Source organism: Biomphalaria glabrata, chromosome 8 (genome assembly GCF_947242115.1).
Source record: "Biomphalaria glabrata chromosome 8, xgBioGlab47.1, whole genome shotgun sequence".
Taxonomy (NCBI): domain Eukaryota; kingdom Metazoa; phylum Mollusca; class Gastropoda; family Planorbidae; genus Biomphalaria; species Biomphalaria glabrata.
This window is the reverse complement of record NC_074718.1, coordinates 1,915,628-1,987,716: the sequence shown is the minus strand read 5'-3', so window position 1 is coordinate 1,987,716 and position 72,089 is coordinate 1,915,628. Positions and strand designations below refer to the sequence as shown.

The window sequence follows — 72,089 nt, the reverse complement described above, 5'->3', positions numbered from 1 at the left end:
TAGGATCAGGCATGCTAGACCTACAGATAATTAGTAATTGTAGCGCTTTGCCTAATGAGGAATATTAAACTCATGGCGACATGTGTTGTTTGATCTATGTTGTTAAATTCTCACTTACAACAGTTCAATGTAAGAAATAAAATACTACAAGAAGCCATAGAGTAGTTTTACTGACTGAACAACTTCATACTGAACTTTTAGCCCCGGCCTCTAGTCTGTAGGTTATAAAATAGATGAAATCACCGGTCAATTCTTGTTCAGAAAAGCTTGAATTGAGGGGAACTCTAGAAGACTTGGATATTGAATGATTTCTCTGTTGTTCTGGAGTTGATGCAGTCTTTATCTTGTGCTAATGTTCAAAGGTTGTGATGCAGTCTTCATCTTGTGCTGATGTTCAAAGGTTGTGATGCAATCTTCATCTTGTGCTGATGTTCAAAGGTTGTGATGCAGTCTTCATCTTGTGCTGATGTTCAAAGGTTGTGATGCAGTCTTCATCTTGTGCTGATGTTCAAAGGTTGTGATGCAGTCTTCATCTTGTGCTGATGTTCAAAGGTTGTGATGCAGTCTTCATCTTGTGCTAATGTTCAAATGTTGTGATGCAGTCTTCATCTTGTGCTAATGTTCAAAGGTTGTGATGCAGTCTTCATCTTGTGCTAATGTTCAAATGTTGTGATGCAGTCTTCATCTTGTGCTAATGTTCAAAGGTTGTGATGCAGTCTTCATCTTGTACTAATGTTCAAAGGTTGTTAGGCAAACTCTTCTACTGCGTTAAGTGGCATCTGGTAGCGTAGATCTACAAGGTTACGTTTCGTTTCGTACTGTACTTCTATTTGGAGTGTAAGCAGAAGAGATGAACACCTTTGTGTCGTGGGGGAAGTTGGGGGAAAGGCTTCAAGGAATGTTGAACATTGAAGTCATCTTAAGACTTTTCTGGACTGGGCTGGAAGCTGAACTGATTCTATTATGGTCAGAAATGTGATAGTGTGTGTGTGTGTGTGTGTTGTAAGTAGGTCAACTAAGTAAAAAAATATACGGGGAACATTTAAACGTAACAACATCAATGGCTCTCGTGTTATAGGACTAATAGCGACATTAGCAAAAAAAAAAAAAAAAAGGTTTTGGGTTGAGTGGAGAGAGACACGAACAAGAAACTTATTTGTGTGTGTGTTAGTTAATTTGACACACACACAGGACACATAATGTTGGGTGCTTGTCTTGACACTGTTCCACTGAGGTAGTTCCTTGGCCACTTGTTTGTAGTTTGGTATCCATGTTTCGGATTTGAAGATTATAATATCCCGCAGGACGGACGGGCGGGGGGCTCGAGTCCGCGATCATCGAGACGGCAGTCCAGAGCGCATACCACACGACCAGGCAATCAACGTGATGAAAGATTTTGTTGTATCATCTATATCACATCTGTGTGTTGGTCTTTGGAGCTCACAGTCACAGCAGCTTTGTTCTACTTTTAAAACGTCTTTGTCTTACTGGGCAGTAAGAAACGTATAGGATTTAAAGTTGTAGCTTCACCCGCTCAGTCACGTGACTTCAAATAGACGGCGTCCAAGTGGAATGTGACACTGGTGACCTCCCCTCCACGTCTGCTGCTTGTTGCGTAATGAATGGGGGGAAAAAAACTACACACGGCCCACTGAACAAGTCGCCAGAGCCTTGGCACACACACACACACACACCAGCAGACTTGAGCAGTGCATTCACAGACAGCACTGACCTAGACATCCATTCAAGAAACCTGTCTGCACATTTCAAACCCAACATTCAAGATAAACGCATCCCACGTGACAGTTTGATGAGTCTGTAGCAGAGAGAGAGAGAGAGAGCACTCGTTTTTTATTTGGACACAACGTGACACATTCAAAGTTGATATTCTAATCTTTTCTTTTTCTTCCTTATAAAACATCATGTGCAGGGCCGGTCCTACAGATCCCGGGGCCTATTCTGGGTTGTGATAAGGATAATAAGTGAAAATTAAGATTTTGTATAAAAGAATAAATTCGTCTTTGCATTTTATTCATACTCTACTAAGTACAAAATCACTCTCAGATTAGCTTTACGAGCCATCTACAGTAGATAGTAGTTTTTTTTTCAACAAAAAGCTGATAAACATTCAGATCTGCCTTTTTAGATTTACTAAAATACTAAATTTAGAGGTCGAAATAGATCTAGATCAAATTTTGTATGCCAGTGGCTATTAATGTAAATTAAGAACTTTAACTTCTTGATTTGGTTAAATTTCACCTTATTATTACATTTTTATGAAATGAAAGCTGACAAAGTAGTTTTTTTTTTTTTTGTTTTTTTTTTTGGTAATTGCTAGTAGGATTGGCGTTTTCCAAATTGAATCACAATCAAAAATGAAAATTTTGTCTGTTTTTTTTTTAAAGTTTTCAGATTTTAATAATTTCATGAGATTTTCATAACTTTTTCGTATATTTTACAATTTCAGTGAATTCCAGAAACCCTTTAATAATAATTTAAGCTGGTTTATTTTAATAATTTACACCTAGAATTAGCGCGGGGCCTATGAAAGTGCGGGGGCGCACTGCGGCCGCATAGGTTGCAGTGGCCTAAGACCGGCCCTGATCATGTGCTAGTTTTTTGCATTATGGGTGATTTCAACCTACCTGATATAAATTGGAAAACACTAACCATAGATAAACACCAAAACCTTAAGGACATAAATGAGCTTTTCATAGAAACTTTACACAACCTAAGTTTAGATCAAATTATTAAAAAAAAACAACTAGATAAAAAAAAAATGGACCTCATTCGCCAATCGTAAACAAACAACATTTAGTCACGTGATCTTATTGATAAAACAACGGGGGAAAAAAACTGTCACGTGACAACCATCATGAATTAAACATGAGATCGTAAATTATATGGAAGAGAAAGAGCACCACGTGGCTAAATGTTGTTTGTTTACGATTGGTGAATGAGGTCCATTTTTGATGTTTTGATTTACAGAAAAAGAATATAGATATAGTTTTCAATAATAACTTAGTACTTGATGTTTTTCTGACGTAATTTTTTCTGTGCATCCAAAAAAAACGGACACCGGGTTTCTATGTGACGTCACACAGACCTACTCTTCTAATCAATTGACTTACTGACTAACGGAAAACCATACAGTAAAGTTGACAATCTCGTCAAAGAAATAGATCTAGGTCTATGCAGTTAGGTCTAGACCTTGTTCAAAAAAATGACAAACCACGTGATTAAAGTAGATTGACTAACCGTGGCGGTGTGTATTTGTCTCGCCTGACCACTCTATAAACACAAAAAAAGCTCTATCGCTTGGTTGACTTGTCATGACCCGATGACCGACTACACTTAGCCTTGGCTAGCCTTGCACTGACCAGTTTGTTAGAATCAGCCAGACACACGATCTAGTTACTTTTTTTTGGATAGGGAGGGGGGTGTAGATGAAAATGTGTTTTTTTTTTCTTCTCCAGTTTGTTATCCTAATGAGAGAAATATAACTGTATGACTGTAACCTAGCTATGGCCTGGGCCTAGGCCGTCACTAAGCCTAACCGCCACACGGGAAGAATGAAGCGATACCATTGGTTAGATCTAGATTCGCTCTCAGTATTGCAGAAGGAAGTGGATACCTCAAAGAAGCCTTTCTTTTTTTTTTTAAGATGTCAAGAATGGACCTCATTCACCTATCGTAAACAAACATTTAGTCACGTGATCTTATTGATAAAAACAATGGGGAAAAAAACTGTCACGTGACAACCATCATGAATTAAACATGAGATCGTAAATTATATAGAAGAGAAAGAGCACCACGTGGCTAAATGTTGTTTGTTTACGATTGGTGAATGAGGTCCATTGACTAATGTATTAAATATAAATGTATTAAATATAAATGTTTCTAAGCATTTCAATAATGCTTACTATTACAACTTTTAACCCAGAATTTAAATATGTCAATAACTCCCTCCCTCTCTGAATGGTCTGGAACTTGTAGCTTAGCGTTTGACTATTATTTGACTATTAATGCAAGACGTCGGCCCTAGATAATGCTCAGACATTCATCTCGTGAGATGGTCCCTAGTTGCCTCGCGACTGAAGGAGGCCATACTATTAGTGTAAGATAATTGTTCGGAAATCGCGTCTCAAAATTGAATGGTCGAAATTTAAGATAGGACAGCTAGTGATACTTTGACTTTTCTAGTCCAGAAAGGTTGCGCTGGTCGCTGGTTATCCTGGTATACTGAATGGATTATTTGGTGAACTTGTTAATGTTTGAAACCTTATTTAAAGCTTAGGCTGTAACCACGGAATGTTTGGTTTCTCATGATACAGCCTATGTGAGGTCTTTCATGATACAGTCTATGTTAGGTTTCTCATGATATAGCCTATGTTAGGTTTCTTATTATATAGCCTATGTTAGGTTTCTCATGATATAGCCTATGTTAGGTTTCTTATGATACAACCTATGTTAGGTCTCTTATGATACAACCTATGTTAGGTTTCTTATGATACAACCTATGTTAGGTTTCTTATGATACAACATATGTTAGGTTTTTTATGATACAACCTATGTTAGGTTTCTTATGATACAACCTATATTAGGTTTCTTATGTTAGGTTTTTTATGATACAACCTATGTTAGGTTTCTTATGATACAACCTATGTTAGGTCTCTTATGATACAACCTATGTTAGGTTTCTTATGATACAACCTATGTTAGGTCTCTTTTGATACAACCTATGTTAGGTTTCTTATGATACAACCTATGTTAGGTTTCTTATGATACAACCTATGTTAGGTCTCATTATTCCGTCTGTTAGTTATCATATGATATAGTCTCGCTTTCAGTATTGCTGAGGGAAGTGACGTCTCTCGTGATACAGCCTCTGTTACGCCTCTCTTTAAATTACACTAGTCGACCGGCGGCGTAGCGTACGCCGCTATTTTGCAGGGCCGGTCTTAGGCCACTGCAACCTATGCGACCGAAGGATCCGCACTTTCATGGGACCCGCGCTAATTCAAGGGGTATACATTATTAAATTATACCATTTTATAACTTAAAACAGATTTCACGCGCCCTCCTTTCTATTTACCAGGAGCTCCTGGAAATCTTCCGAAATTGCAAAATAGACGAGAAAGTCCGTAAAATATACGGAAATATGTAGACGACAAAATTGTCATTTTGGGGTGTCATTCAATATGGAGAACGACAATCCTACTCGCGATGAAATAGCGCTAAACAAAAACATTTGGTCAAAGTATTCATAGCACAGATTTGTTGTTGTTGTTGGTCTAGATCTATGGTCAAAGTATTCATAGCACAGATTTGTTGTTGTTGTTGGTCTAGATCTATGGTCAAAGTATTCATAGCACAGATTTGTTGTTGTTGTTGGTCTAGATCTATGGTCAAAGTATTCATAGCACAGATTTGTTGTTGTTGTTGGTCTAGATCTATGGTCAAAGTATTCATAGCACAGATTTGTTGTTGTTGTTGGTCTAGATCTATGGTCAAAGTATTCATAGCACAGATTTGTTGTTGTTGTTGGTCTAGATCTATTCCACGACTGAATCAAACTAATTGATACAATTACGCTTTGTATAACTTTTTTTTTTTTTATTATTATTTTTTAAAAATGTTTTTCTTATTTTTAATCTGTGAGGCCTCAAAAACATCTAATTTTAAAAACAGTTTTTCTTTTGTTTTTTTTGTTGTTGTTGTTTTTTTTTTTTTTTTTTTTTACATATAGGCCTAATCTCTTCAGGTAAAGAATGTGCACTAAGACTTTGGCTAATAGTTTGGTTGTTCAGTGTTACGTTTTTGTACAAACATCCTTGCCGCAAGGCGCCTAGCGTTTTCCTGCCTTTTCAGCTTCAGCAATGTATCCCCCTGGCACCTATTACTTTGTATTTCCTCCAAGTATGAAGAGCTCTGGTCGAATACTACTTTGTATTTCCTCCTAGTTTGAAGAGCTCTGGTCGAATGTGTATTTCCTCCAAGTATGAAGAGCTCTGGTCGAATACTACTTTGTATTTCCTCCTAGTTTGAAGAGCTCTGGTCGAATGTGTATTTCCTCCTAGTTTGAAGAGTTCTGGTCGAATACTACTTTGTATTTCCTCCTAGTTTGAAGAGCTCTGGTCGAATACTATTTTGTATTTCCTCCTAGTTTGAAGAGCTCTGGTCGAATACTACTTTGTATTTCCTCCTAGTTTGAAGAGCTCTGGTCGAATGTGTATTTCCTCCTAGTTTGAAGAGCTCTGGTCGAATACTACTTTGTATTTCCTCCTAGTTTGAAGAGCTCTGGTCGAATGTGTATTTCCTCCTAGTTTGAAGAGCTCTGGTCGAATACTATTTTGTATTTCCTCCTAGTTTGAAGAGCTCTGGTTGAATGTGTATTTCCTCCTAGTTTGAAGAGCTCTGGTCGAATACTATTTTGTATTTCCTCCTAGTTTGAAGAGCTCTGGTTGAATGTGTATTTCCTCCTAGTTTGAAGAGCTCTGGTTGAATACTATTTTGTATTTCCTCCTAGTTTGAATTTCCTCCTAGTTTGAAGAGCTCTGGTCGAATGTGTATTTCCTCCTAGTTTGAAGAGCTCTGGTCGAATACTACTTTTTATTTCCTCCTAGTTTGAAGAGCTCTGGTCGAATACTACTTTTTATTTCCTCCTAGTATGAAGAGCTCTGGTCGAATTAAGTTCAATTAAAAGGGTGTGTGACGCTGGCCAAGCGTTGTCCTCCATTCTGAACTGCAGAAATACATTCTCCTGACATGTCCAGCTTACTTTCTATGGTAGCATATAACACATATAAAAGAACTAGTATTTCCTCCAAGTATGAAGAGCTCTGGTCGAATACTACTTTGTATTTCCTCCTAGTTTGAAGAGCTCTGGTCGAATGTGTATTTCCTCCTAGTTTGAAGAGTTCTGGTCGAATACTACTTTGTATTTCCTCCTAGTTTGAAGAGCTCTGGTCGAATACTATTTTGTATTTCCTCCTAGTTTGAAGAGCTCTGGTCGAATACTACTTTGTATTTCCTCCTAGTTTGAAGAGCTCTGGTCGAATGTGTATTTCCTCCTAGTTTGAAGAGCTCTGGTCGAATACTACTTTGTATTTCCTCCTAGTTTGAAGAGCTCTGGTCGAATGTGTATTTCCTCCTAGTTTGAAGAGCTCTGGTCGAATACTATTTTGTATTTCCTCCTAGTTTGAAGAGCTCTGGTTGAATGTGTATTTCCTCCTAGTTTGAAGAGCTCTGGTCGAATACTATTTTGTATTTCCTCCTAGTTTGAAGAGCTCTGGTTGAATGTGTATTTCCTCCTAGTTTGAAGAGCTCTGGTTGAATGTGTATTTCCTCCTAGTTTGAAGAGCTCTGGTCGAATACTATTTTGTATTTCCTCCTAGTTTGAATTTCCTCCTAGTTTGAAGAGCTCTGGTCGAATGTGTATTTCCTCCTAGTTTGAAGAGCTCTGGTCGAATACTACTTTTTATTTCCTCCTAGTTTGAAGAGCTCTGGTCGAATACTACTTTTTATTTCCTCCTAGTATGAAGAGCTCTGGTCGAATTAAGTTCAATTAAAAGGGTGTGTGACGCTGGCCAAGCGTTGTCCTCCATTCTGAACTGCAGAAATACATTCTCCTGACATGTCCAGCTTACTTTCTATGGTAGCATATAACACATATAAAAGAACTAGTATTGGTCAATGGTATTAATTATGTAAGGGACATTCCAGGTTTATATAGCGTCATAAGATCTTCGTAGTAAATATGACGTTTCATTGCGAACTGTGTGCCCAAATCGGCCTTGGCATTACTTACTATTGGTCTACATATTGTTGCGATTCTCTCTCCTAATCGGGTCTTCTGTAAACACTGCTAAACACAACACAACACATCAACAACTTGACAACAAGGCTCCAAATAATCTGGTACTTTAATAATGGTCAATTAAAACAGCCAATATGACACAATTGGCAACACAATCAACTACTACTACCGTAAACTGATCTCTACTGTCTCTATTTCTTCCTGGACTCGTACATAACACTTGAGGACTCAACCAGGACCGACTTCATGGCTGACTAACAGTCCCGGTCTCAACGCTCTCCGGTCTTGAACTGCCCTTTCTTACACACTGTGTCTCTGGTCCACGCCGGCTTATGATCAGATGACCATAACACGGGCCCTATTCACGTGCAAAGTTCATGCCAGTTAACCCTTTCGCGCCGCCAATAGGGTCATAACAATATGTTAGTTGTCCATTCGTCCGTGTCGTCATAATACGTATGTAAAGTTTGATGCATCATCGCCACCTGAACTCAAGCATGTGTTAGTTGGCGTATTATATTTCTACATAAAGATAGACTTTAGGGCTATAGGAAATCTCAAAAAACAAAATCTACAGTACAATCACAATCTTAATAAGTCCGAATAAAAAGAAAACTTGATGAGATGATTTGAACTTAGAATGAAATGACTAAAAGAGTGTCAGGTGTTACATTTTGCTTGTTGACAAAACGATGTCTGAAATGTTTAGAGTCTTTCTTGGACTCTGTCTCTGTGCTACACACTGTTTTTGTTCTATTTATGCTCTTAGCGATTAGCAAACTCCGGCCCCCGGAAAGGTTTAATTCGACCCGCCACATGTTTTGAAATAATATTTTTAAAAAATTATTTACAATGTAACAATTCAATTTTTGGAAAATTAGTATCTTGAAGTTATATTCAAGAACTACTGGCGAAAAAATCTGTTAATGTTACATCGAAATTGGTATAATTTATTAAAGGCATCATCAATGACTTTTACTTTTGATGCATTTGTAGAAATGTGAAAGTAGCCTCCATCAGGAGGAAGCGAGAGATGGAGTGAAGAAATAAGGAATAAGGAAGAAATAAGGACAATATCTGGAGTTGTTCAGAGTTTTAATCAAAACTGTAGAGATAGCTTGAGGCTAAGTTGAAAGGAGATTTAAGACTTCAGTTCTATTGAAAACCCGAAGCTGCACCAGATTACGAACTATTATCAAAACACTTTTAGCATCATACATCGTTAGATTTAGTTCAATAGGAATATTTTCAATTCGAATACAAATTTTTTTTTATTTTTTTTTAAATAAAATAATTCTGGCCCGCCGTTTACTCCCCCTCATTTTTTTGCCCTCATTTTTGGCCCTCTTCTTAATTAAAATGTTTGCCCTTGCTCTAACTGCAGTTTTGTCTCCCCCTCCCACCCCTTTTTCTACCGATCTTGCTAGTAGTAGGTGAGTGGAAGGCTTGCACTTTGACCTCCTCTCTCCAATGACCCCTGCTGGTAGTTTCCGCACCTTGACATACCTGCCAGGTGAGTCAGGCCGAGTCTCCAGGTTGGCGTAACTCCGTGTGACGTGTGCAGGCTGCGCTAGTAACTAGACTAGTTACTACACCGCCAAGCTCAGTGCTGCACAGGTGGTAGGGGGGGGGTGAAGAGGGAGAAGTGGGAGGTTCTTTCACTACAAGACCTCCATCAGTTGGCAGGCTGACACCGAGATGTATGTCTGGTCTAGGGGAACAACTAGCGCTGCTTTGAGATGCAAGTGTTTACTGATAGATCATCTCTGAATAGTTGTAATAATCCCCCCCCCCCCCAAAAAAAAAAAAAACACAAAGAAATGCAAAGAAAACATTGGTTTAGATTTCATTATCTGGACTGAAACTCACTTTGTCCATTCTACACACTAAAAAGTATTTACATTCCTGTGTGTTCTTTTCTTTTGAAAAAAAATTAAATAGGGAAAAAAATTAACTTGAAATCTTGGACTAAACAGTTCACACAGTGAAACACAGTCCACACAGTGAAACAAGTAAACAGTCCACACAGTGAAACAAGTCCACACAGTGAAACAAGTAAACAGTCCACACAGTGAAACAAGTAAACAGTCCACACAGTGAAATAGTAAACAGTCCACACAGTGAAACAAGTAAACAGTCCACACAGTGAAACAAGTCCACACAGTGAAACAAGTAAACAGTCCACACAGTGAAATAGTAAACAGTCCACACAGTGAAACAAGTCCACACAGTGAAACAAGTAAACAGTCCACACAGTGAAACAAGTAAACAGTCCACACAGTGAAATAGTAAACAGTCCACACAGTGAAACAAGTAAATAGTCCACACAGTGAAATAGTAAACAGTCCACACAGTGAAATAGTAAACAGTCCACACAGTGAAATAGTAAACAGTCCACACAGTGAAATAGTAAACAGTCCACACAGTGAAACAAGTAAACAGTCCACACAGTGAAACAAGTAAACAGTCCACACAGTGAAACAAGTAAACAGTCCACACAGTGAAATAGTAAACAGTCTACACAGTGAAATAGTAAACAGTCCACACAGTGAAACAAGTCCACACAGTGAAATAAGTAAACAGTCCACACAGTGAAACAAGTAAACAGTCCACACAGTGAAACAGTAAACAGTCCACACAGTGAAACAGTAAACAGTCCACACAGTGAAATAAGTAAACAGTCTACACAGTGAAACAAGTAAACAGTCCACACAGTGAAACAAGTAAACAGTCTACACAGTGAAACAAGTAAACAGTCCACACAGTGAAACAAGTCCACACAGTGAAATAAGTAAACAGTCCACACAGTGAAACAAGTAAACAGTCCACACAGTGAAATAAGTAAACAGTCCACACAGTGAAACAAGTAAACAGTCCACACAGTGAAACAGTAAACAGTCCACACAGTGAAACAGTAAACAGTCCACACCACAAACCTACAACTTGACAAAAATACCTAGCAGTAATACAGGGACCAAGTGAAAAAGATGGCACATCACAGTTAAAAATCCATACTCACCCCCCCCCCCCTAGCTAACTAGTCATGCCTATGCCCCCTTAACCCAGATGTCAAGCTGTCACATGATGATCCAAAGCCTAATTTCTGACCTTATCAAATTTAATTCTCAATTTTCTCATTAAAAAATACTGTATTCTAGTGACATCAGTAAGTTGTGCTACTTGCTATCTAGTCAATGTTTCTTGTCAATCTTTCTAGTTCCAATGTACTCACTACCTACTGTTATGGAGAGTTGTTGATCTCAAATCTTTCTAGTTCCAATGTACTCACTACCTACTGTTATGGAGAGGTGTTGATCTCAAATCTTTCTAGTTCCAATGTACTCACTACCTACTGTTATGGAGAGTTGTTGATCTCAAATCTTTCTAGTTCCAATGTACTCACTACCTACTGTTATGGAGAGGTGTTGATCTCAAATCTTTCTAGTTCCAATGTACTCACTACCTACTGTTATGGAGAGGTGTTGATCTCAAATCTTTCTAGTTCCAATGTACTCACTACCTACTGTTATGGAGAGTTGTTGATCTCAAATCTTTCTAGTTCCAATGTACTCACTACCTACTGTTATGGAGAGTTGTTGATCTCAAATCTTTCTAGTTCCAATGTACTTACTACCTACTGTTATGGAGAGGTGTTGATCTCAAATCTTTCTAGTTCCAATGTACTCACTACCTACTGTTATGGAGAGGTGTTGATCTCAAATCTTTCTAGTTCCAATGTACTCACTACCTACTGTTATGGAGAGTTGTTGATCTCAAATCTTTCTAGTTCCAATGTACTCACTACCTACTGTTATGGAGAGGTGTTGATCTCAAATCTTTCTAGTTCCAATGTACTCTCACTACCTACTGTTATGGAGAGGTGTTGATCTCAAATCTTTCTAGTTCCAATGTACTCTCTACCTACTGTTATGGAGAGTTGTTGATCTCAAATCTTTCTAGTTCCAATGTACTCACTACCTACTGTTATGGAGAGTTGTTGATCTCAAATCTTTCTAGTTCCAATGTACTTACTACCTACTGTTATGGAGAGGTGTTGATCTCAAATCTTTCTAGTTCAAATGTACTCTCTACCTACTGTTATGGAGAGTTGTTGATCTCAAATCTTTCTAGTTCCAATGTACTCACTACATAATGTTATGGAGAGGTGTTGATCTCAAATCTTTATTAGATCCATGTATTATTTAGTGCTGCCATGTTGGATCTTTTAAAAAGTTTATTCACATTGCGAAACAATTTGAGATCATTTTGGTAGCGGGTCAAATAGACAATCAGTTGAAAACTTCTGAGGATAAAAAGTAAAGTTCCCTTTCAGACCCTGTAGTCTATAGGGCAGATGATGTAAAGGTCACCTGTTTCTGTGACCTATGGTTCAAGAGGGTGTCATGTGGCCTGCACAACAACCAACTGCCTTTACTTTTCCCCAACTAATGTCAGGTACCCATTAGAGCTGGGTGGACTCTCCTGAAGATCCCGAAATTAAAAATCCCTGTCTTTGCCAGGATTCAAACCCCGGCCCCTGGTTTGGAAGCCAAGCGCTTTACTGCTCAGCCATCCCGCCTCTTGATGACAAAGTTAGTAGTATTTTCTCTGTTCAATGTAGCTTTAGCTCTACAGCATCTCTTGTGACAGTTGATGGTTTGCATGTTTTAATATTCTCTTCCCCCAATGCACATTCATGTAAAGAGAAACAAAGCAAAATCAACCCAAAAAATAGGTTTCTGGAGAAACTAACAAGTAAACTTGAGACCAAATTCTTACTGGTGTATTCCTAAACTGAAAGTCAGTGTGAATGTGTGGTGCTCTAGTTTCATGATAGTCCTGGATTCCTTCCCTAAATGACCCACTTCACCATCGGCATACATGAGTTCAATTAGAAGTTTCTCACCTAAAACAAAAAAAAAAAAATTGAACAAACACACCACACAATGGATTATGCTAATGAAACATGACATGAGCAGTCAGAGTCTTGTTCCAAATTCTTGCCTCCTCTCCCAGCAAGAGCCACTGAAGGACACAGAGAACTGCAAGAGGAAATGGGCCAGTTTTTATGTTTAGATAAATATTGTTTTCTTCTTGACTTTTTAAGTATTTGCCCCCCCCCCACACACACACACACACACATCCCTTTTATCTAATGTTTTGGATTGTGACTTTGTAAAATCACAGATTTCTTACAGACACACGAGAGTTGTTTCCCATCTATTGGTCTAATTTCTGCATGTAGTGATTCTTGATAGGTCAGGGCTTTAAACCTTTTAATCTCTACACCAGCAGTCTTTACCTACTCCACACACACATCAAGCTAAGTACATGAACCACACATTAAAAAACACAAGAGCTAACATCTACACACAAATATTTTAGTTATTGAAGTTACATCCAGGAACACATTTTCTCTTTCTTTAGATATTTTTTCTATGTTCTTTTTCAATTATCTTTTTTTTCTGAATGAAACGTTAATTAAATGCATTTATAAATTAATAGTTAATTTTTTTAGCAGTTAGCTTTTCCAAATTAATATTTCTATGATAAGGGAAATCATATTATAGCATTTATCTTTTTTTTTTTTTTTTTAAATCATGTCTGAATGAAAGATTAATTAATAGAAATGCATTTATGATTAAATACTTAATTTCTGTACCATTTGCCTTTTCCAAATCAATATTTCTATGATCATAGTAAAATGTTTATGGAAATATTTGTGGTTGTCTTGTTTTAGTAAATGACGAATGTCTTTACAAAACTAAAACAGTTTTTTGTTTGTTTGATTTGTGTATGTGTATCAGGTAATAGTATTAGCTGAACTTGTCAGACTCAGATAATTGCTTGACTTGTTTGAATGTCTGACATCAGTTATTCATCTGTTTGTAAATGTGACTTCAATACATTGACCCTCCATGGTTGAAAGGATTCTCCTTTCCTTATGTCTCAGTTTAATGACTTATCCTGTTTAGTTAGAGAGTATTTAACTTCAATGTTGTAAAGATGTTTGTTTTGAGATTATCATTATTTTCATCATTGTTGGTTTGTTTATCATTAGGCATTGGCAAGACTGAAGGAAGAAATGCTGAAAAGAGCCAGTGGGTCATCCCCTGATGTCTCCACTTTATCTTTGGCCCAGGAGATGCTGGACATGGCTTCCCAGACTGACCTGAGAGGAGAAGTTAGTACCACTTTTAAAAAATTTTTTATTTACGAGGGCATTGTTTTTATGAGGAACAACTTTCTTGATTCATTTTCGTGTTTTCTCGTATCCAGTTTGGTTTGAATCAGAACAAACTTTTGGCAGAGAAGACAAGAATGAGGCTGCAGTACGATGAAGCACATAAGACTTTGGCAGATCTGAAGTTACGCTTGGCCAACATTGAGGACAAAATGTTACCTGGCCAGCCAGAATCTGACAGAGACAGGTAGAAAGATAATCTTGTTTTAGTCCTGTTAATTGGATAATTAGTAGAAAGATATCTTGTAGGTCACATAGTACACATTGCTTGAGTTCCCCCAGCCCTCACTTTTATAGTGCATTCACTTTTCTTTAAGATGTTCTTGTCTATTAGTTTGAACTCAGGTAACTAAGCTACTCAAAGGTTAAAAAGAAAATATTTTGGCCAGTTTGGACATTCAATTTTAAAATAATTTTTCATGAATATAATTTTTTTTTAATTATTTTTTTTTTAAGACTTCTCCTACTTCAAGAAAAAGAGCAGCTTTTGAGAGAGCTTCGCAGCATTGACCCGAAAGGCCGTAGCGAGGATGACATGGCTTCAATCCGTCAGCGCATCACTAAACTTGAGTATGACCTGAGACATGCCCAGGTTATTTCTAACAAACAAATTCAGCAGAGGTCAGTTTTTTGTTTTTGTTAGAGATCTTAGATCAATTTTAGGAGTTAAAAAAAGAGATATAGTGCTATACGAAACAATATTGAAAGACAAAGGCATTGCCCTCGACACTATAATCAGACTGGTGGCTACATTTTTATATGCTTGCGATGCTGACTGCAGAGCTAGAGAGGAGGATCGTAGCAATGGAATTGAGATTCTGCAGGAAGATCCTAGGTATCACATACAAAGACCACATCGCAAATGACCTTCCTTCAGGGAACAGTACCAGGAAAAAGAAGAAAATGCAGACAAAGTAATGGGAAGACAAAGGCCTGCCATTGAAGGAGATTCTGTCCTAGGCAAAAGACAGAAGAAAGGAGAAGGACAGTCAACTGATCTTGTGTGGTGCCCAACAGACTAACATACATACACACATTCATCCGTGACAGGATAGATGAAGGTGGATAGTGCTACTTAAAACTTTTGAATTAATATTTCCAACAGCAGCTTGTGGTAATAATTTCTCTTATGTTTCTACTAAAGTCTCAAAATGTTTTCAAATATTTTTTTTTGTTACAGAATAAGTCTTCATGATGAGAAAGCTTCCATTATGCATCAGATAGAAGAAACAGCCAAACTGACCTCTTACCTGGAGTCACAGCTTAGGAGGTAGTTCTAGTGTTAGCCTTAACTCGAGTGTTAGTCTTAGTTCTTTTCGTAGTCTTAGTTCCATTCTTAGCCTTAGCTCCTGCCTTAGATTTAGTTCATGTCTCAGAATTAGTTCTTGTCTTAGCATTAGTTTTCTTCTTAGTTCTTGTTTTAGTCTTAGTTCTTCTTAGTGTTAATTTTAATCTTAGTGTAACTCAACACCATAGCATGTAACAGATTACTGTCAATAAAAAAAAATGTTTGCACATTGGTATCAACTAAATTTGTCTTCATCATTTTGTCTGTTCTCCAGTCTGTCCCTCAGCACGCTGTCTGTGTCATCTGGCTCAAGCCTTGGCTCTTTGGGCTCACTCTCTGCTGGCAGTAGGGGCTCGCTCAACTCCCTGTCTACCATGGACATTTACAGTGCTGCTCAGAAGTGTGGGTCAGCAGGAGAGGTCAACTTGCAGGAGCTCCATCAGAGGGTGGAGAAATTGTTGCAAGGCAAGTCATCTGCCAAATCTAATAAACTGCTTCTGAACCATCCTTTACTCGTTTTAAACTTCCTAGGTTTTTACAGAGAGAAGTGACAGCAATACTATCTTTAAGCTGCATGTGGTTAAGAAAGTCTAAATGAACTACATGTCTTAATGATATTGTTTGGTCTTGGGTTAGGAACTCATCAATTATCTGGTCATCATTCTCTCTTTTAATACAGCTGCATTGATAAGACACAAAATCCTCTATTTTAGTCTTATACAATGAATTACAACGGCTTTGTATGCATGAGATGCAAAAACATATGCAGGTCGCAACTGGGTTTGCATAGTCACTTATCCTTAATTTTTAAAATCAAAGACATTGTCATTATTATTTTTATTATTATTATTATTATAATTCCTATTATTATTATTATTATACAATGAATTAATGATTCTGTAAAAGAATTAACTCAACCAATAGACCAATATCTGACACCTTTGTTCTTCAATACCATATGTGTATGTGCAAGATTGTTTCAAACAGACCCAGGCAAAACAGAAATCAAATCATGTCATCTGACAGGTCCTTGTCTGGCCAGAAAAGCAAAAAAGAAAGTTATTCAAGTGTTCTATAATGTTATTCTGGGGGATATAGCAGGTTCTTAACAATATATAATAAAGTAAGTAAAGTTTCCCTTTCAGACCATGTGATCTATAAGGCAGACAATGTTAAGGTCATGTTTCTTTGCCCAATGGTTAAAGAGCAGGCTGTCATGTGGCCAGCACAACAACCACCTTTACTTTCCCCCACTAAAGTCAGTTACCCATTAGAGTTGGGTGGACTCAGGGGAGCCCTAGAAATCCCAAAGCTCAAAATCCCAGTCTTCACCAAGATTTGAACCCAGGACCCCAGGTTTGGAAGCCAAGCACTTAACCCCTGAGCCACCACGCCTAAAAACAATATTTATATGTATATATACCTCATTCAAGTCTTTGTCATGTCTTCTCTTCCCTCAAATCTACAGGTCACAGCATGTCTCCAATACAAGAAGCCCATGCCCTTCTCCCCCATGATGATGTGACGGAAGCAGCTACCTCCAGCTACATGCAGTCTGTGTTGATGGGCAGCCAAGAAAGAGTTGATGCTGCTGGCTCTGCCCCCAAGCAGAGTTCACTTCTGTCTTTAGCGTCGTCTGCCTCCCAGGTCTCTCCCGTGTATGGCTTTGGGCCACCCCCCTCCTACGAGCAGCACATGAATGCCTTAGAGCAGCGTCACGTCCCCCAGTCAGCGCTGAATCCATTAGCTCAGCAGCTAGGTAGTGGTATAAACATTAGTAACGGCACATCGTCTGTTCAAGACAATGTCCAGTGGCTAGTGAATGGCAACATCTCCATGAGCTCAGAACAATCAAAATTGACTGACCTTTCTCCGCTGACCAGCAATGTAAGTAGTGTTATTGATTATTTACTTCAAAGTCATACATTTTATCATCTAAAATGGCTGCTAAGTCATAGAAGAAATACATTTTATCATCTAAAATGGCTGCTAAGTCGTAGAAGAAATACATTTTATCATCTAAAATGGCTGCTAAGTCGTAGAAGTCATACATTTTATCATCTAAAATGGCTGCTAAGTCATAGAAGTCATACATTTTATCATCTAAAATGGCTGCTAAGTCGTAGAAGAAATACATTTTATCATCTAAAATGGCTGCTAAGTCATAGAAGTCATACATTTTATCATCTAAAATGGCTGCTAAGTCATAGAAGAAATACATTTTATCATCTAAAATGGCTGCTAAGTCATAGAAGTCATACATTTTATCATCTAAAATGGCTGCTAAGTCATAGAAGAAATACATTTTATCATCTAAAATGGCTGCTAAGTCATAGAAGAAATACATTTTATCATCTAAAATGGCTGCTAAGTCATAGAAGAAATACATTTTATCATCTAAAATGGCTGCTAAGTCATAGAAGTCATACATTTTATCATCTAAAATGGCTGCTAAGTCATAGAAGAAATACATTTTATCATCTAAAATGGCTGCTAAGTCATAGAAGTCATACATTTTATCATCTAAAATGGCTGCTAAGTCATAGAAGAAATACATTTTATCATCTAAAATGGCTGCTAAGTCATAGAAGAAATACATTTTATCATCTAAAATGGCTGCTAAGTCGTAGAAGAAATACATTTTATCATCTAAAATGGCTGCTAAGTCGTAGAAGTCATACATTTTATCATCTAAAATGGCTGCTAAGTCGTAGAAGAAATACATTTTATCATCTAAAATGGCTGCTAAGTCGTAGAAGTCATACATTTTATCATCTAAAATGGCTGCTAAGTCGTAGAAGTCATACATTTTATCATCTAAAATGGCTGCTTAGTCGTGTGTTATTTGCTCTGGACTGTTTTCTCTAGTCCACGGTTTGAACCCTTGCCCACCGCCACCCACCTTCCTGTTTGAAGCTAGGGCTAGGATGCAATTATATTCAAATCTGAAGGAACATCTGGAAACATGTTAAATCTCTCTATTGAAACTAATATTTCTTTGTGTTTGCTTGTGTTGCAGAGCAATGAACTGTACAGCCAAATGAACAGCGTCCCCAGTCAGTCTCGTGCAACTCCCAATGTAGAGTCTGTGGCAGGTAACCCACCACTTAGTCCTATAAGTGAGAGCAGCTCTGGCGTGGGACATAATCTGTCTGGCGGCAACACAAGAAGTGTTAGTGCCGCTGTCAGTGATGAATCGGTGGCTGGAGATAGTGGAGTCTTTGAGGCTTCTGTCAAGAGGTAGATCTAAAGTTGAATCTTTTGTTGTAGTGGGACAGCCTACTTTTTGTTTGTGTCTCTCTATGACAAGTCTACATTTTGTGAATCTGTGGCTCTATGTTAAGTCTTCATAGTGTGAATCTGTGGCTATAAGTCAAGTCTACTATGTGTGAATCTGTGGCTCTATGTCAAGTCTACTATGTGTGAATCTGTGGCTCTATGTTAAGTCTACATTGTGTGAATCTGTGGCTCTATGTTAAGTCTACATTGTTGGAATCTGTGGCTCTGTCAAGTCTACTATGTGTGAATCTGTAACTCTATGTCAAGTCTACATTGTGTGAATCTGTGGCTCTATGTTAAGTCTACATTGTTGGAATCTGTGGCTCTAAGTCAAGTCTACATTTTGTGAATCTGTGGCTCTAAGTCAAGTCTACATTTTGTGAATCTGTGGCTCTATGTTAAGTCTACATTGTGTGAATCTGTGGCTCTGTCAAGTCTACATTTTGTGAATCTGTGGCTCTATATTAAGTCTACATTTTGTGAATCTGTGGCTCTATATTAAGTCTACATTTTGTGAATCTGTGGCTCTAAGTCAAGTCTACATTTTGTGAATCTGTGGCTCTATGTTAAGTCTACATTGTGTGAATCTGTGGCTCAATCACTCTACTTGTATGTCTTTTTATTCTTCTTGCACTGTTTGCTCTGTTTGGTAAGTCTGCTTTGCTGTAACTTGAAACACCCTGCATTGTGTTTCTCTAGTACATTGTAGGATTCTATCACTTTTACAGAACTGGTTCTATTGATCAAGTCTTAGAGAGTCACATGGAAAGTGCACAGATTCAGATCAAACTCAAGTAAGTCTCTTGTATTCTTTCACTTGTCAAGCTTTGGTTAGATTCTGTAACTGATGACATATTCTTTATACAGTGTGATAAGATATAGTGACATACAATAGGATAAGATAAAGTGACATAAATAGGATAAGATATAGTGACATACAATAAGATAAGATATAGTATAGTGGCATACAATAGGATAAGATATAGTATAGTGGCATACAATAAGATATAGTGACACAGAGAGAAGTGCACAGTTCTTTCAAATGTTGAACTTTAAAAACTCTCATTAAAATACTTAAGACACACACAAAGCCATTTGGCAATGTTGAAACCATGTTGATGATCACATCAAATAAACTAAGAGTCGCATGAACTAGCCTTGAATAAATCAATTAAAATTTGTCAAGTTATATTACTTGTAAAACTGTGAACTTTAGACCATGAAACCAATTTTTAAACCAGATTTAATAATACTATTACGCTTGTGTTGTGCCTTGTAGTACTAGACTTAAATACTTAAGCTTGTGTTGTGCCTTGAAGTACCAGACTTAATGTACAAAGCTCAACTCTTGAACATTTTCTCCTCAGATATGAAGGTGTGGATGGTCAGTTAATAGTTGGTATAGAACAAGCTAGAAATTTAGCAGTCTTGCCTTTTCCTAAAGACAGTTGTGTGTAAGTATAGTCTTGATCAGCTATCTCAACTCAGCTTAATGTCTGCTTGATTTTTAAAACCCCCACTTCTGTGTTTTTCTTTTTGTTTCCCAGATGTATCAAAGCTGCCTTGTTACCAAGTCAGAATGTTTTCCTCAAAACAAAACCATTGTGTGATGTCAAGTCTCCCAAGTTCTCTGAAGTGTTTCGAGTCAGTATCCCAGAACACAGTCTGTATTCTAAGACTCTTCAAGTCCATGTCTGGAGCATAGGTCAAGAGAAGAAAGAGGAATGTTTGGTAAGCACTAGACTCTTTGACTTCTTTGTACTAGACAGCTGTTTGCATTGTGACTTCCTAGGTCAATTCTGCTCAGATAGTTAGGTCATAGAGAAAAGGTTTCCCAGTCCAGAAAGCTGTAGTGAGTACCATGACATTAATTAAAGAAGGAACTAAAAACAATCGGCCAATATGCTGGATGCATTCAAACCTGACACATAGAAACTTGTATGGTAGCTATTTCACTTCTGCTGCAGAATTTTATGTGCAAACATAATAACAGTGAAATATGAAACTGTATCAGTGCCATAACTGACTCGGGAATGTTACAAAGATCAAGACGTCCGTGTCAATGAAGTTCAATGAGTGTTGTGTCTGTTCTCTTTTGTGGCTGCTTGGCTGCCGAAAGCTCAAGTGTGAATCCCGAATGGAGCTGATTTATGATTGGTGAGAACTAAAGGTAGCACGAAAACTCCCAAATACCTCCTCAAAAAAAAATTGGACCATAATGCACTGAGTATGTTTATACCATGAAAGTTGCACTAAACAAAAGTAATGTTTTTTTTTATGATTTAATTGAAAAAAGTTTCCTCTTTTATTTGTATCACATTGAAAGTCAAATTTTCATTTGTTCAACAGGTCTTAAGTCAAAAGCTGACTGTATCATGAGTTAACAGCTGATTTACCATGCCTTTATATCCTAGGCTGCAAACAATGCACTTTGATATTAGTTGATAGTTGCATTTTTTAGATCAGAAGTTCTTAGATAAAACATTGCTAAATTCTATTCCTAATCTTTGTCTAGGGCTGTGCTCAAGTAAGTCTGGCAGACTTTGATCCCAAGTCTGTCTCTCTTCGCTGGTACAATGTGCTTAGCTTCCGTTTCATGCAGTCTGACCAGAAAGGTCAGGGGTCATTGCAGTCACAGACATCAGTGAGCAACGTGACGGAAGATACCAAGAAATCAAAGGAGGTAGGTTCTTCATGTAACATCAGCTGGTCGCCTAACCAAATGAAAGGTAGCTTAGATTAATTGAAATACTTGTTTCTAATACAAAGATATAACCATGATCTATTGAAAGTTACAAAAAAAAAATGTTCTATGTCATGGTATCTGTTAAAGGAGTTGAGTATGGTGTAGCTGAATAATATTATTTGCAATGTCTTAGTTTATCCACAGTATATAATGCTTGAAAACATTTTTTTTAATGATAGAAACCTGGCCAAGACAGAGTTGATCAATTATTAGAGGCATCATCAGCAAGACTGAGGCAAGTCCTGTCAGTCAGTGATGACCAGTCATCTGGCACAGACTCTGTATCAGGGAGGAGGTAAGCTCAGTCACAGCCGAATAAACAGCTAGATCTGGTTCTAAGTGTGTTTGTGTAGAGAGTTAAATCTGGTTCTTAGTGTTTGTGTAGAGAGTTAGATCTGGTTCTTAGTGTTTGTGTGGAGAGCAATGTCTCACAGAAATGTTGCTTACTTGCAGAGACTCCAGCAAGTCAACAACTCAGCCTGCGGTGTGTGGCAAGGAAGAGAGTAGTGACGAGTCAACCATTATATCGTCCCAGACTTCCACTCTGACCAGAAACCAAGGTAAGCAGAACTTCCCAGTACCTGATTTGACCACCTCTGTTATCCTGTCATTATTGTCACTTTTTTTTTTTTAAACATCACTCAGAGAAGGTAAGAGGAATCTAGTAAATTGCTTTCTTCTCTTTCTGTAAAATTGAAATTTTATTTTGTGACTTATAGACATATGTGACTGGCTAATGAGGTAGAAAGCAGTATGAGGGTAGACATATTTAAAATCATAGAGATGTCTGACTTATTGTAGACAAATGTGGACAATAATGATGTGTGTCATATTTGATTGCAGGTCCTGAGGACATGAAAAATCACAGGTTCGATAGTCCTCACATGTACGATGGACTCGAGGATGAGGAAGAGGATGAAGAAGAGGATGATGAAGAGATTGACGATAAGGTCAGCCTGGACTGATAACTTTTTTTTTGTTGAATCTTTTCTTCCTGTTAAATTCTTTCTTTTTAATTGGTTTACCAAGAGTTTCTCTTTTGGTATTTATTCATGTGATTACCTTCTTTTATCTTATTTAGACATTTTCTCCAAGGTTCAGCATTTATTTTTAGGTCATTTTGTTGTTTCAGTTTATGGCTATGTTTTATGACGGGTTCTAGAGCAAGAATAAGTTTTATAATTGGTGTTTTAGAGCAAGAATAAGTTTTATGATTGGTTCTAGAGCAAGAAAAAGTTTTATAATTGGTCTTCTAGAGCAAGAAGACTGTACTAGATTTACAGACATATCTAGTGCATACAGAACAGAAACACTTTTTCTAATTTGTAAATTTTGAGTCTTTGATATATCAATGACCTTCAATATGGAAGTGTGTGGTTCTTCTTAACTGAGTGTTTTGCTAGACAGTGAGACTTGGTCCAGACTGCAAGAATGTTGTATTAGTTAAAACTGTTCAGTTGGACAAACTCAGCTAATGCTTATATTTTGTACAAAGCTTCTATCAACTCACTCTGTCAGTACACATTATTTCTTCACATCCATTCTTGGATCAAGTTAAAACTTTAAAAAAAAAAATCATTTATTATACCTAACAAAACATGAATCAATAAAAAATTTAACCTATTAGTCAATTAATTATTGGTAATTAATTATTTTGTCTGGTATTGAATAAGGGAAATACCTCTACATTTTTTAAAGATATAGTTGTAAGTGCAGAGCTATTTCCTCTTAGATTAGCTTTTTTTTTTTTTAACTAAAAAAAGGATTTTAAAAATTGTTTGCTTGTTTTGTTATTTGGACTTCAGAACATAAAGATAATAAAAACCTGGCCAGTTTTTGGTTTCAAGCTATTGCCATATAAGTGGATACCATTACTGTGTCCTTTAGGTTGAATGGTCTTCTAGTTCTTTGTTAAATAATTGCTACCTCCTCATAGTTGGTATTGTTATTGTACTGCATGGCAAAAAAACTTGATTCTGTTCTCCCCTTGCAGGATGAAGATTACGCTGAGATGATTCAGAAAGTCCTCACTGAGCTGGCTGACTCTGTGGACAACTTTGAGGATGAGGAGCTGACCGAGGAAGGTCTGCTCAATTCTAAGTGCGATAAAGAAACCAACACGGAGCTAGGAGACTACAGGCTGCGGGAGCACAAGCACAGAGGCACACACCATCACCATCATTACCAGCACAGACAGGCCAACACCTTACGAAGCAGTACCATCAGGCGTTCGCAAACATTTTCCCCGGCTTGTCGGCAACCACCTCCTGGCTATGTTTGTAAGGTAAGAAGGTAGCCTATAATGTAGACGAGGATCAGTTCATATATATGGGCAAGGATTAGCATAAAATTCTATTATGTACAACTAAATCTCTTTTTCTCTTGTCTCTAGTTGAATCGGAGTGACAGTGACAGTTCCATGCCACTCTACAAAAGAATGCCATTTCAGAGGAACTCTGTCAGCAGACGCAGTCTGAGATGGAAGAGGGTTAGTCTACATTTGAATATTTTCAGACTAAACTTAGTCTTTGCAATTAAATCTTTTAGTCTTTACAAGTTAATGTTACAAAGTTCAGCTTTGAATTACAAAAATAAAATGTTTGTATGACCATTGTTTTCTGAAAGTCCTTTGTCTGACTATTTACAGGTCTGGTGTTCATTTTAGAAATGGTTAATAATATTAGAATTTGTGAATATTATTCTGAGTAGATTTATCTTATCTTATCTTATATAATACAGACGTTACTTCAAAAAAGAAGATGATTACGTCCTACGCATCATGCATTTAGTCATGCATATTAACCAATGACTTAAATTCTGCCAAGTCACTGGTTTTCCTGGCTAGCTCAGGCAACCCATTCCATGCTCTAATAGCACTAGGGAAGAAGGAGTATTTTTACACATTTGTCCTAGCATATGGGATGAGGAATGTGCCTTTATCTTTTTGTCTTTCAGAGTATTTAATTTGAATCAAGTATGTGGTCATATAGTCATTTTTGTTGTTGTTTCTAATCCTAAGGCTGATGGTTCAATAGCTATGATGCCACTCTCAAGTCAGCTACCATTCCGAACATCCCTTGACCTTGAACTTGATCTTCAAGCCTTCCATACAAAGTTGTCTCATTTGAATGATGAGATCACAAGGTTGAAAGAACTGAAACGAACCTTGGAGGAAACCAAAAGTAAAGGTAGACCACCATCATTTCTGCTTGTCATCTCTTTGCTCGTAGAACTTCTTTAAAAAAAATTATTGTATCTATAACATTTTTGAAAACATTAGCAATGATCTAAAATTGTGCCAGGTAATAAGAATAGTTATCACCTCAGTAACATTGTAATCAAACTCAATTTGTTTCCATAGGTGAAGGAGACTTGCCAGATTGGCTGTCAGAAAATGAAAAATTTCATCGGCTCCTGGCGATGGCAGAAAAAATGGTAAAATATAATGTCATAACAATGTGTTAGACGTCCAGAAGTTTTGGAAAGTTGAATCAAAAATGTTGTTTTGCAAGAGTCTATTAGCTTGAATCTTATTTCAGGTGTTTCCTGAGGGTGCTAAAAAGGAATACATCTCAAGGCAAGACAAGAGAGCTGAACAGCTCATCAGGAAAGTGACAAAAGATGTTCAGCGTATGAGGCAGGGCACTCAACAGTCTAGGACATTTAACTTTAGGTAACACCTCATTCAAGAGCAGGGCGTTTAAAAAAACATCAACCAGTGCTTAGGACATTTTAAAAAAAACATCAATCAGTGTTTAGGACATTTAAAAAAAAAAACGTCAATCAATGCTTAGGACATTTAAATAGAAGATGAGAAAAATAATTGTTACTCAAAAATTTAAATGCACACTTAATACTTGCTGATGTAGGAGGATAGGCCACAAAATGACAGATGTGAGTCTTCTTTCATACCTAGGGCAACTCTTATTTTTATTTTGTCTTCTCTTCTTTGAGGCTTGATGGCTCTTCATTATTGCTCTGCTTAAAGAGAATTTGTTAAAACATTGCCTCTACTGTTGAATTTGACAAAAGAGAACACTGGCAAATAAAATGTCTAGTGGTCTGCAGTTGACAGTCCTGTCTTACCTTATCTTATATAATACAGACGTTACTTCAAAAAAGATGATGATTACGTCCTACGCGTCATGCATTTAGTCATGCATATTAATCAATGACTTAAATTCTGCTAAGTCACTGGTTTTCCTGGCTAGCTCAGGCAACCCATTCCATGCTCTAATAGCACTAGGGAAGAAGGAGCATTTGTACAAATTTGTCCTAGCATATGGGATGAGGAACATGCCTTTATCTTAGTGTTAGGAGGAAGTTGTTTGGTTTTTTGATCAGGAAATAATTCTTAAGCAGCCTCTTATCTTCTTATCAATTCCTTCAGAAGAAAAAAAATAACTACGTCCTGTGCAGTTCATGTGTCAATCTAGTCATGCATGTAAATCAAGACTTCAACTCTGCAACTTCATGGGTTTTCCAGGCTAATTCAGGCAACCCATTCCATCCTCTACTTGAGTGAATCCTAGACTTTTTCCTTAATGGAACACTTTGCACATTCTGAGTATTTAGTGGAACAATTTAATTCGTTTTTTTAGAGAGATGAATTCCCGTGGTGGCCTACTAGTTAATGATCCACCTATTCAGGCCTCATGGAACACACAGAACACAGTTTGGGAACCCCTGCTCTAATGGCACTAGCCATTTTATCTCCCTTGGCCTTGGAATTGTTTCATAAAAACTTAAATCATCCCAGTTTTTTGTTTTGTTTTACAGTATTCACAAGCTTCTAACATTTACTGCTAACTTTTCAACTAGAATAATATTCCTATCCCATCATACCAGAAATACTAATAACAAAACAGATTTGGTCTACAAAGAATTGTTTTAAAAAATCTTTAAAAGCACTGAATTACTTTTGTCCTTTTTTTTTTTTTTTATATGGTTCAATTTGATAAACACAATTAGACTTTGCCTAAAGAATAGGAATATGCTATTGAACATTGCCTAAAGAATAGGAACATGCTATTGAACATTTGATCACTGTATTTCTAAGATAGAATTTATTGCGCTGTAATTAATTTAGTTTTTCTACATTTCAGAGAGAAGATGGCTTTCTTTACTAGCTCCAGCATGGATGTACCAGTCATACCATCTGAAGCTATAAAATCATCTTCCAGACACTTGACAGCATCACAACCCAGTGGAGTTTATCCAGCTCAGAGCAAACATCTTCACAACTACTTGGCCTCTGAAGCCTTGCCCTCTTACCCTGGCACTGCTTCTGCTCCAGTCTTAGGGCAGAATGTCACAGAGAATGTGGAGAGCCTCTCCAATGATATGGTCAGAAGATCACAAATCAATGGTGACCAACTGTCACCCTTACTTTCATATTCAGCATACGCAAATGGGGCCTCAAATGCAGCCTCTCAAAAGAGTCAGCTGTCTGTAGAGATGCTGACCAACAGCACTGCAAGATCACAATCTCCGTCGGTGAACAAATCTAAAAGTATCAATCAAACAATGGGAGCGTTTTTCCTGGATACACGCCTTGGAGAGGAAGTATGACACGCCAGAAAGTCTCTGGATCGTTTGTTTGACCTCGGCACATCTTGTTTAGGTGGGTCTACAGCCGCTGCTGCTTTGTTGTGCTGGTGCCGTCCAGCCAAGAGGGCACTTATGTCTCCTGCATCATTTATAGTCAGTATGATCGGGAATCGTGAACCCAATCTGTGGACAATGTGATGACTTTGTTTATCCAGTCGTTGGACTGCGTGATGTTTGTTTAACCCCAGTCAACAGAATACCGAGAGCAGTGAGAAGTTAGCTCAGAGCTTAACAGACAAGTCGGAGGAAGAGTTGCTTAGAAAAGGGGGGAGTGGACTTTACCTTATATCCCCCTCCCTTTGCCTCTAATATTGATGTGTTGTTGTTTTTTTTTGTTGGCATGTGATCTGAAATATCAGTCAATCATAGCAGTCTGCGTTGGTCACTCTTAGTGGTGTGCTGGTCACTCATAGTGTGTTGGTCACTCATTGCTGTGCTGGTCACTCATTGTGTTGGTCAATTCTAGTGTGCAGTACTGTGCAGTCATCACCAGTGTGAACACTCTAGTTTTTCTGTGTTTGAGAAAATGTGCATATAGGCCAGTGTTGTCCTGATCTAAACCTTCCAGTTGCCATAATAAAAGCAATAGTTAGTTATTGTAACACGTTGTTTGATTTAGTCAAAGTTCTAAATGTATGAGACCTTATCATTAATTGTCATAATTTTGATAATAATTAAAGTTGAATGTTAAGGCTTATAAACCAAATATGGGGCAAATTCACTTGTAAAAATTAATGACTTTTAATTAATTATATTTAATTAATGATGTATAATGTGGTTTTGATGGTGGGGTTGGGAAATCAGTTGAACCAATGCACAATATTATCTTAATGTGTTGAACTTGATAACAGCTCTGGAACAGTGTCTAAGTAATTGGTGAATATTTGATTATTTCTCTCATAATTTGAAAAAAAAAAGTTGTTTTAACATGATTAATTTAGGTGAAAGAGTGCACTATGTCTGCGTGAATGAATGCACTATGTTTGAGTGAATGAATGCACTATGTTTGAGTGAATGAATGCACTATGTTTGAGTGAATGAATGCACTATATTTGAGTGAATCAAAGCCTATTAAACATTCAGTGATTATTGTGAAGTTACTACCAAGTCTTGTGTGTATTTAGATTAGTAGTGACTGATTGTATGGTGTTGAAAAACAGATGACTGATTGTATGGTGTTGATAAACATGTTAAATGTTTGAAAAGTTACTTCAGATATTTGTTTTTAGATTTCATCACTTGATACAAATATGGTCTATCTCTTTACAAACCTCCGCTGAGTGACAAACAACAAAAGCTATCGATGAATTGTGCCTTTTTTTTATTGGATAGACTCACAGACATCTTTTTTATTTTCTGGTAATGTTTTATGCAGTGACTAAGTCTTTTCATCCTACAGTGTTGTGATCACATCATTCATAGTATTATAACCAGCCCAAGATATGGTCAGTATGTCCTGGTGTGTACTTTTTTTTTTCACCCCTTATTCTATGGTCAGTATCTTCATATCTGTATTGTTATAAAAGGGAATAAATCTAGCAAGCTTCTGCACGAGTCACATTTATATATATATATATATATATATATATAATGCTTGTCGTAGAACTGGACATTCTTTTATTGTTCATCTTGATTTGTTTCCATTATGTTGACAGTAAAAGTTTTGCTGGTCAAAATATTTACAAGGAACTTCATTCTGTCTATTGGTTATGTTGTTACTAAAAAAAAAACACATTGTATTCAAATACCTCCTCACCCCTATTTTTTTTAGGATTTGCGTTTCCTGTTAGTTACTTATCATTTTTTATCTTGTTTTATATTGGTATATTTTTGACCTAGTTGGCTGCAGTATATATCAACCTAGATTAAGTTGACTGCAGTGTATATCAACCTAGATTTAAGTTGACTGCGGTATATATCAACCTAGATTTAAGTTGACTGCGTCAGACCATTTTGTATTTTCATTCAAGTTGACTGCATAAGATGTTAAATGACTGCAGCTTGCATTCTATCTTTTGTATATTGGTGGGGTGGTTGTGTCACTTGCCTGTCTGTTGAAGTTCTTAACATCCAACACAATGTAATGTGTCATATCTGTGTATGAGTCTCTAGCTAGCCAACACATCCTAATGTGTCGTGTCTGTGTGTGAGTCTCTAGCTAGCCAACACATCCTAATGTGTCGTGTCTGTGTGTGAGTCTCTAGCTAGCCAACACAACCTAATGTGCCGTGTCTGTGTGTGAGTCTCTAGCTAGCCAACACATCCTAATGTGTCGTGTCTGTGTGTGAGTCTCTAGCTAGCCAACACATCCTAATGTGTCGTGTCTGTGTGTGAGTCTCTAGCTAGCCAACACATCCTAATGTGTCGTGTCTGTGTGTGAGTCTCTAGCTAGCCAACACAACCTAATGTGTCGTGTCTGTGTGTGAGTCTCTAGCTAGCCAACACAACCTAATGTGTCGTGTCTGTGTGTGAGTCTCTAGCTAGCCAACACAACCTAATGTGTCGTGTCTGTGTGTGTCTCTCTAGCTAGCCAACACATCCTAATGTGTCGTGTCTGTGTGTGAGTCTCTAGCTAGCCAACACATCCTAATGTGTCGTGTCTGTGTGTGTCTCTCTAGCTAGCCAACACATCCTAATGTGTCATGTCTGTGTGTGAGTCTCTAGCTAGCCAACACATCCTAATGTGTCATGTCTGTGTGTGAGTCTCTAGCTAGCCAACACAACCTAATGTGTCGTGTCTGTGTGTGAGTCTCTAGCTAACCAACACATCTATGATTATTCTTAATACTCAGTCAAAACACTAGACATATGTTTAAGTATAAATAATGTATTCATATTATTGTTTGGAAGATGACATTCTTGTATCTTATCATTTAGAAGCTGACATTATTGCATCGGTCATATTTATTTATTTGTGTAGCCTGCCTGTACTCTTATTCCCATTTTTAGAAACATATTTTGTACTCCCCCCCCCCCCCCCCCCCCCACTTTTTCCAACCGTTGTGTACATATCTGTAGAAATGATTGCTAGGTTGTGCCCAGCTGTTCCTGTAGAATACACTGCTGTCTAGCACTGTTACACTCATGTCTAGAGAGTAGCTACACGGGATGGGTTTCACTATAAGTTGGTTTGTTTATATTTATATATGTACAGAACTATTTATGCAACTAACTGCTGTTAAAAGCTAGGATAGTGAAGTGATCAAATAGTGTTGAGTGACCTTTTGGTTTTTCATGGGGATTGAATACACTGCATGCACAGAACAGCTCAAGTTTTGAAATACATAGTTCAGTGCCTTCACACCAAACCAGTGATAGTGTTTAGAATGTATTGTTTTAACATCTAAATTGTAAATTGTAGTTGTTGAACTTTGGTCTCCCACACAATAAATTGATGGGATCCACTGAAGTCATTTGTATATTGATCAAGGCAAGTATCCACTAGAGTATGTACATAGTTCAGTGACAATATCCACTAGAGTATGTTGTTTCTGATGTTACTTCCTTTCTATCCCATAATTCTCTTGGTGAACACATAATGTAGTGATGCTATATATTGTACAAACTATTAAACTATCTCCATACAATCATCAGGCTTTTGTTCACTGTGTATATGTTACAGACTGGATTCAATTACAAATGGCTTTTTTTTTTTTCAATAAGTCATTTATTAAAAGGCTTGACTAAACAAAGTCTGTCAAATTTGATTCAATGTGTGGTCAAAGTTTTATTACAATTAAGTTACTGAAATATTTTGATTAAGTCTGATAGTATTAAAATAAACAATGCTAAAAGTTAAAAAAAAAAACAATCATTTTCAAATAGTTTATTGCATAGCATTAGCAAATAAGATTTGCATTTATATTGAAGTCTAGACCAAAAATCTACAATTTTGTGATTTGTTTCAGCATGATAGAAGCCAACAACAAAAAAAAAGGATTTGTAAAAGCAAACACCATTGGTTCCTACAAATGTTTCTTTAGGATTTATAAAAGCAAACACCATTGATTCCTACAAATGTTTCTTTAGGATTTGTAAAAGCAAACACCATTGGTTCCTACAAATGTTTCTTTAGGATTTGTAAAAGCAAACACCCTTGGTTCCTACAAATGTTTCTTGAGTCTCAACACAATACCTACAACTGATTTACACTACAGTACTCATGAGTCTTATTAGTCAACTCCTGACTTTGTCTTCTCCCAATCATGGAGTTTAAAAAAATTGACATGCTCTACATTCAAAACCAAATTGTTTACATTCATATAAATTAAAAAACAAACAATCATGAAATTAACAAATTATTGCAGAAAATAGCTCAATATCTAATAGCAGTCCAAAGTATCAGTTGCAGCAGTCAGTACCAATATCTATCAATAAACCTTATTAGATACTTTTTTAAACTCAGTTTTCAGTTCTCTGGAGGTTGACTTATTCAGGTCATGGACAATATATTAGAGAGTCAAGTTTCAGAAATAAAAAAAAAATAGGAATACAAGATCAAATCCAGGGAAAACATTTAGTCAAAAGAATAAAAATGTGTTCATATTTGGATGTTTCAATATTTGCTAGAATCTAAATCTTCTAGCTGCTAACACAATTTCAGAAGTAAACATTTTGTTTGTTTGTTCATTTTAGTTGCTGACACAAAGTAATGAATAAAAGTAATAACCTTTATCCTTGGGTGCAAATGTTAAAGAAGGCATGCCTCTGAAGACACACTAATGACCTAATTACTTTTTAGCATCAGTATTTTGCTAAATTTATCTTCGGAGATTAATGAATGCATTTCTCTTTAAGCAAAGTTAAATATATGGTATCAAAATAAGATGACAATACAGTGTAAATGTTCGGCATAGACTAGGAAAAGCTCATACATGTAATATAGAAATTTTGTTGGATAATTAGCAGTTAATGTTAATGAAAGGTTTCAAATGATGGATAAATAGAACCAGCAGTAACCCTATTTACACAATAAATTGTAATGTACGGTACTAAGTATAAATATATATATAGAGAGAGAGAGTCCAATATAATATGAAAACATGTGATCTAGTTAGAATAGGAAGCACTTGGAATCAACAAGTCAAGAACATGGGATGTCTGCCTGGTCGTGCGGTTTGCGTGCTGGACTGTCGTTCTGATTTATCGACGGTCAAGGGTTCAAACCCTGCCCACTCCCATCCCCCGTCGTCCTGCGGGAGGTTTGGACTAGGAAGTAAACTATCTTCAACTCTGAAGTAACATCCGAAACATGTAAAACATTTTAGCATCAAATGTTTATGCAGCGTTCTGTACATTGTGGACCCTGGGTTATCTTCCCCCTTATCTGCTAGTTCATTAAAAAAGCAAGCAAGTTTGAATAGGATGTCCAAGACAGACAATTATCAATGTCAAGGCTGAAACCTCTGCTCAAGAAATCATAACTCTCCTTTCTAAGAGTCTCAAATGTTTTCAATAACAAAAATGGCAAACAAAACATGAATCAGTAACATTCTTGACCTTTTAAATTCAACTTTAGTTATTTCCAATTAAAAAAAAAAAAAAAAAGTTTCTAAACGATATGTTAACAAACAAAACAGCTCAGTAACACAACATAAATAATAAAATGATGCCTAGAGGCTGATAAATAGTCTGCTTGCAATTATTCTTTCTTTTAAATTGTTAGTTTGAAGATGTCATTGACCTATTTAAGCATCTAACATCTGAGATTAATACTTGTTCTATTGCATCCAATGCTAAAGGTAAGTGCAAAAAGGTCAGATTGTTCTGGGTCATGTGATAATAGCAAAAAGATAGTCCACAAAATTTGAACTTTTCTACTCTATTCTGACTGGCCTCCACCATTTATAGAACGAATAGGGCTCATCTCATAGAGCAAATGTAAGGAGATTAGCAATGGCCCAAACAATGTCACCTACAACACTTTAATATTTTTGGCTATTGTATTCTTCTCTAGTACAAACTATCTCAACTAGTGAGGTTACTATTGGCATCACATCACTGACCATCATAATAACAAAGATTTTTCCAGACCATATTCTTGTTGGGCCACAGAGCATCCTGGATCACTATCTGGTTGGGCCACATGTTCACGGGCCATATCCTCAGTGGCCCCAAAAATGTCTAAACTATCTTATGGGTGAGCAGCTCAGGGTCATAGACTATATCATGGTGTCTAAGACAAGGATGTCAAACAATATTCATGAATGCATGCACAAGAAATGTTTTTCTTTACATCACTAAAAAGTGCTGTAGTTGGCACACTATTTTTTTAGCGATGGACTGTGATCATATTTAGATCTACATGGTCTCAACAACTTGAGAATCGTTGATAGCTGACTAATCTAATGAGTAGACCAGCAGGAAGCTGGATGGTCTCAACAACTTGAGAATCATTGATAGCTGACTAATCTAATGAGTAGACCAGCAGGAAGCTGGATGGTCTCAACAACTTGAGAATCATTGATAGCTGACTAATCTAATGAGTAGACCAGCAGGAAGCTGGATGGTCTCAATATTTTGAGAATCATTGATAGCTGACTAATCTAATGAGGTGACCAGCAGGAAGCTGGATGGTCTCAACAACTTGAGAATCATTGATAGCTGACTAATCTAATGAGTAGACCAGCAGGAAGCTGGATGGTCTCAACAACTTGAGAATCATTGATAGCTGACTAATCTAATGAGGTGACCAGCAGGAAGCTGGATACAATTGGTGGAGTAATTGAAAGACTTGATCAGCTTAAGTTATTTATACAACAGAAACTATTCTAGAGTTTAAACAAAAGTAAATCAGCAACTCCACCCAACATACAACAAAAACATTTTAAAAAGCTCAACCCAACACAAAACATAGGAGAGTTACAGTCAATAAAATACTATAGAATAAAAGGAAGAAAAAATAAGTGTAAAGAAATATTGCAGTACAGATGAATACAAACAAATTTAGTTGTAAGTTCATATGCAGAAAGTCAAAACTCAAATAAATGTATAGATAAAATATTCAAATTGTAAGGTGATGTAAAGTGTGTTGTAAAATATTTCCAAAATCAAAGAAACTGGAAAATCACAATTGTTGCAGACAATAATGTCACAGAGCAATTATTATATACAGTTTGTTCATTATGTAACAATGATGACCGCTTACCCAGGGTGCTTTGCACTGTGGTTTTGTGTCTTCTTAGATATTAGGAAAGGAGATAACTCTACCTGACACACGTTGGGGAAGTAAAGGCCGTTGGTCGGTGTGCTGGCCACATGACACCCTCATTAACTGTCGGCTATAGAAACATCTTCCTCCATAGATTGCAAGGTATACAAGGGGCACTTTTACTTTATCCCAATGAAAAGAAATTCCTTTGACCACCCATTTTAAAGGAGACCAATCAATTAACAATAAAACATAAACCTGAATCCATCTCATGGATTTCTTCTATCTTTGATCTAATGAGAGAATGTAAAGCAATAAGTCAACACTAGACGTAAAGCTGGAGCATAAAGTGTTGGTGGGAATGAGTGCATGTGATAGTTCAGTAAATAACAGTTGATAACCGATTGTGCTTGATTCATTGTCTGCAATAAATTGTGACGTGTCCCATAGAAACACAATTTCAGTGTAAAAAAAATAAATCTTACATCAAAGAATTTATTGAGCATCAAGATGAAACAATGAGAGTGCGTCAACAAATCAATAATACTGAAAGGTGAAGGTCATCAGAAGTTACGTTAATTTAAAAAAAACAACAGGTTCTACAAAGAAAGTCAAATAAAGAGAAATATTGTTACTAGAAGCATTCTACCCAGTAAGTATAGATAGTACATGTATAGATAGTCTCATTAACCAATAGCATAAAATAATTAATTGCTTTAATGCTCAGTTAACTTAAGAATTCCCAAACCCTTAATTAATTGGTATCTAATACCTCAACTCTACTTCTCTAACTGTACACAATGGTTATGTTTATGAATAAATATTACATAATATGACTATGTAAATTTATATAATATATATAAACATGTTAAGGCGTTGTCTTGGATTCCAAAGATTAAGACAGAGTACAGTAATTCACTTGACATGCAAACCAAGCTGTGAGACATCTTATGCAGACAAAGCCATCCTCTGCACCACACCCGTCTTTGTGACCTTTGTGAGATCTTTCCACCTGTCTCTTTCAGAGGCCATCTTCTGCCAGCTGCCTTCGTTTATGCATATATGTATATGTGTATAAACAATTTTATAAAAACATAAAAATAAAGTTCATTACAAAACAAGTTCCAATGTTACACACCCATATCTCACAGTAACCCAGAAAAATATTTATTTTGTTACAAGTTACAAGATTTTTATAGAATTAACCAGTTGCAAGGGCAGCTATTATTATAAATAACAAATGACAGTTTCAACATAAGTTAACAAATATAAATATATTATTGCTCTAATAAGCAATTTCAACAAAAGCTATGCGTATGTTTTATGCGATGTACAAATATTAAAAGTGTTAGCTATGTACAAAAGCATCTACTTATATTTACAATTTATCTAGGTCAGGCTGGGCAAAGGGTTAGTCACAGCTCTTGGTGTTCAGGGGAAATAGCTACATCTGCTGGACTTTGCTAAACTCTACTTAGGCGAGACTTCTACAAATATAGACTTTGCTAAACTCTACTTAGGCAAGAGTTCTACAATATAGATTTTGCTAAACTCTACTTAGGCAAGAGTTCTACAAATATAGATTTTGCTAAACTCTACTTAAGCAAGAGTTCTACAAATATGACAGGAAACATTCCCCTCTTTCCATTCAGACGTCCCCACCTCCAGTTGCCTTTGGTGTCTGCTATTTCCTCCATCTCTATCACATCACCTTCCTAGAGAAGAAAAAATGAGTTAAGTAAAAGACACATGAAATAGCTTACAAGAAAGAAAGAACACAGAAATCATAAATGGTCTTTTTAGATAAAGATTATAATTCTGAAAGTGAAAGGGTATCTTTCAATACAGAAAAGTAAAATGAAATGGAATAGTGATTGAGGATCTAAACGACAAAATAACTAATTACATTTGCGGTCTCATTATCAAAATAACAAAGTGTTTCCCACACCTGTAATGTGTAAAAAAAAAAAGTAATATTCCCCTTTCAGACCTTGCGATCTATTGCGCAGATGATGTTAAAGGTCATCTGTTTCTTTGGCCAGCAGTTAACAAGCAGGGTGTCATGCGGCCAGCACAATGACCAACTGTTTTTCTTTCCCCAACTAAAGTTAGGTACCTATTATAGTTGCTGGACTCAGGGGGTGCCCTAAAAATCCTGAAATTCTTCAAATCCCAGTCTTCACAGAAATTTGAACCCAGGACCCCAGGTTCGGAAGCCAAGCGCTTAACCATTCAGCCACTGTGCCCCCCTGTGAAGTGTAAAAGAAACATTTGACCAACCTTGAGTGACAAGTCATTCTCTGTTTCTCCTTGGAAATCATGGATGACTTTCCCGTACTCTATTTTCACTTCTGGTTCTAGAACATGAAGAAAACAAAATGTTCAGTAGGATTATACTGCATAGCTTATTTAATTAGCCTAAAGCCATAAAACAAAACACATAAACTAACAGCCATGATCTGATCAATCGGATCCCAGCAGAATATCTAGAAATGAGTATATGATACAGATTTTATAACAGATGATAATAAAAATAATAATAATAATAACCTTTATTATCCATAAGGAAATTTGTCTTACAATTTATGCATTGCACCAAACAAGGCATTATAACTATAGAAAACCAAAATATACATTCACACCAGATTATTTGCTTTCTGTTGATTTTAAGTTGATAGATTATGACAAAATACTAGTTTATGGTGGGGATAATGTAAGATGTTGCATACAGTTGAATTAGAAAATGTTGACTATTTAAACACACAGGGTTAAACATAACAAACGATGGAGGATCACTAAACAAGATAAAAACATAGCTAAGCTTGGCATCTCAAGCCATGAGTAATCCTTGGATTCAGTTATGTGAACTGTCACATCAATCTACAATGAAAGTCAACGGACAGACGATGCTTTTGATAAAATTATAGTCATCTAATAGCTGATGCAGGCAATGAGCTAAGATTAAATAATTACCGTTAAACTCTACAATGACTGGTTTCCATTAAATGAACATACCAATAATAATGTCTGGTTCTATGATTTCCTCGGCCACCAGATTGAGTGGAATCATTCCTTCCTTCTTGCCCAGACGTCCTCGAGCCCAGTCCTCACCATAAAACTCTAGAATCTCAATCCTGTCACCAGCCTTGAAGCCTAGGTCACCCAGGGGAGGGTCAAGGTAATCAAATCTTCCTCGGCAATAACCTTTAACAGTCTGTAAAAAAGAAATTATTTATTTCATGACCGTAATTTCAGAATTACAGAATGTCAAGTTGATTTTTTTTTCTAAAACAATAAAAAAAATTTCAATGAGCCATACATCTGTTTGGGTATAAAAGTTTCCTTTCAGACCTTATGGTCTATAGGGCAGATGATGTAAAGGCCATCTGTTTCTGTGGCCTATGAGGGTGTCATGTGTCCAGCACAATGACCAACCGCCTTTACTTTTCCCAACTAATGTCAGGTACCCATTAGAGCTGGGTGGACTCTGAGGCGCCTGAAGATCCCCAAAATTAAAAATCCCAGTCTTCACCAGGATTCAAACCCCGGTCTCCGGTTTTGTCCTATGCCTCCAAGCATATTGCAACTATTTCATTAAGCAATTCAGTTCATTATTTAAGGACAATGAATTTTAATCCAAGTGACTTACTTCTTTAGAACGCTGCACTAACACTGGCCCATCAGTGATTAGCTCATCAGCTTCTTGTGGTTGCTGGTCAAACGTCTGCTCCTGAGGTATCAAATCAAGTTGCTTCCCTTGGATTGTAGATGTTACTCCAGATGCTTTGGTTTGAGGCTTTTTGTATGGTCTGTATTCAGGCAAATTGATAGGAATGTGACTGACAAAGGATGCTGGGAATCTTCCTTTCTTTCCTTGGAACTCTCCTTGCAACCATTCATTGTTGACTTGACTCAAGACATTTATCGTATCACCAGACTTAAGTGGAAACAAAAAAAAAGTATTAGTCAAAACTGATTTTTTAAAAAATATAAACTACAAAAAAATTCTGAAATATGGAAGAACCCAATGACCTACTAACTATAAATGCAGGATGTTCCAGTCAAAATATATACAAACTATTGTTATAGATAAATTGGCGACACCAGTAGAGGCAGCTGTCTCTCTGTGTAACTGGCCAACACAGGTCAGCATACAGGCAAGCATTAACATTTATGACCCTTTGGGAAGGTATGGGAAAGTATGGATGTTAAGAATCCACATGCAAATTGCCCATCAAATTAGCATGTTATTGTCTGGAAAAGACTAGCAACAGGAATGTGGTATTTCTATATCTCTATATAAAGAGCACCCAGTAGATACCAGACGGTCAAGTCCAGAATGATTGGTTCAGTTCAGTACAACAGTACAGTGTTTCAAATTGCCATTGGTACATTGTTTGGTTATTAATCCACCTAATAAGGTCTCATGCTGTTTGAACTGAACCAATCAAGTTCTTGAGTTAGTTGTGTTCATGTAGGCCAGTGCTAGCAGAAAGCCAGATAGAAAGTAGAGACACTAACAATAGCAATTGTATTAATGTTTATAAAAGTCAATTAAGTGTTTTAAAATTCAGTGACATTGTTTTAACATTTTCTCAACCAGTTCTCAAATGTCCTTCAAACTGATCGGGCAATGGGTTAATGAAAGGGAGGGGTGTAGAGCGTGAGAACCACATACAATGAGACTCCCCACACTCCAAGAAGCATCTTAAAATCTGGTCCATGACTCATCCCATTGGCATCCTACTTAGATACCAGAGAATCAAAACAGATATACAAGACAGACTTCCAACAGATATACAAGACAGACTTCCAACAGATACAAAAGACAAACTTCCAAACAGATACACAAGACAGACTTCCAAACAGATATACAAGACAGACTTCCAAGCAGATACACAAGACAAACTTCCAAACAGATACAAAAGACAATCTTCCAAACAGATACACAAGACAAACTTCCAAACAGATATACAAGACAGACTTCTAACAGTAATATAAGAAAGACTTCCAACAGATATACAAGACAGACTTCCAACAGTAATATAAGAAAGACTTCCAACAGATATACAAGACAGACTTCGTACAGTAATATAAGACAGACTTCCAACAGATATACAAGTCTGACTTCCAACAGATATACAAGACAAACTTCCAACAGTAATATAAGACAGACTTCCAACAGATATACAAGACAGACTTCTAACAGATATACAAGACCAACTTCCAACAGTAATATAAGACAGACTTCCAACAGATATACAAGACAGACTTCTAACAGATATACAAGACCAACTTCCAACAGTAATATAAGACAATGTATGCAAGAAAAAGCTTCCAACAGATACACCAGTCAAAGTCTAGAAGATAACTCATTTCCAAAGGAACATCAAACAAGAATAAAGAAAAAGAAAAAGGAACATCCAAACAAAGCATGTGTTGTGTGCCCAGCATAGTGTGAATGTGGAAGGATGCGAATGCGTGATGAAAGGGGAAGATAGAGGAGGATTAGAAATGGAGTCATGTAAACAAAAATGTAATTGACAGTTTATTATTTGTTGAATCAAGATCATAAAGTCCTCATAATATAATATATATATATATATATGAGTCTGTTTGGTGTATATTTATAGCTTTTTTTATATAGCGCTACTTTCATGCTTATAGCATGCTCAGAGCGCTTTTGGTCCAACCTCATTTGTGGACCGGTGGGGGGGAGGGGGGTATCTAGGAGTTGGTTTTCCCTGCTGCCTTAAGCCGCTCAGTAAACACAACTCTGCCCGAGTCGGGTGTCGAACCTCGAGGCCCCCTTCTAGGTAGCCAAGCCAAGCCAAGCCAAGTGCACTTGGCCTCTCGACCACGCTTCCCAGCCTCTCGACCACGCTTCCCAGCCTCTCGACCACGCTTCCCAGCCTCTCGACCACGCTTCCCAGCCTCTCGACCATGCTTCCCAGTCTCATCTGCTCGTAACAATATGATTTCTGTGTTTCACTTCGTTAATCTTTTTTTAAACTTACTGAGAAAGAGAGTTCCCCTTCTTGTCCATTGAAATCAGCGATGGCCGTGACTGGCATGGACAAGGCTTCGTTGCTCGGCAGATCCTCAATGATTTCAACAAAGGAAACAGGAAAGATACCCCTGCGACCTTTCTTCTCACCCCTCAACCACTCTGTCCCTACTCTTTCTATGATTTGCACCACATCGCCGTCTTCAAGGGCAAGGTCACCGTCCCCTTCACCTGAAAGTTGACATTCAAATTGTAACGTTACCGTATCATAATGGCAAACAAAATATTATTGGCTGGAGTTTAGTGTAAAATTTATTATTTAAAACATAAGTGAAAAACAAATGTACCGTCAAAATCAAATCTTGCTTTACATCTTGGACCTTTGACTGAGTTAGTCGGGGCACAAGCTCCAATGTCATTTCCAACAATTGACTGGGCAAGCCCAGATGTTGAATTCTGAATAATTTAAAAGTATTTACCCAATAATGCATAGAGTTACAGGTATGTATAACTATACATTTTATCTGTGAGCAAATGTGTGTCATATTTTTAAACAATAAAATATGTATAAAAAAAAAAAAGTAAAGCTACCCCATTTAGACCTTGGAATCTATTGGGGCAGATGATGTGAAGCTTATCTGTTTCTATAGCTAACAGTTAATGAGGGAGTCATGTGGCCAACACAATGACCAACTACCTTGACTTCCTCTAATTCTGTCAGGTACCCATTAGAGCTGTTTAAGACTCATGGGCATCATAAAATCACAAAGTTCAAAATCCCAAGGTTCGAACAATACCCTTGATTCAAAAGTCAAGACCTTTACCACTCAGCCACCATATCACTTACCACAAACATATATATGTATAAATAAAAAAATAAATAGAAAGTCACACCTTTTGAATTTTTCAAGTCACATACAGGAAATAAGAAAAAAAGGTTATTCCTCTTAAAAACAAACAAACAAAACAAGAAAAGTATATTATTTCTGTTTGAGGTGTGTCTTTCCACATTTTAAACAACTCCAAGTGCCCCCCCCCCCCCCCCCCCAGATTTGTGTACTGACCTCCTCTGGAAGTGGACATTTGACTTGCACATAGTTGGCAGGGAAAAGTCCTTCCTTGCCGCCAAACTTGCCAACCAGCCAATGCTCATCTTCTTTTCTCACTAAAAGAACTGTGTCACCAACCTATGTAAAAACAGAATGTCTGAACTGATGTATCTCAAAGACTATTTAATATTTAAATAACTCATGTCTATCCATACTATTGGCACTTCTTAGGGTTAACATGACTAAATACAAGACCTACAATGAGACCTCTTTCAAGCAATTGAAGACTATAACAACATCTGCAACTAACTTCATCCCTCTTTTATCTTATCTTATCAATTACAGTCATTCCTTCAAAAAGAAGATTACTATGTCCTAAGCCCCTGTGGTAATCTAGTTGTCATGTTCTTTAAAGACTTAACTCATTCTCTCCGTAATTATTTACCACATTCTGGTGGAATCAACGTTGGTATCGTCAGTTAAGGGAGAAATAGTTAAAGTCTGCTAAGTCCATGGTTTTCCTGGATGATTCAGGCAACCTGTTCTATGCTTGAAGAAAGAACATTTGTACGACTTAATCTTAGCATATCGCTTCTTCTGTCTTGGAAGACAATGAATGCGACAGGTGAGTCACTGGTTTTGGTTATGTCTTGAGATAGGGCAGAATCTGGTGTGACTAATCAAGCCAATTCTGGAATAGCAGAGTTGGCCATAGTTCATGCATGTATATATAGAGTAAGCATCTTTGTGTCTTCCTGAGTATTTTATCAGGTTTCAGTGCAGGACAAGATCCCAATCATGAAAAAATTGATCCTACAAGGCAAAGTACCAGGTGAAAGAGTGAGGGAGAACAAAAGAGAAGTGAATCATATAAAGGAGCGTATAACCCTCACAAATTCTTAGATTGTTCATTGTACATTATTATGTATGTTCATTCAAAATTGAAAATTACTACATCCTAGCCAAAGCCTCCCGCAGGACGAGGGGAGATGGCGCCGAGTTCAAACCCAGTACCATCAAGACATCAGTCCACAGCATACCCTTCCCCTCAATTCATTAACAATATAAATACTAAAATGTTAAGAGTTAGAAGTGGTTACCTCCCCTATACAAGTAAACAAGCAGAAGTCAGAAACTAAAAGCTGGGTTTTTTCATTACCTTAAAGCTGAGTTCATCCTCCTGGCGGGCAGTATAGCCATGGACAGCTATGCCATGGGGCTCTTTGGACATATAGTGATACAGAGGATGGCCAGGTCCTGGTCGCCTAGGTAACACAACTGGTTCTAAAGACAAGATACAAAAGTAAACCATTAAGTCGACAAGCTTAGTTAATTAATTGCCTTATTCATATTCTCTATTAATCTGAGTCAGCCAAAGCCATGACAACAAAACACTCTCTTCATAATGTTCACTATTTATATTTAAATAATGAAAGGGAGAGGTGATATAAGTGAATGAAATGAGAGATTCTGTGGATGTAAAGAAATGAGAGATTCTGTGGATATAAAGAAATGAGAGATTCTGTGGATGTAAAGAAATGAGAGATTCTGTGGGTGTAAAGAAATGAGAGATTCTGTGGATGTAAAAAAAATAAGAGATTCTGTAGATATAAAGAAATGAGAGATTCTGTGGATGTAAAGAAATGAGAGATTCTGTAGATATAAAGAAATGAGAGATTCTGTGGATGTAAAGAAATGAGAGATTCTGTGGATATAAAAAAATAAGAGATTCTGTGGATGTAAAGAAATGAGAGATTCTGTGGATGTAAAGAAATGAGAGATTCTGTGGATGTAAAGAAATGAGAGATTCTGTGGATGAAAAGAAATGAGAGTTCCTGTGGATGTAAAGAAATGAGAGTTCCTGTGGATGTAAAGAAATGAGAGATTCTGTGGATATAAAGAAATGTAGATATAAAGAAATGAGAGATTCTGTGGATGTAAAGAAATGAGAGATTCTGTGGATATAAAAAAATAAGAGATTCTGTGGATGTAAAGAAATGAGAGATTCTGTGGATGTAAAGAAATGAGAGATTCTGTGGATGAAAAGAAATGAGAGTTCCTGTGGATGTAAAGAAATGAGAGTTCCTGTGGATGTAAAGAAATGAGAGATTCTGTGGATGTAAAGAAATGAGAGATTCTGTGGATATAAAGAAATGTAGATATAAAGAAATGAGAGATTCTGTGGATGTAAAGAAATGAGAGATTCTGTGGATGTAAAGAAATGAGAGTTCCTGTGGATGTAAAGAAATGAGAGATTCTGTGGATATAAAGAAATGTAGATATAAAGAAATGAGAGATTCTGTGGATATAAAGAAATGAGAGATTCTGTGGATGTAAAGAAATGAGAGATTCTGTGGATATAAAGAAATGTAGATATAAAGAAATGAGAGATTCTGTGGATATAAAGAAATGAGAGATTCTGTGGATGTAAAGAAATGAGAGATTCTGTTGATATAAAGAAATGTATATATAAAGAAATGTGAGATTCTGTGGATATAAAGAAATGAGAGATTCTGTGGATGGAAAGAAATGAGAGATTCTGTGGATGTAAAGAAATGAGAGATTCTGCAGATATAAAGAAATGAGAGATTCTGTGGATATAAAGAAATGAGAGATTCTGTGGATGTAAAGAAATGAGAGATTCTGTGGACTAAAACAACCAGACTGCAGTACAGATTTTCCAAACTGATGTTTGGTTGCTGTACCTATATTTCAGTACTTTAAAAAAATGAATCAGAATCTAAAGTTAACCAATCAATTATAATTAAACCACATATTCAGCCTTTGCAAGTGTCTACCCTCATGTGTTTACTGCGATGATTTATGTTTCTTAATTGCCAAATATTTCTTGATGTATTATTACTATTCTGCCTGGTCGTGCCCTTTGCGCGCTGGACTGTCGTTTGGATTTACCGATGGTCCCGGGTTCAAACCCTGCCCGCTCCCATCCCCTGTCATCCTGCGGGAGGTTCAGACTAGGAAGTAAACTATCTTCAACTCTGAAGGAACATCCAAAATATGTAAAAAAAATGTAACATATTCTTTCAATATATCCTGTATAATTTCTTTCTTATATTAACAATGGCACTAACAGAATCATCTTGCCAGAGAGGTATATAAATGACTTGACGTCACACTGAAGAAACATCAGTGTTCTTTTCTTACTTCTTTAGTAAACATCTTCAAACTAAACATAGACTTAGATTTTCAATTCAATAAAAACTTGAAGTAAATATAGTGATAATATTCAGCTTTCTACTACTTTAACTTTTTACTGAGACAACTTTATGATACAACTTTAACTTCAACTAATGGACATGCAACCATTTAAGAACTCATTACAATGCCAAGACAGTTACTATGCAAGGACCCTGACTAATTTGCTTTTCCCCAATTTATACTTTTCTAAACCAGAATCCTAGAAGCTTCTAAATATTTTATAAACTGAGACCTTCTAGAAACTAATGTATGCTATTTTTTTCCTGACCTCTTTCCCTGATTGGATGATTTAATTAACGCGTGTTCTGTGTCTTCTTTGACCTGACCATGGTTTCTGGAAACAGGTCAAATTAGGTCACAGCATTGATTAGTCACATTTACATTGAACAGGTGTGGTTTTACAGGAACAATTTCTGAAAATTTCCTAGAAACATGAGATCGGCATGTAAACAGTTGATCCATGTTTTGATTGATTTATATTCTTTATCTAGAAGAATGTTTCTGCTTCAACTGAAAGAGACAGTGAGAGCTTGAAAAAAAGCTCAAGTTTTATAAGACCTAGTGCTCAAAAGAAATGTCTGGCCCTCAGGAGCCCAGGCATAGAAGTTTGTTTTAGGAGCTAAGGAATTGTAGGGTTAAAACTATAAACAGAGCAGTCAGTGTGTTTGTGGGAGTTGTGTTCATGGGTGAAGGCATAAGAAACTCAAACATTGAGAATATTTCAAATTATTTTCAACCTGAGTACAAATTCAAGATTTATATTTAGATCAGAGTATGTCAATCTCAACAGTTAACAAATGTTGATTCACAAAGATATTAAGGTATTTTAAAGAGAAAAGACAGCAGAGCCATGTACAGAGAAATGACTACGCCTAACAAACTGGACAGTATTAACTTCCTCCCCCGCAAAGAACAATCTACAATCTTCCAACTAAGAACAGGACACACACCACTATTAAATTACCACCTGAACAAAATAAACTCCACACAACTACCCCTTTTCAGACATTGCGCCAACCCCTTTGAAACCGTAAACCATATCCTCTTTGAATGCCCCTCCCTAATCCACCTTAGGCAGACCCTACTTCCACTACAGCCCAACATAACCAACACCCTGTACGGCAGTGCTGAACAGCTGAAGAAAACAGCACGCTTTTTTTTCCTTGGCACAGTCTGCAAAAGAGCTCACAGCTCAGCAGCAATAAAGCTGGCTAGAAGAAGAAGAAGAAAGAGAAAAGACACAAAGTGGACTGCAGCTGCTGTTGTTGTTTTTTTTTTATTTATTTATGTGTGATTAGAATTAAAAAAACATTAAGATCTAAACCATTCATTTGAATGTACTTACTGGCAGCTTTGGAAGCAGACAATGTGCCAGGTTTTTCTTGAATGTTACTGCAAAACATAAAAAAAAAAGATGTTACATGCAAAGTAAGATTTACTTATTTTTTGTAGCATTTATAGAAAAACAAAATATCTATCTAGTTTCTCTTATTCAGATTGAATTATTGAAGCACAATTCCAAACAAAATATCTATCTAGTTTCTCTTATTCAGAATGAATTATTGAAGCACAATTTAGCAAAACATAATATCTACCTAGTTTCTCTTATTCAGATTGAATTATTGAAACAAAATTAGCAAAACATAATATCTATCTAGTTTCTCTTATTCAGATTGAATTATTGAAACACAATTAGCAAAACATAATATCTACATAGTTTCTCTTATTCAGATTGAATTATTGAAGCACAATTAGCAAAACATAATATCTATCTAGTTTCTCTTATTCAGATTGAATTATTGAAGCACAATTCCAAACAAAATATCTATCTAGTTTCTCTTATTCAGATTGAATTATTGAAACACAAGTAGCAAAACAAAATATCTATCTAGTTTCTCTTATTCAGATTGAATTATTGAAACATAATTAGCAAAACATAATATCTACATAGTTTCTCTTATTCAGATTGAATTATTGAAACACAAGTAGCAAAACATAATATCTATCTAGTTTCTCTTATTCAGATTGAATTATTGAAGCACAATTAGAAAAACATAATATCTACCTAGTTTCTCTTATTCAGATTGAATTATTGAAGCACAATTCCAAACAAAATACCTATCTAGTTTCTCTTATTCAGATTGAATTATTGAAGCACAATTCCAAACAAAATATCTATCTAGTTTCTCTTATTCAGATTGAATTATTGAAGCACAATTCCAAACAAAATACCTATCTAGTTTCTCTTATTCAGATTGAATTATTGAAGCACAATTCCAAACAAAATATCTATCTAGTTTCTCTTATTCAGATTGAATTATTGAAACACAATTCCAAACAAAATATCTATCTAGTTTCTCTTATTCAGATTGAATTATTGAAACAAAATTAGCAAAACAAAATATCTATCTAGTTTCTCTTATTCAGATTGAATTATTGAAACAAAATTAGCAAAACATAATATCTACATAGTTTCTCTTATTCAGATTGAATTATTGAAACACAAGTAGCAAAACATAATATCTATCTAGTTTCTCTTATTCAGATTGAATTATTGAAACATAATTAGCAAAACATAATATCTACATAGTTTCTCTTATTCAGATTGAATTATTGAAACACAAGTAGCAAAACAAAATATCTATCTAGTTTCTCTTATTCAGATTGAATTATTGAAACATAATTAGCAAAACATAATATCTACATAGTTTCTCTTATTCAGATTGAATTATTGAAACACAAGTAGCAAAACAAAATATCTATCTAGTTTCTCTTATTCAGATTGAATTATTGAAACATAATTAGCAAAACATAATATCTACATAGTTTCTCTTATTCAGATTGAATTATTGAAACACAAGTAGCAAAACATAATATCTATCTAGTTTCTCTTATTCAGATTGAATTATTGAAACATAATTAGCAAAACATAATATCTACATAGTTTCTCTTATTCAGATTGAATTATTGAAGCACAATTAGCAAAACATAATATCTATCTAGTTTCTCTTATTCAGATTGAATTATTGAAACATAATTAGCAAAACATAATATCTACATAGTTTCTCTTATTCAGATTGAATTATTGAAACACAAGTAGCAAAACATAATATCTATCTAGTTTCTCTTATTCAGATTGAATTATTGAAACATAATTAGCAAAACATAATATCTACATAGTTTCTCTTATTCAGATTGAATTATTGAAACACAAGTAGCAAAACAAAATATCTATCTAGTTTCTCTTATTCAGATTGAATTATTGAAACATAATTAGCAAAACATAATATCTACATAGTTTCTCTTATTCAGATTGAATTATTGAAACACAAGTAGCAAAACAAAATATCTATCTAGTTTCTCTTATTCAGATTGAATTATTGAAACATAATTAGCAAAACATAATATCTACATAGTTTCTCTTATTCAGATTGAATTATTGAAACACAAGTAGCAAAACATAATATCTATCTAGTTTCTCTTATTCAGATTGAATTATTGAAACATAATTAGCAAAACATAATATCTACATAGTTTCTCTTATTCAGATTGAATTATTGAAGCACAATTAGCAAAACATAATATCTATCTAGTTTATCTTATTCAGATTGAATTATTGAAGCACAATTCCAAAAAAAATATCTATCTAGTTTCTCTTATTTAGATTGAATTATTGAAGCACAATTCCAAACAAAATATCTATCTAGTTTCTCTTATTCAGATTGAATTATTGAAACACAATTCCAAACAAAATATCTATCTAGTTTCTCTTATTCAGATTGAATTATTGAAGCACAATTCCAAACAAAATATCTATCTAGTTTCTCTTATTCAGATTGAATTATTGAAACACAATTCCAAACAAAATATCTATCTAGTTTCTCTTATTCAGATTGAATTATTGAAGCACAATTCCAAACAAAATATCTATCTAGTTTCTCTTATTCAGATTGAATTATTGAAACACAATTAGCTAAACAAAATATCTATCTAGTTTCTCTTATTCAGATTGAATTATTGAAGCACAATTCCAAACAAAATATCTATCTAGTTTCTCTTATTCAGATTGAATTATTGAAACATAATTAGCAAAACATAATATCTACATAGTTTCTCTTATTCAGATTGAATTATTGAAGCACAATTAGCAAAACATAATATCTATCTAGTTTATCTTATTCAGATTGAATTATTGAAGCACAATTCCAAAAAAAATATCTATCTAGTTTCTCTTATTTAGATTGAATTATTGAAGCACAATTCCAAACAAAATATCTATCTAGTTTCTCTTATTCAGATTGAATTATTGAAACACAATTCCAAACAAAATATCTATCTAGTTTCTCTTATTCAGATTGAATTATTGAAGCACAATTCCAAACAAAATATCTATCTAGTTTCTCTTATTCAGATTGAATTATTGAAACACAATTCCAAACAAAATATCTATCTAGTTTCTCTTATTCAGATTGAATTATTGAAGCACAATTCCAAACAAAATATCTATCTAGTTTCTCTTATTCAGATTGAATTATTGAAACACAATTAGCTAAACAAAATATCTATCTAGTTTCTCTTATTCAGATTGAATTATTGAAGCACAATTCCAAACAAAATATCTATCTAGTTTCTCTTATTCAGATTGAATTATTGAAGCACAATTCCAAACAAAATACCTATCTAGTTTCTCTTATTCAGATTGAATTATTGAAGCACAATTCCAAACAAAATATCTATCTAGTTTCTCTTATTCAGATTGAATTATTGAAGCACAATTCCAAACAAAATATCTATCTAGTTTCTCTTATTCAGATTGAATTATTGAAGCACAATTAGCAAAATATAATATCTACCTAGTTTCTCTTATTCAGATTGAATTATTGAAGCACAATTAGAAAAACATAATATCTACCTAGTTTCTCTTATTCGGATTGAATTATTGAAGCACAATTCCAAACAAAATATCTATCTAGTTTCTCTTATTCAGATTGAATTATTGAAGCACAATTCCAAACAAAATACCTATCTAGTTTCTCTTATTCAGATTGAATTATTGAAGCACAATTCCAAACAAAATACCTATCTAGTTTCTCTTATTCAGATTGAATTATTGAAACAAAATTAGCAAAACATAATATCTACCTAGTTTCTCTTATTCAGATTGAATTATTGAAACAAAATTAGCAAAACATAATATCTACCTAGTTTCTCTTATTCAGATTGAATTATTGAAACACAATTAGCAAAACATAATATCTACCTAGTTTCTCTTATTCAGATTGAATTATTGAAACACAATTAGCAAAACATAATATCTATCTAGTTTCTCTTATTCAGATTGAATTATTGAAGCACAATTTAGCAAAACATAATATCTACCTAGTTTCTCTTATTCAGATTGAATTATTGAAGCACAATTAGCTAAACATAATATCTACCTAGTTTCTCTTATTCAGATTGAATTATTGAAGCACAATTAGCAAAACATAATATCTACCTAGTTTCTCTTATTCAGATTGAATTATTGAAGCACAATTAGCTAAACATAATATCTACCTAGTTTCTCTTATTCAGATTGAATTATTGAAGCACAATTAGCAAAACATAATATCTACCTAGTTTCTCTTATTCAGATTGAATTATTGAAGCACAATTAGCTAAACATAATATCTACCTAGTTTCTCTTATTCAGATTGAATTATTGAAGCACAATTAGCAAAACATAATATCTACCTAGTTTCTCTTATTCAGATTGAATTATTGAAGCACAATTAGCAAAACATAATATCTACCTAGTTTCTCTTATTCAGATTGAATTATTGAAGCACAATTAGCTAAACATAATATCTACCTAGTTTCTCTTATTCAGATTGAATTATTGAAGCACAATTAGCAAAACATAATATCTACCTAGTTTCTCTTATTCAGATTGAATTATTGAAGCACAATTAGCTAAACATAATATCTACCTAGTTTCTCTTATTCAGATTGAATTATTGAAGCACAATTAGCAAAACATAATATCTACCTAGTTTCTCTTATTCAGATTGAATTATTGAAGCACAATTAGCTAAACATAATATCTACCTAGTTTCTCTTATTCAGATTGAATTATTGAAGCACAATTAGCAAAACATAATATCTACCTAGTTTCTCTTATTCAGATTGAATTATTGAAGCACAATTTAGCAAAACATAATATCTACCTAGTTTCTCTTATTCAGATTGAATTATTGAAGCACAATTAGCAAAACATAATATCTATCTAGTTTCTCTTATTCAGATTGAATTATTGAAACACAAGTAGCAAAACATAATATCTATCTAGTTTCTCTTATTCAGATTGAATTATTGAAGCACAATTAGCAAAACTAAATATCTATCTAGTTTCTCTTATTCAGATTGAATTATTGAAACACAAGTAGCAAAACATAATATCTATCTAGTTTCTCTTATTCAGATTGAATTATTGAAGCACAATTCCAAACAAAATATCTATCTAGTTTCTCTTATTCAGATTGAATTATTGAAACACAAGTAGCAAAACATAATATCTATCTAGTTTCTCTTATTCAGATTGAATTATTGAAGCACAATTAGCAAAACTAAATATCTATCTAGTTTCTCTTATTCAGATTGAATTATTGAAACACAATTAGCAAAACATAATATCTATCTAGTTTCTCTTATTCAGATTGAATTATTGAAACACAAGTAGCAAAACATAATATCTATCTAGTTTCTCTTATTAACAAGGAATTATTATGCTACCTTGCAATATCTTTCTCTTTCTCTTCAGGACGTTGACCCCCAGCTGGTGGTAGCAGCGGTGAAGGCCCACTAGGTCTCCGAGGCTTGACCTCCTCAGACAGACTTGGCTGCTGCTTGAGAGTTGGATCAACACTTGGTCCTAGGTGCAGGGGTTGTGGTGATCCTCCGCCAGAAGGTGGTGAGGGTCTACTTGGCCTTGCAGGTTTTTTCATATCAGAACTATTCCCTGTTACAGTTTTTAAAAATTCTGGCATTATTGTACTTTTACATTGTAGAGAAGGATTGTGTTGCTTAGCTTACAAACTATTTCTGGTCAGCTAAAAACTGATTTGCTGTAAAACTAACTTGATAAAGGACTTAAATTTAAGCCTACTAAAAACATAATTCTGATTTCATTAGCCTCTATTGACAACTATGAGAGTCTGGGCATTGGCTATGGTCATAATGTAGTCAGGCTAACAGCAGATTTGTTTACAAGTACATTCTATAAGATTTTTTTTTTTTTTAATTGAATCTAAAAACACTTTATTTCTGAATGATCCATGTTTCAGGGGAGCTAATCTGATGCAACTTTGTCTCACCTTGAGGAGTAGATGCCCCTTTTGACGTGATGGCAACAGGCATTGGTTTCTCTTGAGTGTGACTGAAAATAAAAAAATGAAAATAGCAAGCAATTCATCTCATTGAAATACAGCTAAATCAATTTAAAATCTGGTATAGTCATCTGATCAAGCAATTTAAAACCTAATGGTATAGTCATCTGATCAAGCAGTTTAAAACCTAATGGTATAGTCATCTGATCAAGCAGTTTAAAACCTAATGGTATAGTCATCTGATCAAGCAGTTTAAAACCTAATGGTATAGTCATCTGATCAAGCAATTTAAAACCTAATGGTATAGTCATCTGATCAAGCAGTTTAAAACCTAATGGTATAGTCATCTGATCAATCAATTTAAAACCTTACGGTATAGTCATCTGATCAAGCAATTTAAAACCTTATCATCTGATCAATCAATTTAAAACTTATGGTAATGTCATCTGATCAATCAATTTAAAAACTTATGGTATAGTCATCTGATCAATAAATTTAAAACCTAATGGTATAGTCATCTGATCAAGCAGTTTAAAACCTAATGGTATAGTCATCTGATCAATCAATTTAAAACCTTATGGTATAGTCATCTGATCAAGCAATTTAAAACCTTATGGTATAGTCATCTGATCAAGCAATTTAAAACCTTATGGTATAGTCATCTGATCAATCAATTTAAAACTTATGGTATAGTCATCTGATCAATCAATTTAAAACTTATGGTATAGTCATCTGATCAAGCAATTTAACACTTATGGTATTGTCCTCTGATCAATCAATTTAAAACCTAATGGTACAGTCATCTGATCAAGCAATTTAAAACCTAATGGTATAGTCATCTGATCAAGCAATTTTGTCTACCTCCTTGCTTTAGCTTATAGATTAAAGGGACATATTATTGTGAAATAATTGAAGACTAAAGGTCTTGTTCTACCATCCATTTTTTCCATAAACATTGCCTACAGCTTTCGTTCTGTTTCGTTCCGAGTTTTTAACCCTTAAAGTGCTGAGCTGTTTTACAATGAGTGTATACAAAATGGAACTACAATTCTGATGTTTAGAGGCTAATCTACCACACGCGTTTAAAGGGTTAAGGAAGCAGTGGGAGAATAACATTAAGGAATCGACATGGAAGAAAATGTACCCCTAGCAAAAGACAGAGAGGAATGGAGAGAGATGGTTATCAGTTCATGTGTGGTGCCCAAATAGTTTAACTGACTAAGGGACAGGTAATAGTTCACAATTTTTTTATAACTAGGGCCAATTCTTTTTCTTTCCTTCCCTAAATGCTCTGTACTGTTCCTAGTTTTTAAACAATTCTAACAACTAGGGGACACTACTACAAAAGATTTTAAAATATGAAATATTATAATACTACTAGAAGTAAGGGAGCGAGGTGGCTGAATGATAAAAGGTTTGGTTTCCAAACCAGGGATTCTCAAGTTTGAATCCCAGTGAAGTCTGGTATCTTTGAATTTTGGTGTACCACACATTAGTCAAAGAAGGTAAATGCAGCTGGTGTTTGTGCTGGCTACATCACCGACTGGTCGTGCGGTTTGTGCGCTGGACTGTCGTTTGGCTTTAATGATGGTACCTGGTTCAAACCTGCCCACTCCCATCACCCGCCGTCCTGCTGGAGGTTTGGACTAGGAAGTAACTATCTTCAAATCTGAAGGAACATCCGGAACATGTAAAACATTTTACAAAAACATTTTACAACAGCAAACTTACATCGTCTGCCCCATGGATGGTGAGGTATGAAAGCTGGAGTTATTTTAGGATCTAAAGAAATTTTACACAGCTTTTAGATATAAAATAGTTGAAAATGTTTGAACAATAGATGTAGGCTATTCTAGAAGTAAAAACTTTGTTAGCTGAGATCTTTGGAACTTTAAAACATAGAAAAGCTTAAACTTTCTGATCAAAGTATGACTTTAACTGACAGCAATATTGGTATATAACAATGAGCACAATCTAGGTTGTTTACCTAAGAGAAAAAAACTTACTCTTTAATCTCTGGTGCCATCTTAACATCTTCACCTGTTTTATTGTTACAATGATCAGTGCAGTCAGTGCAAGAGTCTGTCACTTTATTCCTCTGTGGTGCACCGATAAAAGTGACTGGTCTCTTAACTGGAAGTGGTGGAACATACTTCTCAGAAGGTAGTTGGGAATCATCCAAGCTTCCGGTATGCTCAAATTTAGACAAAAAATGTTCTGATATGTGCCCAGGTTTGATTTCATCATTGTTGGCTGCTTGAGTAGGCACATTTGATTTAGGTCTAAGCACTGCTTCACTGTTTTTCTCATTAAATACATCTTCTGGTACTGACTCAGCTTCTGGAATTTTGGCTTTTCCAGAGTCAGATCTGCTTAAAGGTTTAGGTTTGGGGACAGGTTTTGGTAAACCCATGGCCTGTGAGTGTCTTTGATTTGATGAATCTTTATTAGCAGATTCAGTGGGACTTGCTTCTTCTACAGAGGTTGTTGAGCGTAACTTGACCTGGAAATGTGACCCCAGTTCAGATGTAATGTCGTTGACCTCATTAACAGGTGATTCATCGCTAGTAGATTTTTTAGAAGGCTTTACAATTTTAGCATATAGAGGGCCAACATCATTAAAGTCATCGTCTTGTTTAGGGGTCGGGTTTGGTTTAGGCTGAGCTGAAGGTCTCTTGGGACGCTGCGGAGGTTCTGGCAGAGGTGGTTTAATAGTCTGAGGTTTCTCTTGTAAACCAAATGTGGACGAATCAGTTTTCTGTGACGATTCTAGTCTTGTGTCTGTGCTGATCTCAGGCTTTGAGGCAACATCTTTGGAAACTCTAGGTGTAGGACGTGGTGACGGCACAGGAGCACTTTTAGTTTCTACTGAAGAGCTAGATTTATTTGACTCAATGGAAGAGAAAACTGTGCTTCTCGGTCTAGGACTTGGACTAAGTTTCGGCGGATCAATCGTATCAGTGGATATTTGTGAAGCTTTGGGTCGACTTTGAGGGACCATAGGGGGTTGTTCAGAAGGCTTTTGATCTGAAGAAAGTTGAAACAAAATGAAAAAAATATAGTGTTAAAATAATGTTTGTGTAAATTCAAAATTCAAATAAAAATACTGCTTAGAGTTAAACCTAAACAAGGGCTAGGACTTTGTCATATTAGTGAAAGAGAACAGAAGTGTAAATATAAAGGTAAGTGCTGGTGAAGTAGATATGGAGAAATAATGGAAAGTTCTGAACTATTTACCTCTAAATCACCAGCTCCACCCTATAGCAATACCCAGCACACAAACATTGTGACATTAGCCAAAATGAATCTTTATTTGCCAGTCCAACACTTGACAGCCAGAGGTTGTTTTTTTTTACCTTGACCTATCCCTTAGTCTGTTGGACCGTTGGCAGCACCAAGCAAGACTCGTCAACCGTCTTTCTCCATTCCTCCCTGTCTTTTGCCTTAGTTACAACCTCTTTCAATGGCATTTTTCCTGCTATAGCAAGCTTAGTGCACTATCTCTTTTGTCAACATGTGGGGGGAGGAGCTATCTAGGAGATTTCTTTGCTATCTTTAGACACCCAATGGTGTGATGGCTGAGTGGTTAAGAACTTGGCTTCCCTTAGGAGCTATCTAGGAGATTTCTTTGCTATCTTTAGACACTCAATGGTGTGATGGCTGAGTGGTTAAGAACTTGGCTTCCCTTAGGAGCTATCTAGGAGATTTCTTTGCTATCTTTAGACACCCAATGGTGTGATGGCTGAGTGGTTAAGAACTTGGCTTCCCTTAGTAGCTATCTAGGAGATTTCTTTGCTATCTTTAGACACTCAATGGTGTGGTGGCTGAGTGGTTAAGAACTTGGCTTCCGAACCAAGTGGTCTCAGGTTCAAATCACTGTGACAACTGGCATTTTGAACTTTTTAGTCCGCCAGACTCTACTGGGCACCTGGCATATGTAAATGAAGTAAAGGTAGTAGGTCATTGTGCAGACTCTACTGGGCACCTGGCATATGTAAATGAAGTAAAGGTAGTAGGTCATTGTGCTGGCCACATAACACCTTCGTTAAACTGTTGGTCATAGAAGCAGAAGAGTTTTACTTCATCTGCAGCCATATGTTGCAAGGTCTGAAAGGGCTGCCTTTAGATGTTCAGCAAGCACAACTCAGCTCAAGTTGGGATTTGAACTAGAGCCCCCTTGCTATGTAGTCAGCCCTTCAGCCACTTGAGCCACTCTTAAAATAATATTGTGCCTCGTGCAATCATTATAAGTATGTATCATGTTTGCACAGAGATTTACAATTTTTTCAAAGAAAATATCACCTCATTTAAAGGCAAAGACACAAAATAGAGCAGTGAGATTCATAACAAACGAATATTCACATTTGACTAGAGTAACACCTTTAGTAAAATCACTAAATTTAGAAAGCCTTCAGGATAGAAGATTCAAAAGAAAAGTAGCAATTATACATAAAACAATGAACCATAATCTTCAAATACAAAATTTAATAAAATACTCAGAAAGACACAAAGATAAAGGCACATTCCTCATCCCATATGCTAGGACAAATTACTCCTTCTTCCCTAGTGCTATTAGAGCATGGAATGGGGTGCCTGAGGTAGCCAGGAAAACCAGTTCTTCTTCTTCTTCATCGTTCTCATTGTTATGTTGGAGTGTTCATATGACTAGACCAATACATGAGATGAACTGCGCAGTGGTTTCCAAATCAGGGAGCTCTCCATATAGTTTTCTTTCTATTGGGGTGATTTGGGGCCAATGTCTTATACGGGCCTCTTGGTAAAGAGAGCAGTTTTGGAGGACTTGGTCAGCATTTTCTGGTGATACTCCACATGAGCACATTTCACTGGTTCCAATTTTGAGCTTCCGGTACATGTGTTGTCGCATTCTGTTGTGTTCGGTCCTGAGTCGAAAGATTAGACGTTGGACTTGTTGGGATAGCTTATAGTAAGCGTCATCTTTCTTGTGACTAAGCAGAATTTAAGTAATTGGTTAATATGCATGACTAAATGCATGACGCGTAGGACGTAATCATCTTCTTTTTTGAAGTAACGTCTGTATTATATAAGAAGAATAAGAAGAAGAAATGTAGCACATTTTAAATTCATCATAAGAGCTGAAGGCCACCATTACAAACTTCTTCAGAACAACCACACTCAATGAGAAAATATAAACCCAGATTAAACTGACTACCTGTTGACTTGTGTAACTGGGACTGGGGTCTTATGATGGTTGGCCTCATAGGCCTTGGTGGAACATCATTTTCTTTACTGGTCAGCGATTCTGAATGCTCCTGTTGAGTAGAGGGTGCCACCTCTTGAGTAGAGAGCCCCACTTCTGGCCTGGATGGTTTAGGTGGTGGGATAATCTCATCTGAACAGAAAATTTCATAATTAATTTTATATTTATATATTATTTATATTATGATTAATTATTTGTTAAAAGTCTATATAAAATGTATAATTTAAAAATAGCAAACTATAAAGAGTTACAGACTTATGCTTAAGTAAATTATAATACAAATAATAAGAATAGAAATAGTAGTAGAAATGAAATAAAATAACAGACCTATGCTTAAGTAAATTATAATACAAATAATAAGAATAGAAATAGTAGTAGAAATGAAATAAAATAACAGGCCTATGCTTTTACAAAGCGACTCACTGGGCTTTACAGCTGGTCTAATTATCGAGACACGACTTGGTTTTGGGGGTCCTTCTTGTTCTTCCATTCCGGTCACTTCTACGAATAAACAAAAAGATTTCTTCGTTAATTTTTAAATCGTCTCAACATTTCCTTTTTGTTGCTAGACTATGAAAACCTGTGCACTGGATTTGCTTAGATAATAACTTCTTCATTTTGACCTTTCCTTAGCTTTCTATACAATAATAAATAAATATACAAAAATAAGAAAACACATCAGGGCCAGTGGTATAGCTAGGGTGGAGGAGGAAGGTCCAAATTTGAAAATCTCCTTGGGGCCCACTTGAGGGGGGCTCCCATATGAGTGTCCAAAATTTGTTTTTACATTAAGTGTTACACCCTTATCTCATGTCATGATGTTGAGTGTCAAAATCTAGAGGCCGCTAAAGAGGTCAAGCCCCCCAGACCCCAAAATCCTACACCACTGATTAGGGCACACAAATTACTCAGCACAAATATCTCAGAAATGTGGGAGGAACAAAGATATGTATAAAAAATGATTCTTATAATAATAAATTATGGTCTCTCATTCAAGGCACACTAATAGTAAAATAAAAAATAGTCATTTAAAACCTGATTAAATCTAGCGACCTGGTTTAGGTATGCTTTTCTCATTTCCTGTCGATAGTGACGGTGATGTGAGACCACCTTTCATGTCTCTAAACCCGGCTTCACTCATAGGCCTTGCATCGACTATTGTTATTTCAAGCTTTCTGAAAAGAAAAAAAAAAAAAATCAATTTGGAAGGAGCCACCGGAAATATGAATATGAAATGTTTACTGTTAGCTTAAAAATGATACACTTATAATATTAATATTACTCTAAAGAACACTGGACTTAATAAGCACGCCAACACTATATGCTGGATACATCAGACTCTTTAATAGCACACTCTCACATAACACACAACAATATAATATGAAGCCTTTTGCCAAGGGGAATAATTCTACACACAAAATATAAACACAAACACATTAGAACAATGTCAACATTGACTGTATTTTTTTTTTAAAGTAAAAAAACATATAGGTTAGGGCATTGTCTTTGATTCCAAAGATTAAGCAGTATTTCCCATGACCATGCAAGCCCAGTTCCAACAAGAAAACAAATAACACAAACTCACTTTTTAACTGAACCAGACTTTGTAACGGCTGGACTGGTCGAACCATTGACAGAATTTCTCGTATTCAGCGACTGCTGATCATTCCCTTTTTGAAAAATATATAACAATAATAAATTCATAACATGCAAGCAGCATATTGTGTCTCTAAAATAAGGGAACTAATGTATTTAATTACAACAAGATTCTCAGGGATGGCAAAGACTTTTCTGCGGGGAACAGTACCAGGGAAAAGAAGGAGAGTCAGCCAAAGGAAGAAAATTTAACCCTAGCAAAAGCCAGAGAGGAATGGAGAGAGATGGTTGTCTGTTCATGATTGGTGCCCCAACAGTTTAACAGACTAAGGGAAAGGTTCACAATTTTTACGAAGTTTATATCAACTCACTCTGTCTGTCTGGTAAAAAGTTTGTACACGTTATTTCAACCACACCCAATCTCGGATCAAGCTGAAATTTTACCTGACAACACAAGAATCAATACAAAAAAAATTTACCAGCTGGTTTTCAGATTTTTAAGAGAATGACAGAGTGAGTTGATATAAGATTTGTAAAAATATTTGTAATTGCGTAGATTAATTGTTGTAAGTCTAGATCTATTACAAATTTAAATACATGACTGATCCAAACTAATTGATACAACTACAGTTAATTTAAGCTTTGTTTTTTTAATTTATTTTTTAAAAAATGTTTTTCTTGTTTATAAGTAGGACCAATTCTTTTTGTTTTCTTTCCAAAATGTTCTATATGGTTCCTAGTTTTTAAATAATTCTAACATCAAGGGGACACTACTACAGCTTGTTTGACAGACTTCAAAATAAAAAGTGTTTCCTTTACCAGGTTTGTTAATCTGAGCCTCTGTACTTGGTCGTTGTGTAGGTGGGGGAGGAGGTCTGTGTACGGCTGGGGGAGGAGGTCTGGCCCCAGGAGGTGCAGGTGGAGCAGGCCTTGGAGGAGGTGCTTGCTGGGCGGATGCAGCATCTGAAAAAAAAAGTATGACGGGTTTACAAAATTTATTTTTTTTAATTACTTTTATAGAGAGCAACTATCATGCTGAATAAGCACACACAGTGCACTATGGTACAATCTCTTTTGTGGACCCAAGAAAGGGGGTATCTTGGAGGTTTCCATGGCTGCCTTTTAATCGGGATTCGAGCTAAAGCCCCCTTGATAAGCAGCCAAGTGGTTCATGTCTCTAAGCCACTACAGAATTGTTACTGTGTTGATATTTCATTAGATTTTATCAAAGAAATAGAAGATATACTAGGACAAAACTCAAGGGTAACTGTCTGCTACATTTAGGCTATTATGTTTTATAAATTTATATTTAAGATTATTATATCCTTGCCCAAACCATTTGCAGAGAATGGCAGGGTACAAACTTGAAACTATTTTAAGTACTAGTGTACAACATTGCTTGGCAAGACATCTATTTAATAGAAGTTTGAATATGGTTAGGGACATTTGAATGCCTATAAAAAATACTACAAGGCATGGTGGCAGAGTGGTAAAGCTCTTGGCTTCAGAATCAGAGGGTTCTGTGTTCAAATGCTGGTGAAGACTGTTTTTTTTTTTCAAGATCTTTAGGGCACCTCTGAGTCTACCCAGCTGTAATAGGTACCTGACATTAGTTTGGGAAAAGTAAAGGTGTTTGGTCATTGTGTTGGCCACATGACACCCTCAAAAATTATTGGCCACAAAAACAGATGACAGTTACATCCTCTGCCCTATAGATTGAATGGTCTGAACGGGATGTTCCTTCAAAATTGAAGGTCCAAGCCCAAAAAACCTTCCACAGGACAGCAGGGAGAGTAGTGGGCTGCGTTTGAACTGGGAATTATTGAGATAACAGTTTAGAGCACATACCACACAACCATGAAGTTATCACAACCAGACAACCAGTTAATCAACTGGGCCTCTTGATAAAAGGTATGCAGGCTTGAAGTGGGGATTCAAAAAAAGGATAAAGAACTTAGTGCACCATATCAACCATGCCTAATGATGATTTGTTAGGACAAATTTGTACAAATACTCCTTTTTCCCTAGTGCTAATAGAGCATGGAATGGGTTGCCTGAGCTAGCCAGGAAAACCAGTGGCTTGGCAGAATTTAAGTCATTGGTTAATATGCATGACTAAATGCATGACGCGTAGGACGTAATCATCTTCTTTTTTGAAGTAACGTCTGTATTATATAAGATAATGATATGTATTATGCACTAAAAACCAATGACCTACATACTACTAGTATGAGATACATAACAATAGTGGTAAAGGGCCACATCACTGTGAAAAATCAATAAGTTCAAAGGAACAGAGCATCTGCGACTTAATTGTGAAATTTGTGCACTAGGGGGGAGAAGTTTCAGTGGCAGGAGAGTTTGAAAATCACTGTATAACAATCATGCCTATAGAGACCTAAAACAACAAAGTGAGAACCAGTGTAAGGGACTGAACTTGTTGTTTTCACAATCATTTCTTTAAATATATAAAAACATATTAACTATGTAATGGTTTCCACATTGAACAATTCTCGTAGTATTTGTCATTAAGAACAGTATCCAGAGACCAAACTGAAGAAGCCCATATCTAGAGGCCAGTATCAAGAAGCTAGTATCTGATCCAGTATCAAGGCGCCCATAGCTAGAGGCCAGTATCAAGAAGCCCATATCTAGAGGCCAGTATCAAGTGGCTATAACTAGAGGCCAGTATCAAGAAGCTAGTATCTAGAGGCCAGTATCAAGAAGCTATAACTTGAGGCCAATATCAGAAAGCTAGTAACTAAAGTCCTGTATCAGGACGCTAGTATCTAGAGGCCAGTATCAAGAAGCTACTATCTAGAGGCAGTATCAAGAAGCTAGTATCTAGAGGCAAGGCCAGATTTACATATAGCTATCTATAGCAAATATTATAGCCTCCAAGAAAAATTTAGCACTAGACTTTTTAGGGTCCCATATCTCAAATAGCTTTGGGCCTTTTCAAGTCTAAATAAGGCACTAGAGGCCAGTATCAAGAAGTCAGTATCTATAGGCCAGTATCTTAGGTTTGAACTCTGCTCCTTGTTCTACAGACAAAGAAAGAAGATCCACTAGTTTGCTAGGGTAGGCTCTTTTAAAGTGAGAAGCTTGGCTCCCTGTGCAAGAAGATAACAATAACAGGCTGGGTGCCTTTCAGAATTTCTATCAGAACAATTTTTTTTTTAAAAGTTACCTTACAATCTATAGGGCAGATAATGTAAAGGTCACCTGTTTCTCTGGCCCATGGTTAACAAGGGCGTCATGTGGCCAGATCAATGACCTGCCTCCTTTACTTCTCCCCAACTAATGGGTTTATCTAGGGGATGATTTAATTAACCGGGTGTCCAACCTCAACAGGTATTAATCAAATACAGCAACAACAGCTAACCAAGTAACATAATAACCAAACTGCAAATACACCCGTATGAAGTTTTCTTGTTTAAATTTTGTGTTTTTAGGTATAGGAAGTGGAGGCGCGGTGGCTGAGCGGTAAAGCGCTTGGCTTCCGAACCGGTGACCGGGGTTCGAATCCTGGTGAAGACTGGGATTTTTAATTTCGGGATCTTCGGGCGCCTCTGAGTCCACCCAGCTCTAATGGGTACCTGACATTTGTTGGGGAAAAGTAAAGGCGGTTGGTCGTTGTGCTGGCCACATGACACCCTTGTTAACCGTAGGCCACAGAAACAGATGACCTTTTCATCATCTGCCCTATAGACCACAAGGTCTGAAAGGGGAACTTTACTTTCTTTACTAGGTATAGGAAGTAGTTTGTATTGGGCGTGTTTTGATTTGTACAATTTATAATGCATTCACTTATTAAGCAGGGTGGACTTAGAAGAGCCAGATTCTGAAATTAAAAATCACAGTCTTCACCAGGATTTGAATCCAGGACCTATTTCAGAAGCCAAGCTCTTTTTCTGCTTGGCCAAAGATCCTCAAAATAAAAATCCCAGTCTTAACCAAGATTTGAACTCAGGACCCCTGTTCGGAAGCCAAGTGCTTTTTCTACTCAGCCACCCCACCTCCATCAGAAGTATTAACCCAAATTAAATAAAAGACTTGCAAATCATTAATTAATTCTGATTTCAAAACTAATAAGCTTCACAAGATCACCTGCAATACAGCAGCTTTTTACTTTCAGAAATCTTCTAGATGAATTACTAACTAACTCTAGCTAACAAGCAACATTTATCCAGGAGTCCACTAAAAAAGTCTATACTTGCTTTTTTTTCCTGCAGTTATTTCCAACAATTTATTAAATGTTTTTATTAAATATCCTAAACACTTGGATACAATATATTATATATATATATATATATATATATATATATATATATATATATATATATATATATATATATATATTCATGTCTGTGAATCAGTTATTGAGTTATTTGGTGGCTGTCCATTTATTATTCACAGATAACCTCTATACTGACTAGAGATCTATTATCATTATGACTATGAGTAGTATGAGAGAAATTTAATTGAGTTTCCTGAATATCAATCTAGATTGTGTTTTTGATGCCCCCCCCCCCCACCCCTCATTGCCATTATAGCATAACCCACAGTAAAAAAAATGTGGGGGGGGGGGAAAGTGGGGGGGGAAAGTGTGGGATTTAAATCTATACCTACTATATTATAGTCTAGTATAGCCTATCTATCATTAACTGATTAAGTTTAAGTCTATGTTAGTATGTATGTTACTGTTCTGTACTGTTACGTATATGGGCCCATGGGGAAGGGTTAAATTATAGATCTATAGGCTTACGGCTTAATATAAAGCTAGACTAGACTTTGATTCTAACGACATCTAGATTTAATTCAAATATTTTAACCAAGAAGATAATAAATATCTTTAAACACCTTGAGTTTTAGAGGCCGGTCTTATCACAGTAGGTTTGGTCCTCTTTCTTGCAGGAGGAAGTGGGGCAACTCCCACATTATTTTCCGAGGTATCTATTAAATCACTCATATTAAAACGAACTTCACATCAAATATATTCCTTTAACGATACATCTCTAAAATCAGGGAAATAATTCGTGTCATTTTGAAGAATCACATTCAAATTTAAAGTCAGAATAGTCACTAAAATTTACAAAGCTTTTGTAGTCTTTATTTGATTATAGATAGATGAATGAATGATATTAAATTAGACTTAGTATAGCATATGTAGGAAGCACTGACCTATATAAGGTCTGTGAACGAGTCAAAGAGTAGAACAATGGTTTAATCTAAAATCGAGCAGTTAAAAAAATATACAATTGTAAACATTTCATAGACTATGAGTATGACTAGTGACTTAAGTGACTAGATCTAGAGTCTAGAATCTAGATCTAGCTAGAGTTAGAGATTTAGATCTAAACTATTCTAAACTAGAGATCTAGACTAGATCTAGAATCTAGCTCTAGAATACTCTAGATCAACTCTATTAGATCTAATCTAGAGTTTAGAGTGTCATAAACATTTTAATCTAATCTAGCAGCTAGCTTTATTTTATCTGCTTTGAAATTGAAGGCTGACTTTTTAGTCAAATGTTAGTGACTTCTGACTAAGTAAGAGTGAAGACTCTAAGTCGCCACTAAGTTAAGGAACAATTTGAATGGAAAGCCTTGGCCCTTGGTTAGTTATTAGTAGTTTAACTAGTTATGTGGATCACTGCAATGATTTAAATCATGACAGCGATATGATAGTGCATAGTCATGATCACCAACTGTAATTTGACCAACTTTACAAGTCATGGGTCCATTGAGTGAGACATCTAAGACTAAGTTCGTTTTCCGTTCTTAACAAGTGTTGTTTGTTTTAAGTTTTACATATTTTGAATGTTCCTTCAGTAAATTACCTCTTTTAGACCTAGTGATTTCTAGGGCAGATGATGTAAAGATCATCTGTTTCTGTGGGCCATGGTTAATGAGGGTATCTTATGAATATGGCCAGCTCAAAACTCAATGACCAACCACTTTTATTTTTCCCAAAATAACATCAGGTAACCATTAGAAATTTAGTTGGGTAGACTCTGTGGTGCATTAAAAATTATTAAATTGAAAATGCCAGTCTTCTGCTGGATTTGAACCTGTGACCCTTTTGTTCAGAAGCCAAGTGCTTTACCAATCAGCCATCACGCCCCACATGTTCCTTCAGAATCGACGATTATTACGTCATAGCCCAAGCCTCTTACATGATGGCTGCTTAGGGCAGGTTTCAAACCTGGGACTATTCAGATGATAGTCCAATGCGCATACAACATGACCAGGCAGATATCTGAGTTACCATAATGTTGTAGGGGCAGATGTCTATTGACCAAATAGCATATGTTCTTATAATTAGTTTGAATCCTTATTAATCATTTGAAAGAGAGGAGTGTTATTATTTTACTATTGTAATCATACAGTTTTACTATTGTAATCATACAGTTTTACTCTGAGATGTCCACATTTTCTTTTCAGATATTCAATCAGAGACTTAAATCTAAACAGGTTTGTTCTAATATTATTTTATGATTCTTTTCACTACAAAGGCATGTTTAAGACATAAATTATCTTCTTGCATAAGTTTACAGATGTTCCTTCTTAACAGAAGATAATAATGTTATCTGTAAGATTTAATATTATCTTCTTTATCTGTATTTGATGAGATAAGATAGTGTACTCTGGTCCTAAAACTTAAGAGACACATCTCAGATAATGTTGAATATTAAATCAAACTATCACCACCTTACATCAACCGTGAGTGGTAGCTCTCTAAATGTAAAGATAGGGTATTCTGCTTTACGGCAGCAACTTTGAGATGGCGGCACAAACATTTGTAGCTCAGGTGGAAAAGAACTTGAAACTGACAGTTCAACAGCCAACTAGTTTATGATATCAATGAGCAGTTCCACAATCCACTTTTTAAAACCACTTATTAACACTACATTAGCATTTTACATGTTTCCGATAAAGTTCAATAAAACATTCTTACTCTAAAATGTTTTACAAGCATTGCTGAGTCCAATACATTAGAGTTGGCTTAGAGGTAGAGGTTGTTGAGTGATAGATGCATGCTCTAGCAGATAACAATCTAAATGTCATATTTAAATGTGTATGTAGGATTGTGGATGCACTCTTCCGTCCAACTCACATTGTTAAACTGCTTGCCGTAAGGAATATTATTATTGTGGCATAGCTAGGAATTTGCTTGACCTCTTTTGGGGGCCCCTGCGTTTTGTTTAATATTATTATTGTGGCATAGCTAGGAATTGGCTTGACCTCTTTTGGGGGCCCCTGCGTTTTGTTTAATATATAATATAAAAAATTTCAAACACTCATTTCCCAGGGGCCCACTCTCAGGTGTAAGCCCGGGGGGATTTTCAAATTCTCCTCCCCTCCCCCCCCCTCCCAGATATGCCACTGTGTCTGATACTTTTCTTTAATCCTAGAAACTAGGTTATTGTTTCATGCGTAGATTAAAATGTCATGAATCCAGCTCTAACTTTACACTAGGACTCTCTCTTTTGTTTTCCTCTCTAACATTCTCCGCCCATTTTTTTAAAAAATTTTTTACCATAGTTTTCTTTTTCTACCTCAGATAGCTGCGGTAGTTATATTCTCGACAACATAAAATGACCTCATCAAATTTGGATGCAGGTTTCCTGCATGGATTTGTTGAATCGTTTCTTGTTGTTTTTGTGTCAGAATTTGGTGACAACACTTTCTTCATATCAGCCATCCTGGCAATGAAGCATTCTCGATGGCATGTCCTGATGGGATCTTTAGCCTCATTATTTGTCATGAATTTTATGTCAGGTAAAAATAGAATTTTATTATTGATTACAGTACCGGTATTGTAAAAGAAAATCGTTACGAGCAGACGAGACTCTTAATCATACACTAACAGACTCATCTGTAATAGGTTATGAAGACTTTAATCTTGATTAACAAACAATAATATCTCAATTATAACTTCATTTACATTACTCCATTTTTTATCTTTTTCTCTCGATCTTCCCCTTTCAACACGCCTTCACACCATTCCACTTTCACACTATGCTGCGCACGAAACAAAAATTCTTATTTAATACTGTAACTTATAAGCGTAATAATTTTAAGGTTCTGTTGTGCTGTAAGCTAAAAGAGTCTTAAAAATCTTTCACTTAATTCCTGTTGAAATACTTGTTCTCGTTTTGATGCAGTGTGACTTTTGATTTCAGTTCTTGTTGGCTATGCGGCTTCCATCATTCCAAAAGTTTGTGTCACTTACGTCTCTTCCATATTGTTCCTTGTGTTTGGTCTCAAGATGATACAAGAAGGTAAGAGAGTATCTAGAGTTGCATGGACAGAATGGGCTAGAGTTACATTGAATAATAGAATATGCATCCTCTGTTTGGGAACCCTCAACTCAAGAAAACATTAAGAAACAAATTGGAGCAGTTCTTCTTCTTCTAGCCAGCTTTATTGCTGCTGAGCTGTAAGCTCTTTTGCAGACTGTGCCAAGGAAAAAAGTGTGCTGTTTTCTTCAGTTGTTCAGCACTGCCGTACAGGGTGTTGGTTATGTTGGGCTGTAGTGGAAGTAGGATCTGCCTAAGGTGGAGAAAAAATAGAGCAGTAAGATTCATAACAAACGAATATTCACATTTGACTAGAGTAACACCTTTAGTAAAATCACTAAATTTAGAAAGCCTTCAGGACAGAAGGCTCAAAAGTAAAGTAGCAATTATACACGAAACACTGAACCATAATCTTCAAATACAAAAACAAAACCTTATAAAATACTCAGAAAGACACAGAGATAAAGGCACATTCCTAGTTTCATTAGCTAGGACAAATTTGTACAAACGCTCCTTCTTCCCTAGTGCAATTAGAGCATGGAATGGGGTTGCCTGAGCCAGTCAGGAAAACCAATGACTTTGCAGAATTTAAGTCATTGGTTAAAAAGCATGACTAGTTGCATGATGCATAGGATGTAATCATCTTCTTTATTGAAGTAAAATCTTTATTTTATAACATAAGATAAGAAAGAATGGGCTAGAGTTACATTGTTAGAATGGGCTAGAATTACATTAATTTAGATGCTATCTAAAATCCTGTTTATCATGAGCTCATGACAGATATTGGATGAACAATTGAGTATCTTTTTATCTTTCAAGGTTGGAGAATGTCTGCTGACAAAGCAGAAGAAGAGTATGAAGAAGCTCAAGAACATCTTCAAAAAACTGAAGCCAAAGTAAAATTTGATTCTAATTTTCTTTTATAAATATTTGGCCTACATATTCTTTAAAAAAAAAAATGAGTTTATAGTTTATTCTAATGGGGCTTTGTGACTGAGTGGCTAAGTGCTTGGCTTCCAAACACATTTGAATCTCAGTGAAGCCTGAGATTTTGAAATTTGTTTTTTTTGGATGCCTCTGAGACCAGCCAACTCTAATGGTTACATGACGCAGTTGGGGGGAAGTAATGGGGGTTGGTCCTTATGCTGGCACACAGATGGTCTTCACCTCATCTGCCCATTAGATTGCTCTTTCTTTGATGGATTGTTATTCATCCCCTGTATCTGCACTGTGTTTTAATTATTTTCCAACAATATTTTATATCAAGTCAAGTTATTGCTCAAGTGATTTATATTTTATTGCTCATTTCTCATTAAATTGCTGAGTTTGAAACCATTAAACTCAAAACAAGCAAAACATTAAAAGTATAAAAATACTTCTGTTTTTAAAAGACTGCCTCCTTTACACAATGTATAGAGAGATTATTTTTCTCTTAATAACTAATAAATGTTTTCATATTTTTTAACATTCTAAAAAAAAGTTATAAGCAAAAATATATAAAAGCTTGCAGTTGGGGGAAGGGGGAGGGGGAAAGAAATGACCCATTTTTTTTTAAAAAAAAAAAAGCTTGTTGGTATTGAACAACCTACGAGGTTTAAATCTATCATAAATTTCTTTTTAGCTTATATTACCATAAGAATATTTACATAGCAAAGCTTGGGTATCAGCTAGCTTTAGTTTTATATTCTAAGAAAGTAAGAAGAAAAAAAAAATGATTTGGTCTAAAACAATGATGCCCAGCCTAATTCAGCCTGCGGGCCATTTTCATTTCCAACTCTCGTGTCGCGGGCCACATGACAGAAAAGATACAAAAAAGTAATGAAATGGAACTACAACTATTTTATTAGAAACACGTGGATCTAGCACTTACATTAACTAGTGAGATGTTTGAAGTTTATCTTCTTTTATACCCTTCGGAAAATTGGCTTCATTTCTCAACTTTAAATGTGAGCTACATTATATCTAGCTTAACCGTCTCTTTTTGGCAACTATATTCAATCCTATAATCTCTAGGCGTGGTTTAACAATATTTGATTTGCTGCAATATTTTTATTATGCTGCCATATTTGTTATTTGTTTGTTTGTTTTTTTTAAACAGACACTTTTTCTTTACAAATCAAATACATTGGCTTATTATCATGTTCCACAAAAAAGTAAAGATCCGTTCACTTTTCCTGTTAGATTATACATCTAGTCCCATTTCATAAACACAATGTTAAAGGTCATGGTACCAATCCATCAGAGAAAAAGTTAGGGCGCAAACGTATGTATAAATAACTTTATCAACCCTTTGGAGAGGGGAGTTTCTACACTTTGTGCCGTCGTTTCGGCGGGCCGGAAGGAACCACTCCGTGGGCCGGATCTGGCCCACAGGCCGTATTTTGGGCATCACTTGTCTAAAAAGATTTGGTCCAAAATGATTTGGTCTAAAATGATTTGGTCCAAAATGATTTGGTCAAAAATTAGTGATTTTGTACCCTTCCTCGCCATTTTTTTAAATGTTTGTAGACATGACAAAAGTTGTCATCTTGTATGGTTGTTACAGCTTTTCTATTATGTATTTACTTATAATTCTCTAGCAACTACCTTCTTAATGCATCTAGGTGTCTTGAGGTTCCGCTGTAATTAACGAATAAAACAACTAAACAACTAGATCTATTCACATAAACTTTAATGGACTTTTCCAGCATATCACAAACTGCACTCTCTACTTTTGACAACTAACTCACTTCCGGTGATTCGCTCATTTGTAAAATAGATTATACATACATACACACATTCACCTGTGACAATGGTAAAGTTTGTTTTTTTTCTTAATGTTTTATAATGTACACTCATTACAGGAAAAGTCTAAAGCAACATCAAGAAATCAAACTTCAAACATGTTATCCCAAGTTGTCATCCAGTGTTTTACCTTGACCTTTCTCGCAGAATGGGGTGATCGTTCTCAAGTAGCTACAGTAATTCTTGGGGCTAAAGAAGTAATCACATTTTGTTATTGTGTATTTGTTGTTATATGGTATGCACGTCAAGATTTCGAGAGAAATGGAAACAAGATCTTTCTTGACTCATTGACTTCCAGCTTTGAGTTTCTACGCAGAAGCAGAAATAATGTAGGGGAGATAATTTTTAAAAAAAATGAAACTTTTTTTTTTTCTGCTAAAAGAAGATTTGACAACTTTCAGTTTGGGAAAACTATAAAATTAAAGAGATAAGCTTGTTTCAGGGAGTTCATATAAGTTTCAATCTTCATGTTAAATCTACTACTTTGAATTTATTATTGAAACTGAAAGAAATTTTTTTTATACTATGCTTGTTTTTAATTTGTCTCCCTGTAACTTCAGAATATCTTGGGAGTCCTACTTGGCAGTTTGGCTGGCAATGCTCTCTGTACTTGCCTGGCTGTGATTGGAGGAAAACTTATTGCTGAAAAAATATCAATCAGAACAGGTGACATAAATTTATTTATTATTAAAAAGTGTGTGTGTGTTGTTTTTTTTTCTGTCTTCTGTTATAGTTAATTAATTAAAAAATAGAGTGGTTAATATGTATCTGTTAGGGTGGAGTTTATTGGGTGATAGAGCTGACTTTTTTTTAAAATAACCAATCAGGTGATTTGTTTAATTCAGTTTTGGGTTGTTGTAAACATATCAATGAAAGTGCTATTTTAAAAAATCACAAAAATACATCAAACACAACAATAAATTGCATATTCAAAAGCATAACTTTAAAATTAATTTATTTTAAAAAAAGAAGGATGAAGCTCATTTTAGGTCTGTATGTGCAATCTGGCAGTGACACGAGATCTGCCCCTGACACTAGCCTTTACTCCTTCTTCTGTCAGTGTTAGCAGTTCCACTAGATCCACTATATAAGCCACCTGTGGAAGCCAGGTGTTGGACTGGTGGTTAGAGAACATTTGAGATGCTGTCCCTTGGAAGCATTTTGTAGTGGAGTGCTTAGCTCCATGACTGATAATAATTATAAGCACCGGCCTCATTGAGCACTTAAATTAAGCCCTCTCATTGATTAGACTGGTCCTTACACAAACCTTTCTCACTAACAAAATGACCATTGCCTGGACCATTTGTCACTGTGAAATGACTCTAGTGCTGGCTTATCGCATTATGTGAAATGGCTTCATATATCACTTAGCTATAATCTGGTGGCTGAGTGGTAAACCATTGGCTTCTAAACTGAGGGGTCTCAAGTTTGAATCTCAGTGAAATTATCGTAATTTTTTAATCCACTTAACTTTAATGCATACCTGACATATTTTGGGGGAATTAAAGGCAGTTGACAGTTGTGCTGGCCACATGACACCCTCATTACCCATCTGCAATAGAATATCATTTGCGTTACAGATTGTAACATCTTAGAGGGGTGGGTTTATTTTCTAAGCGATATAATCACCAACCTAACTAACCCTGAACCTTTTTCTCTGTTACAGTGACACTAGTCGGAGGTGTTCTCTTTTTATACTTTGCTGCGTCAACATTCTACCTTGATGATGACTAACGTTTATTAGAATAAGAAAAAATACATAGTCATGTAGCTACACAGAAGTCTGGACATAGTCATGAAGCTACACAGAAGTCTGGACATAGTCATGTAGCTACACAGAAGTCTGGACATAGTCATGTAGCTACTTAGAAGTCTGGACATAGTCATGTAGCTACACAGAAGTCTGGACATAGCCATCTAGCTGTAAATGCTTGGTAGAGAATCAACAGCATCTGTAGTTTACAGTCAGTTGTTTTTATTTTGATTGAATAATGATAGACACAAAACACTTGCCCTAAATGTTGATGAGAGCAACCACTAGAGATCACCCGTGACACTTGTTTCTTGTGTTAATGTATTTATATGTTGATGAGAGCACCCACTAGAGATCACCCCTGACACTTGTTTCTTGTGTTAATGTATTTATATGTTGATGAGAGCACCCACTAGAGACCACCCCTGACACTTGTTTCTTGTGTTAATGTATTTATATGTTGATGAGAGCACCCACTAGAGATCACCCCCTGACACTTGTTTCTTGTGTTAATGTATTTATATGTTGATGAGAGCACCCACTAGAGACCACCCCTGACACTTGTTTCTTGTGTTAATGTATTTATATGTTGATGAGAGCAACCACTAGAGATCACCCCTGACACTTTTTTCTTGTG

General features: G+C 35.9%; 3 protein-coding genes across 3 annotated transcripts in view; 2 read left to right on the top strand and 1 right to left on the bottom strand.

Annotated features, from left to right (window-relative positions):
- LOC106050315 (protein WWC2-like) overlaps positions 1–27,455 on the top strand; it is a 38,812-nt gene extending 11,357 nt beyond the window's left edge. The window contains exons 7-26 of the mRNA XM_056037269.1: positions 13,881–14,003; positions 14,099–14,250; positions 14,520–14,684; positions 15,244–15,333; positions 15,626–15,816; positions 16,820–17,238; positions 18,371–18,591; positions 19,359–19,424; positions 19,998–20,084; positions 20,178–20,361; positions 21,146–21,313; positions 21,556–21,671; positions 21,830–21,936; positions 22,220–22,326; positions 23,370–23,660; positions 23,769–23,864; positions 24,396–24,564; positions 24,738–24,811; positions 24,916–25,049; positions 26,482–27,455. Coding sequence (XP_055893244.1) covers positions 13,881–14,003; positions 14,099–14,250; positions 14,520–14,684; positions 15,244–15,333; positions 15,626–15,816; positions 16,820–17,238; positions 18,371–18,591; positions 19,359–19,424; positions 19,998–20,084; positions 20,178–20,361; positions 21,146–21,313; positions 21,556–21,671; positions 21,830–21,936; positions 22,220–22,326; positions 23,370–23,660; positions 23,769–23,864; positions 24,396–24,564; positions 24,738–24,811; positions 24,916–25,049; positions 26,482–26,947 — 3,426 coding nt within the window. The 3' untranslated portion in view covers positions 26,948–27,455. The remainder of the gene's footprint in view (positions 1–13,880; positions 14,004–14,098; positions 14,251–14,519; positions 14,685–15,243; positions 15,334–15,625; positions 15,817–16,819; positions 17,239–18,370; positions 18,592–19,358; positions 19,425–19,997; positions 20,085–20,177; positions 20,362–21,145; positions 21,314–21,555; positions 21,672–21,829; positions 21,937–22,219; positions 22,327–23,369; positions 23,661–23,768; positions 23,865–24,395; positions 24,565–24,737; positions 24,812–24,915; positions 25,050–26,481) is intronic.
- Positions 27,456–33,891: 6,436 nt separating this feature from the next.
- Positions 33,892–63,743, bottom strand: LOC106059593 (SH3 domain-containing protein 19-like). Its single transcript, XM_056037268.1, has 18 exons — positions 63,474–63,743; positions 59,430–59,573; positions 58,600–58,684; positions 58,068–58,189; positions 57,438–57,515; positions 56,967–57,146; positions 53,782–54,802; positions 51,764–51,825; positions 51,183–51,408; positions 45,757–45,803; positions 42,352–42,476; positions 41,208–41,330; positions 40,491–40,599; positions 40,154–40,374; positions 37,786–38,073; positions 37,152–37,350; positions 36,417–36,493; positions 33,892–35,851 (listed from the first exon to the last, which is right to left on the bottom strand). Exons 1-18 carry the CDS (start codon positions 63,580–63,582, stop codon positions 35,732–35,734), a joined length of 3,336 nt encoding a protein of 1,111 aa, XP_055893243.1. The 5' UTR covers positions 63,583–63,743; the 3' UTR covers positions 33,892–35,731.
- Positions 63,744–65,037: 1,294 nt separating this feature from the next.
- On the top strand, positions 65,038–71,462 carry LOC106072576 (transmembrane protein 165-like). The gene is made up of 7 exons (XM_056039690.1): positions 65,038–65,086; positions 66,177–66,394; positions 66,799–66,897; positions 67,735–67,811; positions 69,759–69,896; positions 70,260–70,365; positions 71,366–71,462. The coding sequence occupies exons 2-7, from the start codon at positions 66,211–66,213 to the stop codon at positions 71,431–71,433; spliced, it is 672 nt and encodes a 223-aa protein (XP_055895665.1). The 5' UTR covers positions 65,038–65,086; positions 66,177–66,210; the 3' UTR covers positions 71,434–71,462.
- The last annotated feature ends 627 nt before the right edge of the window (positions 71,463–72,089 follow it).

Excerpts from the sequence above, each read along its gene's own strand:
- LOC106072576 (XM_056039690.1), top strand. The coding sequence starts at position 66,211 with ATGACCTCATCAAATTTGGATGCAGGTTTCCTGCATGGATTTGTTGAA. Across the intron at positions 67,812-69,758 it reads TTCAAAAAACTGAAGCCAAA|GAAAAGTCTAAAGCAACATC; the intron begins GTAAAATTTGAT and ends CACTCATTACAG. Across the intron at positions 69,897-70,259 it reads TAATTCTTGGGGCTAAAGAA|AATATCTTGGGAGTCCTACT; the intron begins GTAATCACATTT and ends CTGTAACTTCAG.
- LOC106059593 (XM_056037268.1), bottom strand. The coding sequence starts at position 63,582 with ATGAGTGATTTAATAGATACCTCGGAAAATAATGTGGGAGTTGCCCCA. Across the intron at positions 41,331-42,351 it reads AGGATGAACTCAGCTTTAAG|GTTGGTGACACAGTTCTTTT; the intron begins GTAATGAAAAAA and ends GTTTTTACATAG. Across the intron at positions 40,375-40,490 it reads AGCAAGATTTGATTTTGACG|GTGAAGGGGACGGTGACCTT; the intron begins GTACATTTGTTT and ends GTCAACTTTCAG.